This window comes from Rhinolophus sinicus, linkage group LG06, assembly GCF_036562045.2.
Source record: "Rhinolophus sinicus isolate RSC01 linkage group LG06, ASM3656204v1, whole genome shotgun sequence".
NCBI lineage: Eukaryota > Metazoa > Chordata > Mammalia > Chiroptera > Rhinolophidae > Rhinolophus > Rhinolophus sinicus.
This window is the reverse complement of record NC_133756.1, coordinates 5,474,259-5,546,347: the sequence shown is the minus strand read 5'-3', so window position 1 is coordinate 5,546,347 and position 72,089 is coordinate 5,474,259. Positions and strand designations below refer to the sequence as shown.

The 72,089-nt window shown below is 49.2% G+C and overlaps 2 long non-coding RNA genes across 2 annotated transcripts; both read right to left on the bottom strand.

The window, feature by feature from the left end:
* Window positions 1-40,634: 40,634 nt before the first annotated feature.
* On the bottom strand, window positions 40,635-50,059 carry LOC141572357 (uncharacterized). The gene is made up of 3 exons (XR_012497715.1): window positions 49,864-50,059; window positions 42,123-42,268; window positions 40,635-40,771 (listed from the first exon to the last, which is right to left on the bottom strand). It is a non-coding gene; the product is annotated as an uncharacterized LOC141572357 (long non-coding RNA).
* Window positions 50,060-60,674: 10,615 nt separating this feature from the next.
* Window positions 60,675-64,276, bottom strand: LOC141572356 (uncharacterized). The gene is made up of 4 exons (XR_012497714.1): window positions 64,151-64,276; window positions 63,924-64,038; window positions 62,818-62,905; window positions 60,675-62,163 (listed from the first exon to the last, which is right to left on the bottom strand). It is a non-coding gene; the product is annotated as an uncharacterized LOC141572356 (long non-coding RNA).
* Window positions 64,277-72,089: the final 7,813 nt, after the last annotated feature.

Here is a 72,089-nt window from a genome sequence, read left to right as displayed (position 1 = left end):
GTTTCTTTTATACATTTGGAACGAAGGAGGGTAAGGAAGCTTACATGCAGGTGGGAGAAAGCCAGGCACGGGACAGTTAAGGGTATGTGCTTCCTTGAGGGTGGTTATGCCTTCGAGGGGTCTGGAAAAGAGGATCACTTGTGACATTTCAAAGGTGTGTTAACTTAGGTGCATCAGGAGAATGGACAGGGCTGACTTAAAACCTTTCACTAAAGAAGTTACAGGCCTGGGGCGTGACTGCCCACCATGATGGCCCATCACCGCAATTTATGATCAGATGACCCTGTAAGGTTACCTTCCATCACTGATCTTGTCAGTTTTATTACCGAACCCCTTCTGCATCCACAGATGGGTGGATTTAAAAGCCATTTAAGGAAAAGTTTTAACTAAGTAAGCACTCAGGGCTTGGAGGTGGTGGCGACAGGAGTGGCATCACGTCCATTTCTGAAGATTTGGGAAGTCCCAAGGGGCTCGCTCTCTCTCCCTCGCCCCCTCTGTCCCTCTTTCTCTCACATTTTCTGAGGCGTTTTCTCAGCCAGAAACATGAACAGGGAGACACACAGGTGGTGCCACATCCTTGGTCTGAGGAGCTCATGCTAGAGGTGGGTGCCAGAGGCACCTGTAGGTCAACAATCAAGGGCCCAAGACCCTCACGCAGCACAGCCATGGACACATCCACCAGGAGATGGCAAATTTGCCTGGCGGGGCTCGAGCCTCAGCTCTCACTTGGCCCCCCGACCCTCTCCTCCACCCCAACCCCAACCCGACTCTCACCAACAGCTGCTTCCCCAAGCACTCGTCATAAGGTCTTAAAGGAAAGGGCCTCAATAAGCACATCTTTTTTGGATGATTAATAACTCCCTGTCAGGGACCTCAGACGGGCTTCAGGGCAGTGACAGGCACAGCGACTGGGGCCTTTCGGATTTGTGCTTCCTGAATAACTCCGGATAGGCTGACAATGCTCTTCATGGGACATGTGTGAGCAGGCAGCTTCCAGGAGGCGGGAGCATGTACACAGGATGGCCAGGAATCCTTCCAGAATGGGAATTTAATGATCCTTGGCATTCTTTTTTAAAAAAACAAACAAACACAGATAAGATATGTCTGCACTGATAGCACATTTTCTTCTGAACATTCAGTGGTTTGTGCCCTGCCATTCTCCTTAGCACAAAAGATGGTTTCCTCTGTTTTAGAGTCATCTGTGCATCGGCCGTTCAGAGGCATGTCTGGTAAGTGTTGATAACGTGTAGCATGCTGGGCCACCTGGCACAGAGCACACACCGGTTAAATATGTTAGAAGAGATTAAGATAGTTGTTAACAATACTTCTAAGAGGCGTGTGTCTCAGTGTCACCTTTCCCCAAACATCTGTTACAAGGATTTAGAGACGACGTCTCCAGAATGATGCCATAACCCTCACACTGCCATCTCCCCTGGGAGGAGAGGAACAATTTCAGTGCAGAAGTTTCAAACTTGCTCTGGGTCTTACAATCTCAACCCCACATAAGAGAGTTTGGCCACGTGACAAAAGGTCCCCCTACAGTGATAGCTGGAACTTTCAGCATATGCTCAGATCAGCCCACCCCTGGCCACAGCATGTATTCTAAGTAGCTAAGAGAATTTAGGTCAGGCTGAGGGAGCGCCAGGACCACCCCTGGTAGGTTGCATTCATGCACTTTCACACCCTTGCCTGTAACCTCAGTTCCCCCCCACTGTGGGCGGGCATCATTCCCTGCCCTCGGTTTGGCCACATGATATGCTCTGGCCAGTGGCACATTCGTAGATGACCTGCAAACAAAATCCTGGCCATTGGACTGATTGGCTCTAAGATCCTGTCATTCCCACGCTGGCCTGCTATCCCCAAGGAAAGGACGGGGATGTTTGGAGACCAGCTCAGCCAAGCCTAGCATGAAGCAGAGCCCCATCTGACACGAGCAAGCCCAGTGCAACCCAGACCCACAGCATCAATCAGAGGTCTCCGGAGAAACAGAACCAACAGGATACACAGAGATAGAGTTACAAATACATGCATTCTTACCTACAATTTATACCCATATGTACTTGTATCTCTGTATATACTCTATGTATATTTCTGCATAACACAAAGAGATTTCTTATGAGGAATTGGCTCATCCATTACAGAGGCTGAGAAGCCCCGTGAGCTGCGGTCTGCAGGCTGGAGACCCAGGAAAGCTGGCGGAATAATTCAGTTGGCGTCCAAAGGCCTGGAACCAGAAGGTCCAAGAGCCGCAGACACATATCCCAGCTCAAATCAGGCAGAGAAACAGTACAACCTTCTCTGCCTGTTTCCTCAGGCTGCCGTGGGCCTGGATGGGGCCCACCCACCCTGGGAAAGGCACCTGCTTCACTCAGTCCATGAGTGTTACTTTTATCCGGAAACTGTCTCACAGAAACACCGAGAATGCCTTTGGATCAGACATTTGGGCCCCTTGTGGCCTGGTCATGTTGACACATAAAATTAACCATCACACCCGCCGAACCCCACTGAAGCAGGAGCAATTCATGGGTCACACTATGTCCCTGAGCTCTTGCCATCACTGTGCCGCAAAACAGAGCGACAGCTCTTAGCGTCTGTCAGAGACTGATTGCGTGGTGGGCTCCGTGCTAAGTGCTGGAACCCAAACCCCCTCTCTCATGAATGTTCCCACCAGCTTCCTCAGGCGAATGTGGTCTGGAATGGCTTTACAGAGGGACAAATGGGGACAAAGAGATGTGAAATCATGGCCCATCAATGGTGAAGGCAAGAATCTGGGCCAAGGAAATGCACTGTAGTATTTGCTGGCTAGTCTGTGTCATATGCACTGTACCACTGCTACTATTACTTCTAATACTATACTTCTAACACCAGTACTGATCTATTACTATAGTATCACTAGCACTATTACTATATTGGCAGTGCTATTACTATTACTACACTAATGCCATTACTATACTATCAGTAATACTGTTAATGTTACTATTCCTACTAAGGTATTCAGATATGAATCCTTTCTAAGCAAAGGAATTACTATCTCGTCAATTATGTAGCACAAATTGTCGCACATGGGCAGGCTAAGGCTTACTTTTCCGCTAGTCCATTCTCCTGCTAGTCTGAAAATGTCCAAATGGCCCCCTTGGGGTCTCACACCAGGCACACAGCAGAGACTTGCTCAATAAGCATCGAGCAAATGGACATCTGCACTCAGAGGGTGGGAGTAAGCCCTGCGACGGTTTACAAAATAAAATTGAGGTTCTACAGCTGGGGTGGGACTGAGGCGAGGCCAGTGAGGCAGCTGGGCGCTCCGTCTGGGGGTCGGCCCCGTACCTGTTTGTTGGACCCCAAGAGTGAGCGGCCCTGTGCCCCGGTAGCTCCAGCTCTGCTCTGTGCACAGTCAACTCTCACCTGTCCATGGGAAAGGAGAGCCCACGGACACGCAGGGGTAAGTCACCATTTTGTTTTGATGTGGGAAAGACTTCCGTGACTTGTGTGCTGCCCCAGGGAGTTTCCTGTCCCTGAATATCTAATATGGTGGGTCGGAGGTGGCTGAGACGCCAGTGGAAAACGAGATGCAAGCCTAGATTTCCTAGGTGAGCAATCCATTGCGAGCAACAGGGAGGCGCTCCTCTGAAGTACCCACGTCCTCATCCCGAAGGAAGGTTCCCTTCCCAGTAAACTCAACTGCCCTTTGCTGGCAAGCTTCGCATCTGCTCATCCGCAAAGGGCACGCACCCAGCTCACGCGAGGGGGCCTTACTTCACCTTCGAACACACTTTTTATAAGGGGATTTAGTGGCTAAAACTTAGGCTTGCACTCGAGAGGAAAAAGAAAACACCTGTGTTCTGTTTCATGGGGCTGAGGATCCGGGAGAGTGTGTTTGTTGCCGCCCAAAAAGCAGAGGGAGAGACTCACATGTGGGCAATAAAACCCGATGACTTACCAGAGAAGTCCACAAGTCCACCCGGGAAAGGATGAGCTGTCTGGCAGGGTTCGGAGCGGAAAGTCATATTGTGCTGAAGGGCTTGTTACCCAATCAGCTCGTGTCCTTTTTTCCTGCTTTAAATCGCAAAGAGAGGAAGCCACGCAGCTGACAGCTCCAGACCTGTCCCTGGAGACAGTGATGCAGGAACTGCAGACAGGTGGCTCTCCTGGGAAGAGTGAGCTTCTCTGGAAGGAGCAGTCAAGGAAAGCAGCCTCAGCTGTGGGGTTGGTGGAAGGGACTGTGACGTTAATTCTAAGAGGAGAAAGCCAGAGGAAGGCGTGGTCCAGGCCCCGGTGGACGTCGTCTGCGGGCAGAGCGCGGTATCCCTCCAACAGCAGGCACTGCTTCTCTCTTCCTCCTCCTATATTGAAGTGTAAATCCTCCTTCTTGGCCCTTTAGTGGCAGAGACCCCTGAAGGTCTCTTCCGGATTGAGAAAAACTCTAAACCCAACTCTGGGACCCCAGGATTTTCCATCGTTCATGTCAGAGCAAAACCTAGCAGACTGTACACTATACAAATAGCTTCTGTCTTTGATTTTAGTGACACCGAGAGCCTTTAGGCCATAATGCCTCCCGAGAAAGGGACACTGGGTTGAATGTGCAGTATGACCACAATCACATAAAAATGGCCGGTGACAAAACAGAATACAGTAACCAAGAGTAGCTCCGATTGCTCCTGGGGACAGAGATTATTATGATGGATGTTGTTCCTTTTAAAAATTATTTCAAGGGTCTTTAAATCACACACACACACACACACACACACACACACACACACACACACGGAGCTGATAGGACTTTAACTCAAAACAAAGTTATGCAACACTCCCAGTGGGATTGTAAAAAGAGAGCAAAGGCTAGCTGGTGTTCTGACCATTGATGGTTAGAGGAGAGCAGCAGGGGTGGGTAATGTGAGTGTGGGGACAGGAACCCCTTGACAAGCATCTCTATAGGACACCTGAGCTCGCAGCCTGGCTGGCTTGAGAGAGACCAGTTGACGGCCAAGATAAAGTCCTATGAAACTCAGTTTCACTATGAATTTTAAAAGATTTTTATCACTCTAGTTCCTTCTGGTGAGCTGTTTGGGGAATGAAACTAATTTCTAAGAGGGGCTGATGAACTGGCACTTCGGGGAGAATTATTTTAAAACTAGGAGTCAATGGAGCTTGGAGAATAAAAAGGAAGACAGAGATCCTTCCAGATGAGAACACCTGTGCGTCACACTCAGATAACTGAAAGGACAAAATGCTTCTCTCACCTCCGGCCCTACCCATCTTCCTCCAGCCAGTTAGAAAAGCGAAGGTCTGTCTGACATCTGGCAAGAACCCTCTGAGGAGAGAAAACATGGCGTTCAGCAAACTAAGGAACCAGGACTCTGAGTAAGTTGGATGGTGAGATCACCCCCCCATCCCCCTACCCGCAGCAGAGCTGAGCTTGAAGTGGAAACATCCACCCTCCCTGTCCCCGCCCCGCAAGGTGATTCGCTCAAGGCTTACCCAAGCTGATGTAATGACAGCATTTGGGGGACCACCCAAGTGTGCAAAAATGTAAGACAGCCAAGGAGAAAGGGACAGAGGGAATTTTAACACGATCCCTAGGAGCCTATGTGGTTCCCTAGAAGACCTGATGGATATGGGGTGGCAATTCCCATCCCTCGCTGGGAAGGCTCTCCTCTGCCTGAGTTGTCCGTTTTCTCATTAAGAAATCCACCTTCGGGGCTGTGATTTTGGTCTCTCACTCTAACCTGTGCTTAGATACAGGACAATTGTGGGTAGACTCTTAACTCCCCCAATCCCCCACCTTTGCCCCTCACAAGGTCTTCAGGGTAGACGTGGAGACCCCCTGTGCCTGCCCTACTCATATCCTCTTGGAGGGGAAGTCTCGTCTGGGATGCCTCATCCAGGGAGCCATGGGAAGGGCTGTGGCTACACGGCTTGCCACGTTGTCCTGTCCCCTGCTGTGACTGACTGGCCAGATATTGGACCCTTGGCCATGCGTGTGACACACGGCTTACGAGTTATGAGTCATGACCCAGCAGGAGGGCACAGAGGGATGTGTTGGACCCATCAGACTCCTCACTCAGCACGAGATGAAGAAACGGAAACCATGGGTGGGACCGAGGGAGAAACGGCCAGCAGATCCCAGACCGCGGCCGGCCAGGACACCCACCTGCTCATTAAACATAAACAGAACGTTAAATCCCTACAAATGGCACATGAAAAGTGGAGCCCTTTGGGGAGTAATGGGATACAACAGAAGCAATTCTGCCAGGGCTTACACAACCCTTCGAGCCCAGGCCCAGCCTGCTACTCCTGTGGTTAATTAGCCAGGCCCCGCTCACCCTCCGCCCCCGCCAGCCACGGGGACCGGTAAGCAGCAGGCTGAGGAGGCATTGCAGGAACAGAATTACCATCCCACATCCCACAGGAGCAGGAGGTCGGGAACATTTGCCAGGGGAGCACAGAGATGGGAGGGGACCCCTGGTGAGTGAGGTCAGGGGCCCCAGCCCTGAGGGCATCTGGGGGCTGGATGCACAGAAAGGGACCAGGTGCCCCAGGGTGGGGGGCAGAAGGTCCTCTCTCACCTGGGGTCTCAGCTTTGCAGGTCTTCCCTGCCACCTCCTCCCCCACGTGTGGGTGACCACCCCAGGAGGACACCCATTGCTGAAGTGCTTCTGTGGCTGTTGTCCTGGGGAAGGACACGTGTCTCGGACCCCAGTCTGTGAGGTGCCTGTCTGGACGAACAAGGGGAGCACACACACCCTACAGGGGGCCTCGTAGCCCCCAAAGCTGCTGTTCCTCCTGTGAAATTTCCCCGGTGCTTTCTTCTGAACCTCATACCTTCCTTGTTTTCCGTGTACATGTTGGTCAAAGGGCGTAAACTTCCAGTTGTAAGGATGCGATGGATGGCACGCTGATGACAGTTAATGGCACTGTGTTGTCTGCTTGAAAGATGCCTAGCGTTCAGCAGAAACGTCCTCACCACACACACAAATGGTGGTTATGTGAGGGGATGGGGTGAAGGCCACAGTGATATGCAAATGTATTGTAACATATTGTAATATACAAATGTATCAAATCAGCACCGTGTTATATGTCAGTTGCGCCTCAACAAAGTTCTGGGAAAGTAAGAAATGTTTGGGTTGCAACCCCCCTTTGCCCACATTCTGTCCCTCTGCTCACTGGCCAAGGCCCCGTTCCTGGGCTGGAATAGTGGTCCTTGCTCCTCAGACATCAGTCCCCGCCGTCCCCACCCCAAGCCTCTGTGCATGCAGTTCCCACCACCTAGAACGCCCTCCCTTCATTCCACATCTGTCCTCCAAGAGTCACCATGAAAACTGCCCCTTCTGTCCAGTACTGCACCCCCCAACAGGACAGTATCCCTCTCTGACACCCTAGCACTGGGCTCCGTTAATGACACATCTGTCCCCGCCCAGTGCTGGCAAAAACAGTCCCACTTACGGTCATTATCCTTCACACACCACTTTCTCCGGGCCGGGCACTGTTCGGAGAACCTTACACGTATTCATTAATCCTCGCACCCCTCCGGTAAGAGACGACTATTCTGGAGATGGGGAAACTGAGGCACAGAGAGGTTAAGAACCTTGCCCAGGACACACAGCTCTCCATGGAGAGAGGATTGCATGCAGGCTGTCCTGCTCTGACACCACGCTGCTTCATCAACAACCTCTGGGACTAAAGGCGTCTCCGGTGAGAAATGGAGAAATAAATGCCACACGACCACTTACTCATTCACTCGAGAAACATGGACGAGGCTCCTGCAGCACCGGCCACAGGACAGCCCCACTCAGGGGGTCCCAGGGGGCAGGCTGTCCTGGTGTGGAGGGGTGAAGGCTGTGACCATTCGGGTTCTTGCTCACCTCCCCCTCCCGTGGACGCTGCGCCCCTTGAGGGCAGGAGCAACGCCCACCCCTGGAAGGCCCTCTGTGCAGATGTCACAGGCGCCCTGGAATCTGCTGCAGCCCCCACAATTTTAATAAGGTGGGCAAAGCAAACATCACCCCTCCAGTGGCCCACCGTGACAGTCGCTGCCACAGAAATGTGCTCTTTAGTGGATAGTCGAGTACACTAAAGGAGGGAGATGGCCACAGTCTCACATGGTGGTGAACACGCCAGGCTGAGCAGCACAGCCCCAGCCCCGGCCGGCGTCCTCAGGGCTGAGCTCGGGCACGGCAGCCTTTTCTCTAAGGAGCCAGACGGCAACCATTTTAAGCTTCACAGGGCAAGAGGTGAATTTGAGAACATTATGTATGTACTTGTACAACATGAGAGAAAACCAATTGCCACAAATTTTTATGGATGACATTAAAATAATTGAGCCCTTTTTTCATTAATACAAGTCTGCTAATACCAAGAATGAGATTGCTTAAGTGGGGTTAGTGTTCTCTTCCATCAGAGCAATTGGAAATGTTCACCTAGAAAACCCACTCTCAGAAACAAAAGCTCATAGACACAGACAATAGTTTAGGGGCTACCAGAGGGTGGGGGGGAAGGGAGGATGGTAGAAGATGGTAAAGGGGTTCAAATATACAGTGATGGAAGGAGAACTGACTCTGGGTGGTGAGCACACAATGGGATATATAGATGACGTATCACAGAATTGTACACCTGAAATCTTTGTAACTACTAACAATTGTCACTCCAATAAACTAATTAAATAAAAAAAAAAGAAAAGAAAAGAAAAACCACTCTCAACTCCTGGTTGGTACAGAAATGAGCTGTCAACGGGATCTGGCCTACGGGCTGGGCTGTCTTTGAGCTTCCTGGGGCGGCCATAACAAATTGCCACAAACGTAATGGCTTAAAACAATGCAAATTTATCTTCCAGTTCTGAAGGTCAGAGGCCAAAATGAGTTCCCTGACCCAAGATCAAGGGCTGGTTCCCTGGAGGCTCTGGGAGAACCCCTGCTTTGTCTTTTCCAGCTTCCAGAGGTGCCCACATTCCTTGGCTCATAGCCTCTTCCAGGAATCACCTCACTCCCATCTCTGCTTCCATCATCACACATCGTCTCACACTCACTGTTTCCCTCTGTCAGGATCCTGTGCTGACACTGGGCCCAGCCAGATAATCCAGGGTCACCTCCCATCTCAAGGTCCCTAATCACACCTACATAGTCCCTTTGCCATGTAAGGTCACACATTCACCAGTCGGGGGCTGGGAAGACTGGTGGGAAAGCCCTTATTCTGCCTCCCACTCTGAAGTTTATAGACACTGTTTTGCTTGTCGATGCTCCTTTAAATGACACATGGAAGATAAATGACAGTCACATTACAAAGGAGAAACCCAAGGCTCTGAATTACTTGTTGTACGGCCTCTGGGCTGGTAAAAGGGGACACAGGACCCAGTCCCGGTTCTCACTTGCCCGCCAGCACGGTGCTGATTTGGCTGTGATTTACATTCCACGTGGTAAGCGCTCGGAGGCCAGGGACCACACCCCACTCACAGAGCCTGGTATGACAGCTGCTGAGCCAGACGTTTCCAGAACACATTCTCAAAGCAGCTCAGTGCGGGATCATTTACCACACACAAGGTCAGAAAAATTAGAAAGCTTAACTGGAGAATAAATTTTCATATTGACAGTTGGCTGTGAGACCAGGCAAACTGCAGAGATCACAGCAATTCTGTGAAGGCCCCATTCACAAGGCCGGCTACACCCACTGACACCAAGGCTGGCCGACCACAGGGGACCTACCTCAAAACTCCAGACGTCATGGGACCAAGAGGCCTGCAGGAACGGTCCAAACTCAATGGCCACTCTGCTGCTCTCTACCCATCCTCTATTTGATTATCTTTCTTTTTAAAATATTTTGTTGTTGTTGAATGTCTCCCTGAGCCAGCTGAGCAGGAGACTCATCTGTCAAGTTCTCTGCTGTCTCTCCAGCTGCTAGAACAGTGCCTGGCACATAGTTGGTGCTCAATAAATATTTGTTGGAACAATGCATGCATGCATGAATGAATGAATGAATGAATGAATGAATGAATGAATATAAGGAAGCATCTTCTTCCCGGTGAATCTTGACCACAGATATAGAAACTCCTGTCCTTGGGACAGATAGGACTTTAAAATGTCCTCAGTCTGACCTGAGTGTGTAAGGCCGAGAACCTTCCCAGAGTGCATAAGAAGACACGAGAGGTGGGAGAGAGAGAGTCACAGGGCCAGAGGTGGGCATCACCAAAGGGGCATGACGGAGGACGCCTCTGCCCGTGGGTCAATGCTTTGCCCCCTGCACCCCATTCTGGCTGACGCCAGCTGCACAGGAAGAGTTGCTGATGAGAAAGCAGCCACTGCCACTCAGTCGCATGCCAGGTGACTAGGAGGAGCAGCGGCCGTGCTGTGCTCAGTGGAGTTAAGGTGGAAAGCAGTGTGAGGGAAGCGAGCCAGGTGACATGGTGCCTACCACGTGCAAAGCAGATGGCAGGCACGGAGTGACTCAATCTGCACACCTGCCTTTCCGGGTGACAATTATTCACCTCCCCATTGTGTGCCTGAGTGAACGGAGGCGCAGAGAAGTGAAGAAAACTTGCCCAAGGTGAAAACGTCCACAAGAAGCTCATTTGTTTGTTCACAAAGCCACTCTCAGCTCTGTGCCGGGGTCAGTCTCAGGTACGGTCGTACTGTGAGTATGTTCAACTCACTCACTATTTTTTAAGAGGAATTTGGGTGCTATGGCCATACATGGGAAACTGTTATCATCTGACATAAATAGAAGGGAAACATAAGAATAAACACAATGGAAACAAACCATCACACTTTTCAAAATGCTTCTCTGTAAAGCACTAACAACCGTCTCCAGGGTACAGGACCTCTTGTAGAAATCAGAGCGCTCTTTGAAAGCAAAATTTCTAACATGCAAATAACAAAGAAGTTCCAACAAAAATACCTCCAGCTATGACATCTATGCAGCAATTAAGGGTGAGATGTGTAAAATATAAAAACCACGACCGCCCCATCCCACCCTGGGGGTAGACTGAAGGTTTCCCTTCCTTCCCCAAGTCCTGGGATTGAGGATAATTTCTGATGTGGGTCTAACCTGGAAAGTAGGTTTCTGTCCAGTTCTTCGTTTCCAGACACGAGATAGTGTGAGTACAGACATCAACACACAGAAAACATTTCTGAGTAACAGCTAATTACTTATAACTTGTACTCAAGATGCAAACAATGCCCATTTCCCTGCCCAACGACCCATTTTGTGCACGGCTGTGGGCTGTAGGTACCCTCAGGTCAGCCTCTGCAGCCGTACAAAGGACGCTTGGTCCCGTGCATTTTCCCACATCTGTGCTGTACTTTAGAAGCCCATAAAAGTTATGCTCAAATGGCCTGAAATAAAAATCTCTGGCTCCCGTCCTGATGAGGACATAAATCCAACCCTGGCTTCAATGGGTGCTGCCACTTGTCCTCATTTCAAACAAATACTCTCCAGCTCTGGGAAGCCCACATGACCCCCTTCAAATTGCCTACCATGTTCAAGTGAATCTGGGTGATGTCAGCTCCTCTCCTGATGACCCTGAGGCACACTTGAAGACAGGGCTCTGGATTCACATCTTAGCAAAGAGGAAACACACTACAGCTGGGGTGAATGTATGGAAATCAATAGTATCGTTAAATAAAAAACTACAATGCAGAAACATGTGCTTGATGTATGCCTAAGACACAAGGAAATGGAGATTTCCTCTGGTGCAGTGTCACAGTGTACAAGCTCAGGACAAAGTGATTAGGGTTTTATAATAGCACTAAAAACTCCAGGTCAGGTACTGGAATCTGTGACACGTGGTGACGTGTTTCCAAATCCAACTTGATAAATAACATCTCCCTCTGAACATCTGATTCCCCAAACATCCCTATAGGAAATTCCCTAGCTGCCATGACTCTGGTATGAGCAGGAAATGACCACACCAGATGCAGTGGTCTAATGCCAATCCTAAGCTGTCAGCTTAATTAAGAAAATACCCGTATATCTGTCCTTTTATTCCATCACAGCTTCCTTCAATGCATCACTGCATTTCTATAAAATATTCTGCTCTGCATGGCCCACAGACAGCTTTCTGCCATTTGACTCAAGTAAGAATTGAATTTCAACAACCCAAGCATAGTAATGGATACAGACAATGTCTACACCTCTCCAGCTACTTGGGTGAAAAGTGAAGACTTTGCCACACCAATTACACAACTCTGGGGTGATGCGTAAACACCTGAAACAGTGATGAAGGTTTGTAACTCGCAAAGGAAGGATTTCACACAAGCTCAATAAATAGAATTCAGTGAGAGCCTAAATTCATTTGTCTATCCAAATAGTTTTGAGTGTCAATCTGTGTTCCTCCCTGCATGTGAGGAGCAGAATAAAATGAAGGTAGCAGCAAGTACTGTTATTAGATTAATAGTAGCATTTACTCAGAGCTATGTGCCTGCTGCTCTACTAAGCACTTTGCATGTATCACTGAATCCCCCAAACAGCTCCAGTTGTATAGTTCTTTTACCTGCTTATTGATAAGGAAATAGATTCACGGAGAAATTAAGTAATTTGCCCGAGACCTTCAACAATGGGTGACAGAATCAAGTAGAAGATCCAGGCAACCTGACCTCCAGAGCCACACTCACTGCAGACCACACCCTGAGTACGGCAAGAACCCTGTCTCCAAGCCGCTCACATCCTAAAGTGGAGGGGAGACAGATACAAAGACATTGGTAAAAGCTGTTATAATGAGACTTTCACTTCTGAGAGATAAAAATAAGAGGCAGGATTTAGGTCTCTGCTGAAACAACCACAAAGTAAACAAAAGATATAGCATACTGCTTTTTAAGACACCATACATCAGGAAAGGAAGGATACTGGTCCCAGAGAAATGGGAAATGAACAAGGTGAGCCCTATAATAATTTCAACTTTCTGTATGGTGTGGAGCCCAGCAGACTCCCTGAGTGAAGAGACAGAGGTCAGAGTCTAGGGAGACAAAAGTGGCCGGTTTTTGCAAGACAGAATTCCAGAGACAAGAGAGGTGCACAAGGAGAGCCCCAGAGATTGGAAGAGCCCCTGAAAGTATTCAGTGAGCGCTCAGGAATAAAGAAACCACCAAGGCCAGGAATCAGAATGACCCCAAAAGTTTAGAGCAAGCTGAGCAAGGGGTTCACACAGGGCCAGAAATATTGCTTGTTCTCACCATCCAGGAAACTCACTGGAGCACTGGGTAGGCTATTCAGAAAGTCCGCTCCCATAGTGGGGAGCTATTAACCCTAGTCTAAGGACTAGTCTGATTCCACCAAACAAATCTTAACAACAAGATCCTGAACAATAAAACTGGTTCCAAAGAACTTAACAGCATCCCAGAACAAAGCTCAATAATATAAGTAGAAAAAACAAAATTATCAGGCAACCAACAAGAGCAAAGTCAAAATGTCTGACATCCAATCAAGACAAACAAAAGGAAAATACACCCATGATGAGGAGAAAATCAAACTATCAAAATTACACCAGAAATGACATAGATGTTCAAATTGGCAAACATGGACATTTAAAAAGCCACCGTAGGTGTATTGGGGTGGGGAAAGCACAGACAAATTGTCAGAAGAAATGACAGCTGAAAACTTTCCAAACTTAAGGAAAACAATAGACCCACAGGTCCAAGAAGCTCAACCAACCATAAGCACATGCATTAGAAAAATCACTGAGGCTCATCATAATCAAAGTGCTCGGTACCAGTGATAAAGAGAAGATCTTAAAAGCAGCCAGAGAAAAAGGATTCCTTTTTCTCAGAGAAATAAAGATGTAGATGACTGCAGGTTCCTCATCAGAAACAATGTGAGTGAGTGACATCTTTAAAGTACGGAAACAAAAATACTGTCAACCCAGAATTCTATACCCAGAAGAAATGTTCTTCAAAACTAAAAGCAAAATAAAGTTCTTGGGTGTATAAAAACTGGAAGAATCTATTGCCAACGGAACTGCATTATGAGAAATGTTTAAGGATATTTTTCAGGAAGAAGGAAAATGATTCCAGGTGGAACTCTAGATCTAAATAAAGGAATTAATAATCATGAAAATGGTAACTCCATGGGTAACTATGTAAGATTTTTAAAATTTAAATCTCTTTATAATACAATTGACTATTTAAATAAAAATAATAAGAATGCATTGTAGGGTTTAAACATATGTAGAAGTAGAATGCATGACAATTGCAGCACAAATAGCAGGGGTGGGATGGAAAAAGAAGTATAATATTGTAAGGTTTTTATACTATACTAGTAGTGTTATGGTGCTACATGCAGCAGACTGGGATAAATTAGAGGTATATACTATAAAGCCCAAAGTAACCAGTAAAGTAACAAAACAAAAATTTAAAGCTAGTAGTCTAACAAAGCAGATTAAAAGAAATCATAAAAAATATCTGATTAATCATAGAAAGGCAGTTAACTTTGAAAAAAAAAAAAGAACAAAGGGAAAAATGGCACAAATAGCAAAATGACAGCTTAAAATCTAATCGTATCAACAATCACATAAAATGTAAAGGGTGTAAATACACCCAATTAAAAGGCAGAGATTGTTAGATTACATTTAAAAAGCAAGATCCAACTCTACTACCTACAAGAAATACACTTCAACATAAAGACACAAATAGGTTAAGGGATGGAAAAAAAGGATACACCATGCTAACACTAATGAAAATAAAGTTGGGATGGCTATATTAATATCAGATAAAGTTGACTTTTGGTTAAAAAGTATTAGCAGAGATTAAGAAGGTAATTTCATCATGATAAAGGGTAATTCATCAAGAGGACAAAACAATTCTAAATGCTTATGCACCTAATAACAGCTTCAAAATCCGTGAAGCAAAAACTGATAAATCTGCAAGGAGAAATAAACAAATCATCATTTATGGTTGGACATGTCAATACTCCTCTCTCAATAACTGATAGAAACAACAGATAGAAAAACACTAAAGATGTAGAAGATTTGAACAGCACTGTCACCCAATTTGACCTAACTGACATTTAGAAAATAGTCTACTCCAAAATAGCAGAAACTCATTCATTTCAAGGGACATGGGTCAACAGACAAACAGTGCTATGGGCCATAAACAGTCTTAAAGGAATTCAAGTCCTACAATGTATATTCTCTGACCAAAATGGGATTAAACGATAAACAAATAGCAGATATCACCAGAAAATCCCCAAGTGTTTGTGAACCAAATAACACACTTCTAAATAACCCATTGGTCAAGGAAGAAATAAAAAAAAAGAGGGTGGGGGAATTAGAAAGTATTTTGAATGGAAGGAACATGAAAATATTACGTGTCAAAATTTGTGAGATTCAACTAAATAGTACTTAGGGGAAAATATACAGCACTAAACACCTATGTTAGAAAAAGAAGTCTCAAATTACTGATATTAGCTTTCACCAGCATAAAAAAAAATAACTGGATGGTGGTGTCTGCAACTGAAATCAAGAGCACAGGAAAAGAAGGGGGTTTATCAATGAGACCCTCTCAAGTACTCATAGAGTATCTTGGTAGTTAAAGGAATTTAATTGCCTATGACTCTCAAACTAGGGGACAACTGTACAAAATCACAAGACCCACTTTATCCGGCTTCAGGAAGCTCTTTGCAACCTAGTCAAGAGGCAAGGGAGACAGGCCAAGGAGTTAGCGTGAGGCCAGGAAGTTGAAATGGTGACAGCAGCATTCTCTCTGAGAAGTTTGGATAAACAGGGGGTAGAAAAATTCTTAGCTCAAGGAGAAAATGTAAGCAAGGGAAGGTTTCCCAAATGGGAAACACTTGAACGTGTTTGTAGGAAAAGTGGCAGGAGACACCAGCGAGGCAGAAGCTGGGGATACAGGACAAGGGATGAGTAACGTTCTGGGGGAAATTATTGTACAGCTGTAGAGTGAAGCACGTAATGGATTGGAGGCTTTGGCCAGGTAGGGCCATGCATTGTCCTTTGAAATGGAAGGAGGCAGATGATGTGGGGAAATTCTCAACCCTCAACCCCAAACTCAGTCTTATAATTCAGCAATGGATGGGCACCTACAAATCCAAATGTTAAGATATGTGCTCTCAAAGGAAACTGACTACACAGAGACAGTTCTTGAATGCGACCTTGGATGGCTTTACATTTATAAAATGTCTCATGAATCTCTTCATGTTTGGATTAGTTTAGAATGCCTGATACATTGTAAGCCCCAGACCATTAGCCAGTTCAATATAGAAATCAATGTCTGCTTCCAAAGTGTGCAGCAGTCGGAAAGGTGAGTGGGGCAGGTACCAAGGACTTGTGTTAGTTGGTGGAGGTGAAACAAGTTGACATTAACTGTTCACTGTGAAGACTACAAAGTGCTTATAAACTTAGAAGAAATTGGTACTTTCACTAGTAATCAAAAGAATAGACAAAAACCCACAGGAAGACGTTCTCCTCTTTTTCACCTGTCCAAGATTCAATATAGATAATTTATAGTATAGCGGTTAGAATCTGGCCATAGTGTTGGATTGCTTGGGTCTGAATCTTGTCTCCACTTCTTACAAGTGTGTAATCTCAGTTCTCCAAGTCTCAGATTCCTTATCTATAAAATGAAAATACAAATGGTATCTACCTCACCCCGGGCTAAAATAACAAATGTAAGGATCATAGCACACGGGGAGCACACAATAGACGCTGGCTATGGCTCTTTGGGCAATGGGGGACTGTCAATTGTCACACCCTATGTAAAAAGCAAATTGGGAATATACATTAATAGGTTTTAAATGTAATTCCCCATATAGGTACCGAAAGTGATGATAAAAAATGCTAAACCAAAAAATCACATCTGCTATTTTATCTGCTATTTCTCTGGTGATTTATATCACAGAGCCAAGTGCCGACTAAATGTATGGTTGAACGTATAAACAAATATTTATGTAGGAAGATGTTGGTGGTAAAAGTATTTATAAGGGGAGGCTGACGAACGGCTTCACAAATTATGGCAATCAGCATCGTGGAATATTATGCAACCATTAAAATGGCATTTTGAGGAATATTTAATAAAAGTGCAAATTATTCACAGCACAGAGTTAAGGGAGAAAAATCACTAACTCGGATGCAGAATTACACTTGCAGTACCATCCAAATTTAATACATAGGTACATACATATGCGATGGAAGGAAAGAAATAGAAATATCCTCTGGATTTAACTCTGGGTGGTTGGCTACAGGTGACTTCTTTTTGTTCCTTTTATGGGCCTGTGTTTCTAGACTTTCTACAACGAGTATCCATGACTTTTACAATCAGAGGAAAAACTTTTTAAAGTATTTATTGGAAACAACTCATTATGGATCATTGAAAAGAAATAGTAATTTACAGTCAATAAAGAGACACGTTGGAATGGGGCAACACTAATCCAAGAGTGAGAATGTGTTATTCCTTAGGGTTTACAAAATAAATGCAAACTTCAGGTATGCACCTGGAATATGGTGTGAGAAAATAGCTACCAAGACACGCTGGGAAGCAACATCTCAAAATGTGGAGCCTGTCAGTTAATGGGAAAATATGTGAGATTTTACTCCTAAGAATTTCTCTCGTGAATCACTTCCCATACACCAGTCTTCTTGTATGAGTTGGGAAGCTTTGCAACCTAATTTTAATTTCTAATGTGCCTGGTGCTTATCCTCAGTTATTTTCCCTGTTTAAAATCCATTAGTATAGATGAAGCAATCAGCTTATATTTTATGTACCTAGTTCTATATTATTGTTGTGCATTTATAACTGGCCTCTGGAGTTTAGCATCCCCCTTAATGGGTTAGCTGTGCAAGATGTTATGCCAATTTATTAGAAGGAAGATGGGAAACAGACTATGCATATTAAATGTGAAGATTTTCTACAGTCTGCTCAACAATCAAGAAGACGGCCATCTTTTACCTTCTACCAGATGCTGCTTTTGGAAAGGATTCCCACTGGTTGGCGTGTTGGTTCATTAATTCCCAAACCAGACTGAGTCCTGTAGGATCCCGGGGTGGCTGACGACTGGCTTTCACATTTTATCTTTCTGAACAATGTGATGGAACGAGGGCTGCCACAGAGGCTCTCTGGGGTACACGAGCACACTCGAGTTCCAAATTGACACAATTTTCATGAAGTTCCAAAGTCTTGGATTCGGTTGAGGGCTCTGCAGAGAATTCCAACTCGTTCAAAGGCACCTGTCTCTTCAGTCAATGAGTCCCTAGACTTACAGGATGTGTTTCTTTTCAGAAAATGGGGAAAGCATGCCAAACAGAGACTAGTATCTATCAGGTCCACCTCCCCCACAAGACTGTAGCTCCACTCCTGTGTGCCTCCCACTGCCCCCCACACTCCAACACATGCTCTGGTGCTCATTGTGGAGAGTGCTCTGGAAGAGTGGTCTAGGAGGGGACCATGGGTGGTGGTGGTGTCATTTCCCATCCACTGATTGTGTTCCTTTCGGGAGGCTTGTCAATCACAGATCCCCAACACCTCTCTCTGCACCATAGAAGTGGCTCCATAACCTAAGTTGGACAATGAGAATATTCCACCCCCTCAGCCACAGTGACTGGGTCAAGGGTGGCCATGTGACACCAGCAGGGCCAATCAGAGACTCCCATGTCATTGACACTTTGAAAAGTTTCCTTCCCCTACAGGGTCAGGAGCTAGAGAGATAAGAGCGCTGGAATGCCAGAGGTTGACAGCATGGCTGCTGGGGGCAGACCTCCTGGGCTCCAACGGCATGTCTTCCATTTCCCGATGTGATATAAGGAATGTGTTTCTCAGTTTCCTCACCTGTGAAATGGTGCTAATGACTGCATCACCCACCAGAAGACGACACAGGCAACTGGTCTCTAATGCTTAATGAGCACCTGCTATGGGGCAGGCACTCCCCACGTCTTAGCTTGTGATGACGTCTTTACTGTCTTCAGTATCATGCCCACACAGAGCTGTCTGGGGGTCGGACCCAACAGAAACCAACAGTGCTGAGCAATGAGAGGGACGTAAGTCATGTGCCTTGTTGGAGCGCCTGGATCCAGCATGCCTTAGAGTCTGTCTCCCCACATCTCCCAAGAACACGAGTCAAAATTCCTCTCTTTTTACTTCTGCCAGTTTGAGTTGACTTGCTAAGCGTTCTCATCATTATAAATTAATACCCAAAACCTCTTTGCTTCAAGTTATTAAACTTCTTTTTTTCTCCTTGAAAGAGGATCCCTTTTTGAAACATTTCTGGGAAGAAAACTATTAGAGTTAAATTTTCTTTTTGACTCAAGTCCCAAAACTCAACACACTGAGCGTCGGTGGAAAGTTACAGAACTGGTCATTGGGTGATTTTTCCCTCTTTGTGGAATACATTGTCCTTTAAACAGCAAGTTCTGTTTGTATTTGCTGCAAGTGGAATTTTCCATTACTCTTCTGACATCCATATCAGTCATTGCTTTTTACGATGCTCTAGATTTAGAAAGAAATACGCTCCTGACAGCAATTTTATTTAAATTCCTCTACTTGGATTCATGGCAAATAGAGGCCAAGATCACCACCAGGTCCAAACCAACAGAACTGCCTGTGTTCTGAGAGAAGCAGCAGGTCAAGACGCTTTTCTTTCGCCCGTGCTGCGCTTACGTCTTTACAACTGTGTGTTGTAGCCTTTCAGAGCTGTTTGCCTCAGCCACAAGCTAAAGCAGTGCTTGGGGAACAGAGGTGTCCTCTCCTTTCCCCGTTTGTAAACTAGACGTGGTTCCCTCAGCCAGGCAGTGGACTGAGTCTTTCTTCTGCACCATTTTACAGAATGCTTTGGCAACCCTGGGATGCAGCGGCAGCATCCCCATCTTACAGATAAACAAACAAGCACACTCAAGGCTCCAAAGCTTTGAGCAGTGTGCTCAAGGTGAGCAGCTATGTGGCAGATGCCAGATGCAGACCCAGGCCCATCCGAGCAGAAGGTGCTTCCAGGCTCCACCACTGTTAAATCTGCCGGAGGCACAGGAGTCCTGGGATAGGTGCATTCCACTTAAAGACCTGGGCACGCACATATGTACCTGCTCGCAGGGACTCCATCACACGTTGGCTCCCAGCAACTCTCCTGAATTTTGACTAAACTTCAGCTGTGCAGGAGTGTGGACACCCTGGTGAGAGTGGGAGAATCACCTGCCGGGCATCTGTGAGCCCAAGGGGACTCTGTGGGGATATTTGCATGCAGTTGAAGGGCATGCAGCTGATGAGAATCTAAATTCCAAGCAGCAAGTCTCTTCCAGTCTTCAGAGCTGTGACTACCCCCTCCAGACACCAAGGGAAAGCTGCACACAAGATGCTCTGAACAAATAGCAACCACTCCCATCCTTTCTCTTCTCTCCCCTCCTCCTCCTCCACTTCCTCCTTTTCCTTCATTCCCTCCTAATCTTTCTGTTTCCCAAGCTAACCCAAGATGTTCACCATCCCCTAGACCTTATAGGGAGCTGCACAGCATTCAAGGATTTGTTGCATGCTCGGTATGCCCTTGGTACAAAGCTGGGAGTGAGATGGAGGTAAAACACACAGGTCAGCCCCTGCCTCCCATGGCCCAGACTGACTCTCCTCCCAGTAACTTTTGATGTCCTCATTGCCCTCTAGGAGACACCCAGCAGTGGCCCCTCAGCAGGCCACAGGTATTGGGGTTCTTGTGGAGGTGTGAAAGGCGAGATGTCCATCTCTGTCCTTGATAGCTCGATAACACTTAGTCTGAGCCATTCTGCGTCCAACACAGCTGTGCTCCGAGCCCTGAGTCATGCCCTACAGCCTGCAGCTCTTGAGCCAGGACACTTCTTAGATCCAACAGCTGGGCCACTGCACTAAAAATAAATGCTCTGTGTTACTCTTCATGGACAAATAAAGACCCTAACCACATCTAACATGTTCTAGCCCAGCCAGAAGACCATATGAGGCAGCAGAGAGTGTGCCAGATCTCAAATCTGGAGAACAGGAAGCACAACTTTGAAAACACTGGGGGTTGCCCAGAGTTAGCCAAGCTGCAGAGTGGAGAGCTACAAAGGGTGGTTTTTATTACAGGAAAAGATACGCCTAAAATCAGCCAAAGGGCAGAGACGGGGAGGATTCCAAGAGGAAGATTCCATTGCCATCTCCCCCTGGAGTCAGGACACGTGGCTTTCCCGCTTTGATGTGACAACAGACATGAAGGATTGCCACACAGAGGAGCTCACCCTCGCTTCAGCACCCAGTTTTTATTGGAGCTTCGTGACATAGGCACGGTTGATCGATTTATCGCTGGCGTGGTTGCACTTAGTCTCCAGGTCAATGGATGCCAATGGCCAGCCACCACCTCTGTCACACGCTTAGTCTTTCTGGCATGGCCAGCATCCACCCTACGATCCCGTGTGGCCAGCCTCCGTGCCAAACAAAGACACTCCTACCCGGTTTGACACAGATCACTTCCCAGAAGCCGAGGTCAAAGGCCAGATCTCTCCTTGGGCAAAGCCAAATTCTTTACTATGTCGAGACCCAGAAGCAGAAACGCCGACCTTGGGCGGGGTGCGTGTGAGGAGGCTGTGGGTCATGAGTGCAGATGATAAAGAACTCCACTGAAGACAAATTAGATTTCAAAAATCAGAATCTCACAATGGATGGGATCAATAGGTCAACAGAAACGAGTCATTGTTATTTTAAGGCTAAGAATCGCAGACTCTGCTCTTCTCTCCCCTGTGAACCCCCCAGTCCATGCTCTACCCTCCCTTTCCTGCAATCAGAGCTAATGCATTCCCAAATACGGCGCAGCAAAGACCAACTAATTATTATGCAGTCGCTTGCCCTTATTTTATACTCTGTATTTCCCTGCTTGTTGAGTTGAAAATTGTAACCCTATTATTAATTCATTAAGAAACATAATTTCATGCAAAATAATGTGTTTACCCTCTTTTATTAGGTTAAGGTGGTGTGATTATTAGAGCTGTGTCAGGAAATGAGCTACGTGCTCCCCGGGGGGCTTAAAGAGCTGCTTAATTTCTCTTCGGTCAGATCCACGGAGCCAAGAAGAGTGGACTGTGGTCCTGATTTTTCAGCACATTTCCTATTCAGACCTAAGCAAGGCATCTGGTGGAAGATATTAAAGGAGAGGAAGATGCTTGGGAAAATATTGTTTAATCATATTTGTATCTGGTTGGTATGCGATGACATCTTGCATCTTGCTTGGTGTGGCGTGAAAGAATTCGTTTACATCCCCTAATCTCTTGGGGAAAGGAGAACCCGTGCATTTCTTATTTTATGTGAAAAACTGAGAATTTGCCTTAGATGGACGAGTTGCTGGTAAGGACTCAGTCAGGAAATAAGGCCCTGGGAGACCTACCATGCCGTCCTCAGTCGTCTCCCAGCCGACCCTAGATCTTCCTGAACCATGACCCTCACTGACACCCTCTCTGACCCCTTTCTGAGACACCCCCCCTCCGATGACATACTCCTGAGCCCAAAATGCTTGGAGAAAACTTGGGCAGTCTAGACACGCTAGCGTCCTACAAGCTAACCCTCTGTACCAGCCCTGGCTGATGTCACCATATCAGGACTTGAATTAAAACTTCAGGTTTGAAGACAATGAGGGGATGGGCCTTTTCATTTTGCCACTTTCCTTCTTAAAACACCTTCACTAGGTTTTTGAGATTTTTGGGCCCTGGAGTTGGACATAAGTTCCCTCCTACTGAAGAAGAAGATAAATGGAGGTGGGAAAATTGCAGAAATACGCCTGAAAACCAAGTGGGCAGCGAGAGAGAAATGGCTCTTCTTGCCATGAACATCAACCACAGACACAGGGGAAGAAAGGAAGCTGAAGGAGGAAACGGTAAAAAGGATAACTTTACAAATTGTACCAAAGTGGAAAATATCATTGTGGAGGCTGGCAGTTTGGGGCGGTCGAGAGGAATTTCTTTCTGTCCTATATTAATGTGCTCTGTTTTTTTCTCCCTCGACTGACTGATCTTGTTTTTCATGAAGATGCTTTTTCAATACCCCCGACTTTTGTCTGGTTTCTCTTTGCACCTATCCGTGACTCCTCGGCTCTTTAGGGGCTGGCTGTCAGGTGGCCCAGGGCTCTCCGGGTGGCATTCATCGTGTGAGTTCAGGTGGCGCCGTCTACTGGGCTGTGACCTCATCGCAGACTCTACAAAGCAGCCGTGTGACCCTGGGCCGCTCATTTCACCTCTTTGAGTCTGGGTTTCCCTGGTGCAAAACAAGAGCCAGAAGAGCCAGTACCTGCCTATTTCCTAAGCTCACTGGGTAAAACGCATTTTGAAAAGCCACCTTTGTTCCACACATGTAAATAGTGCATTTTTATGAGTAAAACCTTTGTTTTGGTTTTGTTTCTTTGTTTGCCCTTGGGAAGTGTCTTGTTCTCCCCTCTCGTGTGGCTTAGGGACACCCCCTAACCTATTACATAGGGATGAGTTTCATTCCTTGGAAGGGGGATGATACCTGGAGCAGACAGCCCCTGATTCCTGGTAGGCACCTCTGGGAAACCCTGAGATCTGCGTCCAAATCTTGCTTCCTCTCTCTGTAGACACGGGTCTACCTGAGACCCCAAAGACTGTCTGTTTAGATGAAAATTCAGTAAGTGAATGACCAATAAGACAGGATTGTCCATCAAGTTGCTGGACCTGACCATCCATCCATCGTCAGGAAGCACACTTGGGGCCCCACGGGTGTGGACCCTGAGCGCGTGCTGCCCTCTTGCTCACAAAGATCCAAGACTCACAGTCCCAAACCCCAGGCGGTTCTGCCAGGTGGTGCGAGGGGAGTAAAAATAAAGCAGCAGGATTAGTGCTAAAACCCTAGGGCATCTGTGTCGAGAGTGAGCCTTTGGACCAAGGGGCGTCTTACCTGGGTCTACCACAAGGCAGAGGACGGGGTGAGTAAGGGGGGCCCACTGGGAGCAGACCCCAGGGAGCAGGGAGCGTGAGACCCCTCAGGAGGAGGAAAGGTCCACCCCAGCATGTGCTGTTGACGCTCACTGCTGCAGGGGGCCAATTCTGTCAGCCAGGACTGTCTCACCTGAAGGACCAGAGAGGGAGCGTTACCCACCGTCTCCCACCTCACCTGACAGACAGTGACACCCCGCCCCCGTAGTGTGACCTCTGCCCCTGGGGGCCCTGCTTGTGCTCCATCAGAGCCGACAGTTCAGGGGAATGTGGAACAGCTGCCCAAGCCCAGCTGGAATCAGACGTGGCCATGGTGGGGACAGGAGGGCAGTGCTGAGGCCGTGGGGCCAGAGCGTCCTCAGGCAGCAGCAGGAATGAGCTGGGCAAGCTTATGTGGACAAGTGGGTTGTCTGGCTCGGGCAGAGGCCCTGGTGGACGGCCCGAAGGTTCTCGCCCAGCGGGTGCCCAGGGGGCAGGGCGCAGCCCTATCTGGCTCCTTCTGTGCCGACCTAAGTGATGCCTGCCTGCCTCCCACTTCTGGAAGGGACCTGCAGGGTGTCCCAGCGGGCTAGTCTCTCTCGCTCACGTCTCCTGCCTGGGCTGGAAGGAGCCCCTCTTTGGTCTGCCCAGGAGGAGGGCAGTGCACACGCCTCGCTGGGCGCCCCTGTCTTTCTTCGGCTGTCCACGCAGTCATGACTTTAATTACCCTCAGCACGGAACTCTTCAGTTAAAACCCCCAGGCCTTCCGCAACATTCCCTTGCGCCAGCTCCAGCCCACACATCTCGATGGTTGTTTTGTGCAAACACAAATAACTTTGCAAAGGAGCAAAAAGGCAGAGGGGGCGCTGGTGAGAGTGGGATGTTCTGGGCCCAGCAGAGCAGCAGCCGCGAGATCGTGCTGAGCCTGTGGGTGGTGGAGACGCAGGGAACGCGGCCATGAAGGGCCTGGCAGCGACGGGGGGCGGGGTGGGGGCGAACAGACTGTCTCCATAGGGATGAGCGCAGGCAGGGTGTCAGCAGGGAGCTGAAAGGAGCCGCCTGCCTGGAGGCCCCAGCAGGGTGGCCGGATGGCCATCTGGGCTGCAGGGCACCCCTGTGCCTCCCCATGCCCCCTCCAGCCTCTCCCAACTGGGAGCAGACTACAGGGTGGGAGTGTGGCCAAGACCCAGGCAAGAAGCCGGGCAGGGTCTGTTACTCGTCCAATTTGTGTCACGAAGGAAAGCATACAAGAGCATTCCTGGTAAAACGCCCCCCGAGCTTCCCTGGTGGCCCCTCACAGAGCTTGTCGCATCCCCTCTGATGCACAGAGCTACTCAGCCCGGCAGCCAGTAGGACAGAGAGGGCGAGACCAAGCCGAGAGCCTCACAAAGCTTGTTTTGATTCTAACTCCAGCTCTGTCGAGCTGTGCAACCTGGGGCAACTCACGTACCCTCTCTGTGCTCCCAGCTCCTCCTGTAGAAAGCTGGGGTCGACTAGGATGGTCGTCAGGCACTTGGCCCACGGAAAGGTCTGGGGAACAACAGTCAGTACAAAAATACATGCGCCTTCCTCTAGCAACACCCACGCTGGCTGCACCACTCCTTTCCCTGACTGGATCTTCACATGGCTGCCTTCTGTCTGTGTGACAAGGGCACACCCTAATGACCTCATCTTAGCTTGATATCATCTGCTAAGACCCTATTTCCAAGTCAGGTGACAGTCACAGGGACCGGGGGTTAAGACGACAGCATAACTTTTAGGGGACTCAATTCCACACAGCAGTCGAGGGGGAGAGAATTATTCTGTTGGCTCACCTGGAGGTCATATTGTGCTGGGTGTCTTACACACTTGCCTGACTGAACACAGGCCACCTCCATGTGCCAGCTGAAGGTGCCATTTTCAAAGCCTTTCACGCTGAGCTGTGTAAACACAGGTGCTCCAGTCGGGACCCGCGTTGCATTCATTCCTGGTAACAATTCAGTGTTGTTCACTCAAAACCAGGAAGAATGAGCTGCCACCCCAGCCAGGTCCTGCCATGGTCTCCTGGGTAATCCCACACCCTCGATGGCTTCTGCTGTCTCATTTCTGCTTTCTAATTTTCTAATGCGTTTGGTCGGCCATTCCCTAGGGTCGAATCCTTCTGGTTCCATCCTTATTGAAAGTCCTTAGGCATTGAATTGAATCCCATTTTGCTATTCATGGGGAACATATTCAGAGTATTGCTTGTGTTTGTTTTTTGAAAGGACTAAGAAAATTAACTCATCTGAACCACAGGGTATGCTTGTGTGTCTCTCATCACACATTCCTTCCAGAGCTGTCCCCAGAAGCCGCTAGGTGTGTGCTTTTGAAACAATAACAAACAACAACAAATCGGAACTTGGGGTTGCTGTCTCGCACAGATGGCTCAGCACTTTCTCGTCATTTAGCAAAACAACAATGACATAAGGGTTCTTTTCTTCACTAACAAAGCTTATTGTCTTTATATTTAATGAACTACTCTGCTTTTAGTCGGTAAATCAAGCAACAGATTTCTGGGTCTTTACAATTGAACGCAAGTTTCAAGCTTCAAGTTTCACTAAAGCTATTCTCTCTCTCTCTCTCTCTCTCTCTCTCTCTCTCTCTCTCTCTCTCTCTCTCCTCCCCTGCCCTGCCCTCTCTCTCTCTTCCACTCCTTTCCATTTTATTTTGTTCCCAGACAGACTTTTGCCTCAGGTGGCAGAATGGCTGTCAACATCTCCAGGCTTCTAGCCTCACAGCTCCAGAAAGAGAGGTTCTGTCCTCCCAGAGATTCCTACAGAAACCCTGTGTCCACACTGATTGGCAGACTGGGCCACTTGGCCATCCCTGAGCCAGTTGTTGTGGCCAAGGGGACTGGACACACTGATTGTCTTAGCCCATTCCCTCAAGTGAGGTCCTGCCAGCAGAGCCCGGGTAGGTGCAGTGGGGCAGGATGGGGGATGCTCCTCGAGGAGCATGATTGCCCCGTTACGAGGAAAAGCAGAAAGAAAGATGAGCGGGCAAACAACCACGTCCTGCATATTACAATTAATCTGCCTAAGTTCTAAATTCTTGGGAAAATGTCAGGATATGGGAGAGACCATTTATTTAAAGCACCGCAATGTTTAATTTTAAATGTAATCCTTCAAAGAATTAAATAAGAATAAAAAAGCCAAATTCCAGACATGTGCATAACCACACTATTTAAATAGTAAAGCAACCGTTGTACCACAGCTGGACATTTAGTCAAGTAAATCGTGGAACAGCCCCCCGATGTGACATTATGCAGCTTTCCGAGCCGTAATTAGGAAGACCGCAGCAACACGGAAAATGCCTCTGAGAGAAAGGGAGTGAAACCATCAAACAAATGTGTCTGTGCTGCGTTTAAACAACTACCAACACATCCAGTGCTCAGGGCAAAGGGTGGAAGGGGGTGTAGAAAAATGAGAGCACGTCCATTTGTTGACATGACACGCCAGTAGGTGGCTTTTTATGTTCTAAGTAACAGAAATAAGAAAAAAATCAAAGGAATGAATTCAATAGAGTGAGAGCTTTGTCTTGGTTGGTGAGCCTGCTGGGAGGTGCCCGCTGTGGAGTTCCCACCAGCTCCACCGGACCCCGTGTCCACAGCTGTCTCTCCACCACCAGGAAGATGCGCTGGGACCCAGCACCCATTGGTTTCGAGGGCCCGCGGATTTGGAGGCCAGGCCCAGCACAATGAGGTGCTCTTGCAACTCAGTGAACCATGAGTGTGGGGTGTACGCTGGGGTCCATAGTGTCCCCCCAAAATTCATGCCCTTCCCAGACCTCAGATTGTGACCAGAACTGAAAAATGGAGTCTTTGCAGAGGTGATCAGTTAACATGAGGTCACACTGGGTGGACCCTTAATCCAAAATGACTGCTGCGCTTATGATAAGAGGATACAGACTCAGGGAAGGAGGCCCTGGAATGACAGAGGCAGCGATCGGAGTGATGCATTCATAAGCTAAGGAATGCCGAGGAATGCCGGCAGCCACCAAAGCCGGAAGAGGCAGGAAAGGTCCTCCCCTGGAGGGACCACGGCCCTGCTGATACCTTGACTTTGAACTTCTGGCCCCCAGAACCATGAGAGAATAAATTTCTGTTGCTTTAAGCCCCCCCAGTTTGTGGTTCTTTGTTATGGCAGCCCCAGGAAGTTTGCCGAGGGTGCAGACTCCCGGAATCCAGACAGGGGGGGGCGTTGCAACATCTGCCAGAAGCCACCAGCAAGGGGCTCCTGGTGGGACCATGGAAGGGAACTGGTGTGGCAGAACCTGGAGCTGGGTCACTAGGCAGCCAACCATGTCAGTATCGCAAGCCAAGGGCACGTCTTCAGCCCTTGGTGCTCAGGGCTGGCGCCCCAAACGACAGGCCCCTCCCGCAGGCCTCAGCTCAAATGCACCTCTTCAGAAGCCTGTCCTCAGCAGCCCGAGCTCGCCTTCCTCATAACACCGGTGGTGCTGCCAATTCCGTCCCTCCTGCCCATCATCAGTCCCCAAAAGCCACGCACACGGACCTCAATCCCAATAAAAATTACACGCTCGTTCTGCAGCTTTGGGGCAGGTCCCAGACCTCTGCTTCGGCAGGAAAGCCAACCCTCAGCCTCCACCTTCCACGTCCCATTTGCCCAGGTGGCTTCTTTGGGGCCCAGCTCGTGTCGTGTGAGACTCGGTACTGAGACGTCCCAAGGGCGCTGACACACAGCCACGGTTAGTGGATACGTGAAGGAACTGGATGGATTCGCAGAATGAGGGGAGAAGGGCTGAGGGCCAGCGCCAGGCAAGCTTCAAATAGCCGCCCCAAGTGAAAGAATCACCTCAACAAATAATAACCCCTGGCCAGGTTGCAGGCCATTTCCCTCTTTCCGCCATTCAGTCTCCCCAAAGATACCAGGAGGAGTCCTGTCCATTACCCCACTGGGAAGGTGAGGAGGCTGGCTGCCTTGCCCAAAGCCACAAATGGGCATAAACCCCTGCAGTGCCACCTCCCACGTCCCCTTCCTGTTCCTCTGCCTCTCGATGTGCTGCCCGGTCTGGCCAACTGCGTCATCGCCTCCTGCTCTCACCTGATGTGGGGCAGCTGAGCCCCCAAGAGTGGAACCGGGTGGCCTGGACTCAGTCCTTGCCTCAGCCACTTCCGGACCTCGGAGCCCTGGGCATGTCACTGGCCCTCTCCAAGCTCCCTGTCCTCGTCCATAAAACAGGATTCGAACGGCACCTGCCTGATGGTGTTACTGGGAGGTTTGAGTAGCAGGATGGAAGGCAGGTGCCTGGTGACGGCATGTGGTTAGCACAGGTTCTTCATGCGCTAAAGCGACACCCGAAGTGCTCTGCCTTCAGCAGCTTGCTCCTCGCCCTCTCTAAGATCTAGTCAAGTGAGGAGGGAGCAGAGAGAATAAAGTTGACCCTGGAGGTCACAGTACCACCGGAATCTGTTCCAAGTGCCACTCCTTAAAAGCCTGGGCTCTCATACCAGCCACAGCGCTGCCCTCTGAAATATAACATGAGCCACATGTGTAACTTTCCATCTCTAGCAACCACATAAAAAAATTGTAATACATATGTGTATATATATATATGAGTCATTTTTATATTTTATTTTACGTTATAACATTTAAACAATATGTCAAAATATGATCATTTCAATACACAGTCAATATGAAATTGTTAATGAAATATTTTGCATCCTTTTTCTATACCACGTCCTTGAAATCCAGTGCATATTTGGCGTGGCCCCTCTGAATTAGAATGAGCTACACCTGAAGGGCTTAATAACCACCTGCGGCTCGTGGCTACTATACTGGATAGAGCAGCTCTGGAGACAAAATCAATCCGTTTGCAACCACGCTGGAAGGCACTTGAATTCTGCGGTTACCTGAGAACCAGCACGTGGGTGTCTTTTTGTGTCTAAGAGGCAGTGGGACTGTGTCGTCCCCCCAAACCATCCCCAGCCATGGCACAGACATGTCCTGTCCTCCAGGGGCAGGGTCCGTGGGTCTGAAAGCCAGGTAGGTGACCTTCTGCAGAGCAGGGACAGCCCAAGACAAAAGTGGAGCCAAGGGCTTCTTCGTCTTTCACGCAGCTGCTGGCCGCCAGCAGAAGCCCAAGGCCTCCAGGAGCTTAGTTCCGACCGGTCAAAAATAACTCCAGTTCTGCTTTGGTGGCGAGGTCTGGAGGTGAGAGCCCTCAGAAACCTCAGTGTGAGTGAAGCTGAGAGTGCCTTGGAAATGGACGGCTCGAGTGGCAGGAGCCAGTACCTGAGGCCGAGAGTGAATTCTTGTCCCCTTCAAGACCAGCCTGCTGCATACACACCATAGAACCTCTGGTTCCTGGGCTGCAGAGGTTCCCTGAACCCTTCGCTGTCTATTTCCCCAGGGCCCAGACAAGGCACCCTGAATGGGAAAGCACAGCTGGCTGATGTCAGCCCCGAGTTCTTTCTCCCCAGGCTCGTGGAGGGAGCCTTGCTCAGAAGAAAAGCTCTTGTTTTGGCCTCTGACAGCCTTGGGTTTGAGTCCTGGGCTTCCACCAAACAGCTGTGTGGCCTTGAATGTTTGCTTGGCCTCTCTGGATCGCATTTTCTCAAACCTGTAATGTGGTCAGAACTACTTAACTTATTTGAGTCTCCATTTCCTTGTCTGTGAAATGGGAATAACAAAGGTACCTCCCCATAAGGGGAGGCGTTCACATATATAAACATAAGATTGGCTGGCACCTGATAAGAACCAGTGTCAGATAATATCACTGTGTCATTGTAGTCATGCCCTTGGTTATGAAGTGGAATGTTCGCTCACTGGGTCCTAAATCCTCATTTTCGACAGCAGGAATGGAGACCAAGGAAGTCAAATGGTTTGCCCCAAGTGTCACAGCTGGTCAGCGAGGGGCACTGGGTCCAGACCTGAGTCCCAGGCTCGTGATGCTCGGACTGCAACCATTCGTAGTGGCACCTGAGCTCCAAAGCACTCCTGTCCTAGTCATGGCATAGATGCAGGGACGTCAGTAGCCACAGAGCCTCCTTCCCGTGTATCATTGGAGGGCACATGCAATCACCCTCAGGACCCTGCATAGAGCCTCCCCACCTTAACCACCCATTCCTTTGGATGGAATACACATAGTTCCTTTCCTTTCTTAGAATGGGAGATCATGATTGCTTTATTACATGGACTGAATTCAGGGCATTTCAATCAAGATATTAATTTACTTTCCTGCCACTACTGTTCTTCAGTGGTGCTGGGTTGGTGCTCCCAGGCCCAACCCTGAGCAAGGGCATGGGTTCTTCCCCAGGTTTTCCTAATCATTTCAGGCCCTGGTATGGTCTTGTACCCAAGGCCACCTACTAGTGTACATGACACTTTAATGCAGGTTTTTAAAGGTCCCCTATGAATGGGTGACTCAGACAAAGGGTGCCTCTTCCTCAGGGCTGATGCAGCTCCTGTGTTGAGATGCAAAGTTCAACAAACAGAGCTCAACATGGGTTTAAACATCTACTCATCGATTTAGCCAGACACCTTTGCACAGCGCACAACCTATACAACGGTACTTGACGACCTTAAGAGCAGTCTCATTCTAGGTAGTCGGAAGTTCAATCCAATTTAAATCAAAGCTTCAATTTTCTCATTCACTTTGACACTTCTTCTGCCCTTAATGTGCCGGCCACATCATGAATTCAGCTGACCTGAAGGGAACGGGAAGTATGGTCTGTGATTTCTCTTAATAGCACTGCTCTGGCTCCTCCAGGACTGGGTGGGGGGTTGAAGATGGCTTTAAAGGCAAAATTATATTTGACTAGGGCTGCTGCAGTGCGGCTATGATTGGGGATTGTTTGTTGCTGCAGCACATCTACGGCCGGCCTGACTAACTCAGTCTCCTAATTAAACTCTTATACTGACTTCTAACGGGCACTCGGGTGGGCAGCGCTTTTGGACTGGGTCTTCTCAAGACACTTCAAGTCTGGCTGGTTTTCACGACCACCACTAAGCTCATGGGAAAACTAGGTAATTTGACCCTTCTCCCCCAAGCTTTGGAAATGCAGCCCCCAACCCCAGCTTTAGGACTCTCTCCATCGTCTTCACTGTCACAAGAAGTCCAGCTTCTCATCTTTAAGCTTCTTTACCAGGTGAGCGTGGGCTCCAGTCTGGGCTCCACAGAGTCCAGGACTTGGGTTCAATTTTCTTAGGGCTCTGTCAGCACTAGTGGCTGCGGTGCACGGCAGCATGAGTGGGGCAGGCAGTATGGCTCTGAAGCCCAGTACCCGATGCGGTTCTTACAGCCAGGCATGCCCTGTTAGCACAAAGCAGTCTTCTTGGAGCGTCCTTCACTGGACTGGGAGCCCTGACCCAGGGAAAGGATGGCACTAAGTGGACCCTCCTCTCCGATCCATCACGTTTCAGTTTCCCATCTTCTCTGCTGCATGCTGGAGGTGGTGATGGGGTCACAGAACCAGTTTCACTGTCTGTTAAAAAATTCTGCATGTGCCACGTGCCTCACTTCTCCTTTGAACCTGGGAATACGTGTTATCTATTGATCTCACTTCTGGGACCTCCCCTGTGACTCCAAGATGATGGGGGAAGTCCCACCAATGTCAACATCCTATTATCCATGACATTGTTGCTCCTAGTCTCCGTCTTAGAAATTAAACTGACAGTATCATGTTCTGTGTGGGAAAAACCAAGGCTTTTCACCAATTTAATTCAGCCTGAAAGACAGGAGCTGATGTCACCCCCACTACTGATAATCACCATTATTGTATCTACAACACAAACATGACAGTATCTCCAAGAATCCTGAGCTGCCACTTGTTAAAAGGGGGCCAGATGGAAACCGCTACTTAAATCAAAGCCACGATCATGTCCTTGCTGCTTCAGGTCTCAATATGCTCCTGTCTATTCTGCTCTGTTTCTCAGTCATTTTCCAAACGTCCCCATGTGTGCTCCTCTGACTCGGTATAGCTCTTGTGTTTCCATCTTTCTCTGATGAACTTTCCTTCACTGGATCTCTCTCTCTCTCTCTCTCTCTCTTTCTCTCTCTCTCTCTCTCTCTATGCATGTGTGCCTGTGCCTGTTTTTTTAAACATGAAAAAAAGAAATGTTTCCCCCAAAACCTTCTAACCTGAACTGTGAGGAGTTTGCACCAGATAATTAATGATGATAGGATGGTGACGGTGATGGTGACGGTGATGGTGATGGTGATGGTGATGGTGATGGTGATGGTGATGGTGATGGTGATGGTGATGGTGATGGTGGTGATGGTGGTGATGGTGATGGTGATAGTGGTGATGGTCATGATGGTGGTGACCATGATGATGATGGTGATGATGGTGATGGTGATGGTGATGATGGTGGTGATGGTGATGATGGGGATGATGGTGGTGATGGTGGCAGCTCATGTCTGTGTGGGGTTTGCTGTGTGTCACTTGGTGCTGAACCCTTTCCATGCATCATCTCATCCAGCCCATGAGATGCACACCATGACTAGTCCCACTTAAGAGATGACACACAAAGTAATCAAGAAATTTTCCCAAGAGGACGCTGCCAGTACTGAGAACTGGAAAGCATGAGATGTTTTGGCTTTATGAAAGAAAGTAAGAAAAAACCTGCGTGCCCTTCTAAGGTGTTTTGGGACTTAGATAAGAACACCTGCTCCTGGAGTGTGTTAGGCAGCATTGACAGGAAGTTCCCATGAGAGATCACAGGCAGAAAAGGAAGAGTGGGGTGACTTGGGGAGGCATGAGAGAGGTACGGACACTAGGAAGCTGGTGCAAAGGTAGGACAGACAGAGACCAGCTGAGGTAGCGTCCAGCCCCTAACAGAGGGGTCCTCGTAGGAGTCATGTGAATAGGACATTTCATTCTATGCCATTAGCCACTGTCCTTCATTGGATTAAAGCACGCTGCAGGGCTTACCACTTGATACTCCGGCTGGGGAATTTTGCACACCCAAAGTAGGAGGCCAAAAGTGGTGCTATTCCCACTGCTCCCAGCAGCCCTCACACCCCTAGCCAATAGAGCTGGGCCCCTAACATCCCTAAGTGGATTTAAACTCTTGTCAATAGACTGCTGGCCTTCTCACTAAAAAACCATACCTGATGCGGTCAGGGAACAGACTGCAATCCAATAAACCAACAGCCCCAAAGTCAGGAAGATCATAATTTGGAAATTATTGCCCCCCTCATTCAGTCTATTTCACAGACTTCAAATTGATCTGTCTAATCTCTTATCTGTAGCTATGAAATTGTATTTCCCTCTTAATAGGCCTACAAATGTTATAGATGAGCAGCTCAATAGCAAGCAGAGCGAGAAGCAGCAGGCATACTAAGAAGGGACATTAGCTCCTTGCACTCGCAGCTGGTGCTGCCAAACCCCTCCGTGCCTGGAATCGCAATCACCTCCGCCTCCATCTGGCCAAAGGGCTGGAAACACACAGCCCAGCCACCCAGGGAGGAAAACATGTGTGGGGGCGTAAGAGGTGTCAAATAAAGCAAGAGGTGGGAGCAAGGGGTCTCTCCCTCCCATGGGGGAACCCTCAGTGGTCACCCCCTCTCTATGCTCTCACAACACTCAGTTCATCCCCCTCAGCCTTAAGTCCTCCAGGGATCCCCACTGAGTTAAGGCTATCACCCCAGTCCCTGAACTCTGCATTGTTATTTTTGTCCCACCTCCCACCCCCCACCCCAAACTCACCTCGCTCTGCATCTCACTCGGCCTCCTTCACTGGGATCTCCTGCCGACATCCTTGCCTTCTCGTTCCCACTGCCTGGATTGTCCTTCCTCCTTCCTTTACCTGGATGACTGCACATTACCGCCAAAGCTAATCAGGGAGACAAGCTCCCCAGGAAGCCGTCTGAACCACTGGCACCCCTGTCCTCTTAGTGGGTGAACTGGTGGCACCCAGAAAGATATCATGTTCTCATGCCCGGAGCCTGCGAGTGTGACCTCTGGAGAAAGAACATCGCAGACATCATTACGAGTCTCGAGATCACCTGTGGTGGATGTCCCATGACTCCAGTGACAAGTGTCCTTCTGAGAGACAGGCAGAGGGACATTCAAGACACAGAGACAGAGGGAAGAGGCCATGTGATGATGGAGGCCAGGACTGTAGAGAGGCATCTACAAGCCAAGGGGCTTCTATCATCTGTGTCTGTCCTTCTCGGCCCTGGGCCTGGGACTCGCCGGAGACACAATATACACCTGTCCTGTGATGGAACCAAACAGGACACATGAATTGCCGAGGCAGCCGAAGGCACCTCCAGATCTCAGGTGCCAGAAGGGGACCCCGTCCCCCGTCCCCTCCTCTCACAGGTCAGCAGCCCCAGCCCTTGGAGGGTGGTGGTGTCGGCCTCCTGGCTCCCTCAAGAGGGTTCCTCCCACTCCCCAGGCCTCTGTGGACAACCCAGGCTCCATTCCAGAAGCACTCATAACAGGTGAAAAGAGTAGCAAGTGTCATAAGAGAGAAAGAGATAATTAATACATAGCCAGCATCCACCAGCATGGGACTGAGTGAGCTGCTCAAAGAAGGGAAGTGGCCCCGGCTGTCCGGGCCACCATCCTCTGAAGGAGTCCCCATCAGGAGAGCAGCACAGCTTGTTATCAACCGCACGGGTTGTTGGCACCACCTCTGCCTCGTTATGGAGGCCCCCAGCTGGCACCGATGTCCAACTGTCATCTTATTTACTGGCCAGTTGCTTTTCATTATGTTTTGCTCTGGTCTGATCCCCAGACAGCCCCGATGCCGGGAAGGTGTGGCCTGCAAGCACGCGCCAGCGGAGCCCTTCCAGGTGTACCTCCCCGTCTCCATGGCCTCTAATGGACCCCACTGTGGAACAGGGGCCTGATGAGCTCTGCCAGCCATCAGCCAGGGCCCAGCGGTGCTGCCAGCCCTGGCACCATCACCACCCACTTGCTATGAGCCAGGCACTCTGCTGGGCCACGTGCAGGCAGCAGAGGCACTCGCGATGCTGGCTGTGCCCTCGGGAGCTTGCAGACTAGAAAGCAAGTTAGAGAGTGGAGCCTGAACTCCTTAGTGTGCAGGTGTTAGAGGTCAGCAGAGGGCCTGGCTTCTAGGGGACACTCAAGGAAGATTCTGGAAAGAGATAGAAAGTTGAGTTTGCCATTGAAGAGTTGATAAGATTAGGAGAGGGAAGGAGGACACCTCCAACATATGAAAGAACAAACCAGAAAAGGCATGGAGGCTGGCAAGCCAGACACGTTGGTCTGGCTGGAGGGCAAATCATAGGATTAAGGCCTCAAGATTCGGGTCCAGTTGCCGGGGTTCATATCCCAGACATGCCACCTATGAGCTATCCAGGTTATCTAATGTGTCTGCAACTCAGTTTCCCACCTGTACAAATGCCGGAAAAGAGGCTTGAATGAAGGGCCTGGTAGGTAGTAAGTAGTAGTAGTAAGTGCTTCTGAATGTCAGCCCCACTCGTTTCTAGGAGAAGGCGTGGCGGTGGGGGCTAGAGGCGGGTGTGAGACGTGGGGGTTTTTCCTCTAAGCAAGGGCGACTGTAGCCTGATTAAGTCAGCAGGACCACTCAAAATGATCGATAGAGTGATTAATAAAATGGGGCGGGTCTAGCGGTGGGGAGACCATTGAATGACGCGAGGAGAGGTGATGAGGAAAGATACCAGGTGTCAAAGGGAAGGAAGGACAGAGGTGCTAGGGCGATAAATGATCAGCACTTGAAGATAATTGGTGAGCTTGGAGGATGGAAGAGCAAATAGGTAAGTCCATCTTTTGTTCCTGAGCAACGGAAGCGTGGGGTACAGTCCGGAGGAAGAAGGAAACGAGGAAGAGAATTAGGAGATAAAGAAATGAGAAAGAGGAAGGTGGGAGTTCAGTGTTGACTCGTTGCCGTCTCCTGGACATCTGCTGGGGGTCTTTCCAGAAGACAGAGGACAGGAGGACAGGCGCTCTGGGAAGCCGGGATTCCAAACCTTCCCAAGTCTGCATCTAGCAAAAGACTTGGCAACCAGAGGAACCCTCAGAGTCTTCTTATGTAAAACACATAGGAGGAAGACTGTATCTGTTAGGAATGGTTTTGGTGGCAAGTAATGGGGGGGATCAACTTAAAAATTAGTACTGCTTTCTTTTGCCTTTTACATGACTTTTAGAACAGCTCCCCAAAATGCATAGCTTTATATTAAGTTTCACAGACATCTGACGTCATACCTCCCGCTTTATTCTTTCTCATGGTTTCTTTGGCTAATCAGTCTTTTGTGGTTCCATATAAATGTTAGAAGTAGTTGGTCTAATTCTGAGAAGAGTGTTATTGATATTTTGATAGGGATTGCATTGGAACTGTATACCACTTTAGGTAGTAAGGACATTTTAACAATATTAATCCTTCCAATCCATGAGCAAGGTATATCCTTCCATTTATTTGTATCCTCTTCAATTTTTTCTTCCATGTTTTACAGTTTTCAGAGTTCATGTCTTTCTCCTCTTTGGTTCAATTTATTCCTAGGTATTTATGCTTTTTGATATGGGATTGTTTTCTTAATTTCTCCTTCTGATAATTTGTTGTCGGTGTATAGAAATGCAACAATTTTCTGTATATTGATTTCATATCCTGCAACTTATTTGAATTCATTTATTAGTTCTAATAGATTTGGCGGAGTCTTTAGGGTTTTCTATGTATTGTATCACGCCATCTGCAAATAGTGAGTATTTCACCTCTTCCTTTATCATTTGGATGCCTTTTCTTTTCTTGTCTGATTGCTGTAGCCAGGACTTTCAATACTATATGGAATAGAAGTGGTGAGAGTGGGTATCCTTGTCTTGTTCCTGATATTAGAGGAAAAACTTTCGGCTTTTCGCCATTAAGTATAATATTACCGTGCTTCCCTGAAAATAAGACCTAGCCGCACAATCAGCTCTAATGCATTTATGGAAGCAAAAATTAATATAAGACTTGGTATTGTATTATTATATTATATTATATTATTATATTATATTATATTATATTATATTATATTATATTATATTATATTATATTATATTATATTAAAGATCTGGTCTAATATTATTGTAAAATAAGACCTGGTCTTATATTAATTTTTGCTCCAAAAGTTGCATTAGAGCTGATTGTCCGGTTAGGTCTTATTTTCTGGGAAATACAGTAGCTGTGGATGTGTCATATATGTCTTTTATTATGTAGAGGTATTTTCTTTTCATACCTACTTTGTTGAGAGTTTTTATCATAAAAGAATGTTGAATTTTGTCAAATGCTTTTTCTGCATCTATTGAGATGATCATATGATTTTTATCCTTTATTTTGTTAATGTGATGTATCATGTTGTTTGATTTACAGATATTGAACCATCCTTGCATCCTTGGAATAAATCTCACTTGGTCGTGGTGTATAATCCGTTTAATGTACTGTTTAATCTGGTTTGCTAATATTTTGTTGAGGATTTTTGCATCAATGTTCATCAAGCATATTGGCCTGTAATTTTCTTTTTTTGTAATGTCTTTGTCTAGTTTTGGTATCAGAGTAACACTGGCTTTGTAGAATGAGATTGGAAGCATTTCTTTTTCTTTCATTGTTAGAAAATAGTTTAAGAAGAATAGGTATTAATTCTTCTTTAAATATTTGTAGAATTCACCTGTGAAGCCGGCTGGTCCCGGCTTATTTATCGGGAGCTTTTTTTTTTTATTATGACTTCAACTTCAGTGCTAATAATTGATCTTTTTAGATTTTGTATTTCTTCCTGGTTCAACCTTGAGAGGTTATGTGCTTCTAGAAATTTATCCATTTCTTCTAGATTGTCGAATTTTTTTGTCATATAATTGTAGTATTTTTTTAATAATTCTTTGTGTTTCTGTGGTGTCAGTTGTAACTTCTTTTTCATTTAAATTTTATTTCTTTAGGCTCTCTTTTTCTTCTTGATGAGATTGGCTAAAGGTTTGTCAATTTTGTTCATCTTTTCAAAGAACCAGCTCTTAGTTTCATGGATCTTTTCTATTGTTACTTTTTTTTTTTAATTCCTATTTCATCTATCTCCACTCTGATCTTATCACCTTCCTTCTGTTTACTTTGGGTTTGTTTGTTCTTTTTGTAGTTACTTTAGGTGTTACCCATTAATGGCAGCATGCATCAGGGGATCTTGCCTGCAGAAATTATGGCAGCAATATTCTAGTGGTGATTTTCTATTTCCCTTATTCTACACTTATTAATTGGAAACTTTACTACTGGTTTTTATTTAACTCATTTGTTGTCCAGCTTTTATACTGAATCCTTTATTAATTTGTATTATTTAAGTCCCTGATAGTTCCAACATCTGTTTCTTCTATGGGTTTTCTTCTATTGACTGTTTCTTCTCTTTACCAAGATCACATTTTGTTGCTTACTTATATGTTTTGAAATGTTTTATTGCATGTCAAGCATTTTGTACAAAACAACAATAGTGACTGATGTAAACAATATTTATCATCAGTAATGAGTGTATCCCTTCTTATGACAGGCCACTAGAGACAGGTACTCTGTTCTGTATTTCAGGTAAGACTGGACTATAGTTTATTTTTTAGCTTATAGTGTAGCTAGTTTACTTCTGGCTAAAAAAAAAATTTGGAAAATAGAATCGTGTTTTTCCTTCCTATGGGGTTTGAGTTATGAGCACAGGAAAGACACCTGGAATCTCTGTAATTTATAGTTGAGTTGCCAGCTTCTCTCCTGACTGTGAGAAATCTCTCTCTGCTTCCCAGCCTGTTGCCAGTTTTTGGGTTTCTGGAGAGTTCTCTTTTCTCTCCAGTCCTGATCCATATTTTGAGCACCCTGGGGAAGTTCTCTCTATCTAGAATGCCTCACATGAGTTTCTCTCTGCACAACTTCCCAAGCCCTAGCCTCAGCAGCTGAAAGTTGTCCAGAGTGCTTCAGATGAATCATTCTCAGGTCTCCTGCCTTGCCCCAAACCCCACTTCAAAGGAACGTTCCCTTGAGTTTGGAGAAAGTTCCCACATACCTCCTATGTGGGACATATCTCAGTGAAGAACTCATGAAGACTTCTGAGGAAGAGTGAATGGGTCAGTGAAGACTCTCAGTAGCTGGGTCTCTTGAAATTCTCATCTGTGGTGCCAGCCTACACGTGGTTGTTGAAAGTGTGTTGAAGTTTCAGCTGGTTTTACCTTAGCCTCCCACAAGGTCATATTCCAGTGAGGACAGCCGTGAGTCTCTTCTCACATGGCTCATCACCTTCTGCAGTCTTGTTCACATATTTTCTTTGCATCCTCAGCCATCTGATGGACTCAGAAAAACTATGATTTTATAATGTATCCAGCTTGTTTTGGTTGCTGGGATACAAGCAAAAGTCTCCTGCCACTTTTCACGTTATAACCAGGAGTGAAACTCAGGTCTGTATAGAACTTAATTTAAAGAATGAGCCAATATCTTTTACAAATGTTTGAAAACTATAGATTTAACTCAACTCTCCTGGTTAATAGATGGGGAAATTCAGCAGTCAGTCCAATGCTGGGAGTGCATCTTTCTGACAATACTCTCTTGTACCTATGTGACCACCACGACCACCCTCACCCCAGATGCAACCAACATCACCCCCACAACTATGAAACACAAAAGCCATTTATCAGGCACCCATGTTGGAGCAGGGGTGGACTAACTACTTTCTACTTACATGCATGATTTTATTTTATTTTCACAACAGCTACCTGAGGTAGGTGTTATTACACACACCCATTTTCCAGATGAGAAAACCAAGCCTCAGAGAAGCTTCCAAAGAGTCTATACATGATCCAGGCTCTGCACCCAGGTCGACATGGCCCAGTAGTTTGTGCCTTTGCTCTTTTGTGATGTAGCCAAACTCGTCTCTTTACTGCTCTTTACAGTCACATTATTGCTCTCACGCTGGGAAGGCCTGGGATCTCTCCAGTCTGCGTCTCTGCCTTTGGTCTGCTCATCTCTTCAGCCCTTGCTTTTGAAGCAAGAATGAGATTCCAATAAATGTGTGGAGTGTCCACTTTGGGTGGTCACACCAGCGTTGCTAGGCCAGTGGACAGGGACGTGGGGGACCCCCAAGTTGAAGCTGGCCCTTGGGTCTCCCCTTGGCACACAGAGCTGGAAGGAGCCTTCCCCAGGATCATGAGAGGGAGGCACTCAAGCAGGAATATGGAAGTCCATCGCTTCCAGAACCAAACTGGGGAGCCCATTAGTATAGCGTGTGTACTATCGGGTGTGCAAAGTGAGGCCACCAGGAGAGTAAGACACCAGAGTATAATGTTGAGGACTGAGGCCACCTCTGTTTGTTTCCTTCTTATCTGAAATGGGGGCGGGAGGAAAAACGTTGCTGGCATTGCTCAGGCGAGGTAAGTTATTTTGAAGACTTGGAGACAAAAGGATATGAATGACTATAAATCAGCTGTACAAGAAAGTGACAACACTTCATCAGAGTGCTCTAATGAGGTCTGGCTTTCATCTGTGGTGCCACAGCCTGGTTTAGAGGGGACACGTCAGCCCAGTCAGACAGACAGGAGTTTAAATCCAGTTCTGCCACCTACTCACCCTGTGGCCTCCAGCCAGTCCCTTACCTACCCTCTCTGGACTCCTTTGTCTCTATAGAGCACCCTGGAGAACACAGAGTGCCTATGGATGTAGGCTAGGCAGGCTCAGACTGAGCAAGTGTCACTGATAACAAGCAAGTGTCACTAATAACAAGCGAGTGTCACTGATAACATCAAAAGAAAAGCCTGGGCTGGGCCCGGTGACACAGAGGGAGGGGTCGCCTGCAGGAGCACATACAGTGGGCAGGATTCCAAACGAGAGGGGAGGTCTCTTTTAGGGCAGCTCAATGGCCTGTCCATCGCCCTTTCTCCGTATTCAGCTGAGAGCCTAGCACGGAGCAATTGTTGAGCGAATCTCGGTTGAACTGAATGTCACGTTCAAACTCACATGAGATGGAGGCCGTGCCAGGTGACAAAGTGAAGACCATCCATCATTGTTCGGATCCTGCCACCTTTGATCAAGGAAACATGGGCCCAATAGGTAACTCGGGCCGCTGTTCTCCATTTCCATAATCAAATGTTTATGTATAATTTCCTCCTGCCCTTTTCTGCTCTCCTTCCTCCTCTTATTTCTATTTGAGCAAAATGTGTTCAAACATCCCCTCTTGCCCTGTTGGGGACAAAAAGTGCCTGTAATGTTGGTGTAACATTTTGGAGAATGAATGCAACATTTGTGTCTATTTGCCAATCGGAATATTGATTTCCTCTTGAAATGAAATGTCACATCTGTGAAATTCAAGATGTAGTGTGGGAAAGCAAGCCAACCTGGCACGTTTGTGGTGGAGCCCCTTGGCCACGCCGCCCACGCCGCGTGTCCGCCCATCTCCAAGATCAGACCCAGGGAGGGACGGATCCCAGGCGTCCTGTTGCTGGTCTCAGTCCTCCGCTGGTCGTCCAGGGCTATTCGGGTGCTTGAAAAGGAACATAAAACAACGGCATTTGTTACAGCGTTTTGGAGACCGAACACCAGCAGCCACGTGTCCTTGCAACTGGATAAACACCGCCCCACAACAGGACACTGCCAGCTGAAAGGAAACCGCGTTGGGTCGTCTCTGAGATCAAAGCCTTGTCCCTCCACAGACTGGAGACTCGGCAGGAACAGACTGACAGGTGTCGGGAGGTCCAGAGTAAGGCCAGCAGACTGCTTCGGAAACATGCTTGCTGCACACAGGGGACGATATGGGCCAGAAGCAGGTACACAGCAGCCTTGATTTAAGTGTTGACCAGAGAACCATGTGCCCGGCAAGAAGGATACGCACAGAGGTGGCCAGTGCTTTGGCAAGTCTGGCTTGGCTCGCCCAGGAGTGTGGCTGCTCAGTGGGGCTGGCCTAGAAAGAACAGCCTCTCTCATGTGCAGTGGGCCGGGGCTTCCCCTCCCGGCTTCCCTCCCCCAGGGCAGCTGTGATCAGGTGTCACATTCCCTGTGCTAACTTAGCCAGGCTACAGGGGTCCGCACGGCAATGACCGCTAGGAAAAGACCCGACTTTGGGGCTACTCATCCAATTTTTCTGTCATGCACAGGCCATGTTTGAGCACCTACTGTGTGCCAGACTTTATGTTAGACACAGGCAATGCAAGAGTGAGCAGAATTGACTGACTCCTGCCCTCGTGGGTAGGGGGACATTGCATCGGGGATGGTAGGAGACTCACCCAAACAATGAGAGATCAGGTAGCTGAGTAGCTGCCGCCTACTTATGATAGTAAGTGGCACCAAGCAAGTGAACACCACGCTGAGACGAGTAACAAGCTATCAAACCAGAATTCCAGGGAAAACTAGAGTTAGCAAAAGACGTGTGGGCATCAGCCGAGTCCCAGGGTTTGGGAAAATACAAAAGGACAAAGGCAGAAGCAAAAGAAGAAGGTGTCCACCTGCAGCTCACGCTATTTCTGCCTGGCCTGTTCCCCGAGTTCTTCCATGTCACACCGACGGAGGGACACTGGGGCGAATCCGTCATAGACAGGGTACAGGCTTCTCTTTATCCTGTGTCTTTTCCTTCTTCTGCATCTACAAACACCATGGCAAGCTCTCGCTGCCCTTGCTCTCAGTGGAGACCCTCTACCCAGCGCAAGGGGACAAAGAATGATGGGGCGCTCGTGGAGGTAACCCCTTCCCGCTGCCCACCTGGGGTTCGTGAACATTAACTCCTGTTGAGCAAATTCAGGTTTTTAAGATGCCCCCCCAGAGGCTTATTTAAAATACCGAAGGCAATAATAATATAATCCCAATAATGACAGTTATTTGCTCTTCAGTGATCGGTTCAAGAACAGTTTTTCCATCTGCGGGGACAACCTCTCAAAACACTTTCCACCACTTCATGCTTTCTGCTTGTTTGGTTGTTTAAACTAAAGAAACAGGTGAAGAAGCAATAACAACCTTGGTGGGAGATGGGACTTGTGACTGCAGAGAGCCCTACAGGTCTTCAGAGACATGGGGAAGCATTTGCTGAATTGCACAGTCAGCCCGCCTCCCTCCTTTGGGAGTGGGGGACAGGCCACTCTTCTCAGTTGCAATGACAAAGTGTTAATTCCAAAGAGCTCTGCTACCCACATCGTTTGAAATTCTAGTGGCGGTGGGTCCAGGGGTGGACATGGTTTCTGGTCTGTCTGCCTGTTCTCCCACAAGCTCTGTCCACGAGATGTCACAAAGGCCACCAGCAGTGCCATATTCAAACTTATATTACAGCCACGTAGGTCTGAGAGCGGCCACAGAAACTTGCTGTGGGACCATCACAGGGAAAAAGAAAGAATAGGGGAGGTCAGCACCTTGTCACAAGCCTTCGGGAGACAGCAGAGCTGAAATCTCAGGATGAACTGTAAACTCTGCAGCCAGTGTTCACCAACAAGCCCTCTTTGCAAAATGCAAAGCTTAGCCCTCCCTCACTGGGATTGCAGCACCTTCAACACACAGGTCACTTCCTCCGCCTGCAAACTCTTCCCTCTCTCGCCCCTTCCTTGGGCTGCAAAGACACCACTCACTTTCTCTAGGAGGTCCTCTTGCTCATGGCAGCTCCCTTTCACCTCCGCGTCTGCTCCATCCTTCATTCCCAGACCTCCTTGTGCTGGAGCCACCCAGTGGGAGTAGTTTCCTCTTCTCTGTCTACGCTCACACACTCTGTGATCTTGTCCAGACTCAGTTTTAATCACCAAACACCGCATTTCAATCTGTGCCAGTCAGCTGCAGACATTGCTCCTGACCCTCAGACTTGTGTACCCACCAGCCACTCAGCACCCACGCCTGGCTGTTCACCCGACAACTGGGTGTGTGCCACCTTCTCCTCCCGCAGCCTTCCAGTCACAGGTGCCAACTCCATCCTTTGAGTCTCGAAGTCTCAAATCCCCGGCGTTGGCCCCCTGTTACCCCTTCACTCAATCCATCGAAAAACCCATTGCCCCTATTTCCTAAATCTCCCCAGAATCTCACCACTTCTCCCCGTCTCTCTCCTGGACTCTCTCTCCCACCCTGGTCAGGGCCACCATCATCCATCTCCCTCCTGAGCCCTGCAGTCACCACTGAACTGGTCCCTGGCAGTTGTCGGCCTCCTTCTAATCTGGGAGCTGAGCAGACTGGCCTGGACAGCAGCCCTGGGCCGGGCTTGTCGCCTGGAGCATAGAAGCCCCATGAGGGACCATGCACACCTCCTTCATTTGCCGTCTTAACCACATTGCAAGCGAGCAGAAGTGTGTGTTCTGCGGCTATGGCCTGGCTCCCAGAAGACAAGGTCTCCTTCCTCAAGGCTGTGGGGAAAGAACCGAGAAGCTTCCGAGAAGGACGCGAGCCCCTGCAAAGGGTCCTCGTGTTTCTTTAGTGTCAGGTTTCTGATGTTTACAATAACTAGGTGCCTGAGAAGGGGGCAGGGAGTGGAAGGCTGTTTCTGATTCTGAGTGGACAGTTACCAGGAAAAAGGTGAAGGCAGCCTCGAGACCTCTGGCAGTGCCGACAGCTCCAGGGTCAGGAGTCCAAGATGCTCATGGTAAACTAGACAGCACATACACTTTCCTTCTAAATCCTGCCATTGGCTTTGAACTCCTTGGCCTGGGAGCAACTATGGTTATAAGAAAAACATCTAATGTAGGAACATGCGTAGAGCTAATACAAACAAGGACCTCAGGACGTAAAGCAGGAGCTGGTGTGGCCCCACCCCTTCATGGGTGGCGTCCCCGTAGAATAGCAACTGTCTGAGTGGGAACCAGGGACCACTTTGTCACACCTAATGGGCTCCTTTTCTGCTCACGGCCCCAACTTCTAACACGAAATGCCCTTGGGACTTGCCAACACACAATGGCCACCCAGAGATGAATTTTACCTCCCATCCATAAAAGTACTATGATGGCTACAGAAGGCAGCTCTCAGTGTGGGGCACTGAATGGGTCAGCCATCCCATCAGACCAGAGTTTCTCCTCTGATGGGGCAGGCCTCTCATGCTGCTGCCTGGGGAACCCCGGCCAGGTGTTTGTTTTGACAATTTGGGAGAATCTTGATTTGTCAACAACACGTTTTCAGGCAGATTTGTGTTTTGTAGCTGCTGCTCCTGAGATCAGTCAAAATCTCTGCCTCCAACACTGTGATGGAAGGGAATTCACATATGAACTTAATTTAAACATTGCGTGTTTCGACAGAATGGAGCACAACAGCGCCACCTTTGGCTGCTGTTCTGGGCTTCGGTCTGAATTGCAAAGCCGGGCCCCTCTGGTCTGTGCTGCTCGCTTATCGTGGTTGTCCTGCCTTATCTGAGGCCTCAGTCACCCTTCCAGCACAGGGAAGGCTGGAGCAGGTGACAGGAATGAATGCAGCATGGGCTCTGACAGCCCCACCGACAGGCTCCAGGCAGAGCCCCAGAGCTGCCGTTTATCTTACTGGAATTACAGATAGCCCTCTGACTACCCCCTGAAGAACTCAGGTTAATCTTACTGGAATCTCAGAGCTGATGAGACCTTCCTCTGCTCAGCCCCACGTCTCCCCACCCACGGCTCCCCACCCCCACCCTTCGATGGGGAGATTACTCTCAGCCTCCGTTTCCCTCCAACCACAAACCACATTTGAATCCCTGGCTTTTACACCTGGGCCCTGCACCCGCCAACCAGCTTCCCCAAGGGAGTTTCAGAGTGAAGACAGAACTGGTATCTTATGTTACGACCTGCAGTTGTGTTTCCAAGAGATGTTTTGCTTCTCTTTGTAGATGGGCAATGGCCAGGCTAAGCAGAAAAATAGTCTGACCCACAACCCTGCAGCCACCAGCCCAGGAAGACAACCTGAGAAAGAGTGAGGATGAGGACGTGTCAAGTGGGTCACTGGTCCCCACTGCTGAAGTTACTGACACTATGAGGGCCCAGGCATGGGGGAAGACTCTCTTGTTGTTCTAACCAGGCGTAAACTTTTGAACTCTCCAGTCCTGTGCCAATACCTGATGTACCTCTGGACATACACCAGACCTCCGGATAGCCCTCTGACTACCCCCTGAAGGACTCAGGTATCCAGACCACCTGACATCCATCATCCAGACTACAGGACATGGCCAGAACCCCTGGCACCCACCTTCTAAACCACCTGGCATCCATCATCCAAGACCCCTGACAACTGACTGATAACCGTCGGGTCTAATCCTGGGGCTAAGAATGCAGGACTGATAATTCTCACTCATGTACTTTTTCCTATAAGAACTCCTAACCTTTCTTTCTTCTTTGGAACATGTCTGGGGTTTTGCTTAGCTGTGTTCCCAGTTTGCAAACTCTAAGACCCTTGCATAAATTTTTATCATGTATTTCTCACAAAGCCTGTAGACCCGTTTTGAGTTTTTTCGACCAACCCCTTATCTACAGCAAACAGGAAGCTGACTGGCTTGGAGTCAGTCTGCTGACTCTAGTGACTGAGCCAGGAAACCAAACATTCGCCTCTGAGACAATCAACCCAAATAGCCAGGACTTGATTCATAACTGATGGCTTCCCGAATTTTTGTCCCTGATTCCAGTTTAGGACCAACCAGAAAGCCAAATGTGCCCCATAACCCGTCACATGGGCCGCCCTGATTCTAATCAGTGCCTCCAGCCTCCCCCAGGCCCACAGCACCCACTAGGGCTGGAACCTTCCCTTTCTCACTGTGAAGCACCCCTGCCCCCCGCCACCGCCTGCCTTTGAGTCTCCACCAAACACAAGGGATGTGGCTGACCCCTGTCACAGCCCGATCTGAATAAAGGACTTCACTTTTCTCATCTCTTTGTTTATTTCTACATATTTTAACTGGGCTCATTGCCCATTATTTGCGGGGAAAACATGAATGAATGGACCCAACTGTGGGCAGAGCTCTGCACCCCACGTCCTTTCCTTCCTGGCCCTCACGCTTACCAGCTGCACATTATCAAGTGTCACCTTGAGATCAGCTCAGAAGATCACCAGGCACAGGGCCACTCATTCTCCCTCCTGCCTTAAAGGACACGAAAAGTGGGGCATGAATTTAGTGAACCTCAAAGCAAGGAGAGCAAGGGGCTCCCAGACTGGCTTCCCCCAAAGGGAGCGATCGTCATTATGCCATTTTGAAAATTCCTCCTGTGCTGTTTTTCTTGTCTTTGTAAGTAAATGATCTTTATTCCAGTCTACCTCAAGTATGCATGTTTTGGGACAAAATACCAGGAGCGGTTGCATAAGAACGCAGAAGGAAACAATGAGGTAATATCCAGCTTTTGACATGCAAAGTGGAATTAATTGCAAGGCAAGCGAAAACCAATAATGGAATGAGTGTGAATTCTTTTATTCTCCATAGTTAGCCTGTCAGTGGCTGAGCCTGGAGCTCCCAACTTAGAGATATTCCTGTGGGGGAGAAGATACACCATAATTATCCCTGCATCAGGGAAGCAACAAAACCTCTTGTTGGAGGCAATGACGTTGGTGAAGTAAGCAGAAGGCCAGGTAAGTAATACACATGCCCACAGGCTGAGAAAGCCAAGGGGAGAGGGGTGGTCAGAGCGTTGGAATCGTGTCCTGGTCTTCTCTCTGTCTAGCCCAGAGATGGGGGTGAACTGTATAAGGCACTGGGGGCTCTCACCTCTGCCTCTGTTCCCCATACGAGACCCTGGAAAGAGACTGACTCTCAGGTCTTCACCAGCCCCACCTGGGCCTGACCGAACCCAAGGTGAGCCAGAGGGACTCACACAGGAGGCGGGAGGTGGGAAGGGCTGCGGGGTGAGCAGGAAACCAGCCCAGAGGCCAGGGGATGCAGCCTACCCAGATGGGTCTGTGCTGGCACCTGGAGCCAGACGAGGCTGAGCAACCAGAAGGGGGCAGTGAAAGAGAACCCTGAGCTTTCCGGACAAACTCGTGCTATGGGGCCAGCTGGGCACCTATCAGCCGTTGTTCCCTTCTGCCACATGCCCCTGGGAAGAGCGGGCAGGATGGGAGGATGGCAGGCACCAGGTCAATCTAAGAGCGTGAGTGTTTCGGATATCAGATTAGAGCAGGCTCTAAGCTCTTGGACTCGCCCCACCTCCCTCACCCCTGCTCAGAGGTGGGGGAACCCGACCGGCTCTACAAAGGGGTCCCCTGGTTCTTGCACATCTCGGCTATGAGCTACATTTGCGAACCCCTTACATCACCATCACTACCCTCAACACCACCTGCCCATGTAGAGGCTGCAGGTCAGGAAACATGGGTCCTGACTCACTGAGAGCCCGCGAAGAGTCAGGCGCTGGGGACATAGCCGTGACCCTGCTGGTGTGGAGGGTACATTCTACAGGAGGGGTACAGAAAACAGCATGTGAACAATTGTGGAAATATTTACTGTCATGGGACAAGACACTGCCAGCCTGGATGAGACAAGGTAGAAAAGCAATCATCAAAACATCATATTTACGAAGTCGTCATCACATGGTCAGAAACACCATTTGCATGGAACCCTCGGCGATGCATGAGCTACACATCCCTCCCTTACAGTCCTGGTCGTCTAACTGGAGACCAGGTCACACACACGCACAAACATGCAGGGCCCATCACATGGAGTCACATGCACACGTGCACACATTATGTACACACCCCACATGCACATACACACGTGTATGTGACTACATGTGCACACCACGCATGCACATACACACGCGTGTATGTGACTACATGTACACACCACACATGCACACATACACACACTCACATGCAATGTGCATACTCATATACACAGAGAGGTAAGGCCATGTACATGCACACATGCATCCATGCGTATACTCACCCACACATGCAAGCACACACATGCAAACACACATACGTACACACAAATACTTGCACACACAGAAGGGCACACAGATTTGTGACACACACACATGGATATGCACAGACACACAGGCATGCACAGGCAGAGATGTGTGCAAACACATACAAATATGTGTATACATGCACACACATACACACATGCTCACACATATATCAAATCTTAAATTGCAGACAATAGTGAGGGCTATATTTCTAGCTCTTGGACTGTGGCGTATGTGCTCCCATGTCCTCTTCCCCGCCCCACCCCCATCTCACCATCCACCATCACCAAGCCGTCGGCTGGAGGACTGTTCCCTGGCCTTCGCTCTGACGAGTCTTCCGGCGTCAGAGTATCAGCTGCAAGTCGACGCACTGACAGACAGCCTCAGCCGATGGGAGCAGAACAGCCGGCGTGCCCAGACACCGTGACGGGCGCAAGTCAATGACTGATCCGCATTTGTCAAAGCCAAGAGACAGATCTGCTACGTGGGACGGACTGAGCCCAGCCCGGAGTCCAAGTTCACTTTATAAACCCTGCTTCATAAACTGACCTTTGACTGACAGTGCTGCACTGAGTAACTGTGTGGAGATAAGCTGCCAAAGTATTATCCTTGGCACTGTCCCCCCAGAGAGATGAATGCACCGTTGGCTGAACCCGACTGCTGAGGCAGCATTTCTGCAGAGGGGAAGTTGCCTTTCATTTATTAGGCTCAAAATAATATGCTTGCATTAGGTCTCGAAGCGAGCCTGGCAGGTTATAAATGCATATCCATCCATCCATCCAACCATCCATTCCTCCATCCGTCCATCCTCCCATCCTCCCATCCATCCACCCTTAAATTTATACACAGTTGGTGCTGAGATCATAAATGGACTTCAACACATTTAGAAAAGCACACAACAAAATGGAAGAGTGCGCCCGTGAGGCAGGTATATTCAGGAGGCTCATTTGATAATCACTAAGCAAACATATATAATTGTGCCATACGCGTGATACTGAAAAACGGGACGTGACCATTGGAAGTGGCTTGGGAGCAGCAGTTAGTGAAAGCGTATGAATTCCCGTGGCTCCTAGTTCACCTCTCCAGAAGTACCCACTGGGTACTTCATGGCAGCTTTGCCCAAGTCACAGGGACACGAGGAGGACAGGCCACACACGGCACCTGGCACGATGGGGAGCTTTACAAGTTGTAGTTGAACAAGTGAAAGGGAGCGGGAGACTCACTCATGCAGGAGAGAATTAGGACAAAGCTAAGGACCTTGTCCCTGATCTCCTCTTCAGGGGCTTAGAGAAGAACAGTTTGCTATTGCTGTAGGACAAATGACAAGTTTAGAGGCATCGGACAAGGCACATTTACTCTGTCACAGTGTCTACGGGGCAGACATCCAGGCATGGCTCACCTGAGCCCACTGCGCAGAGCCTCAGAGGATGCAATCAGTCACACGGGCTGTGTTTTCACCTGAAGGAGCAACCGGGGAGGGAACTGCTCCAAGCTCGTCAGGTGGTTGGCAGAACTCATTTCCTCTCAGCTGTAGGACTGAGGGCCCATCTTCTTGCTGGCTGTCGGCTGCAGGCTGCCTTTTGGTCATGGAGGCCCCCCATGGTCCCCTACCATGTGGCCCTCTCATGGACCCTGTCAGAGTGTCACTTACTTCTTCAGGACAGAAGGAGATTCTAACCTCAGAGGGGGCCCCAGTTCCTTTTGTACGGTTTTCGCTTGATTAGGGCAGGTCCACCTTGGACAATTTTCTGGAAAATCACCTGATCGGGGACCTTAATGACATCTGCAAAACCCCACCATTTTGCCACGTTCTGCTGGCTAGAGACACATGACTGTTTCCCCACACTCTAGGGGAGGGGATTCTACAAGGGCGTGGCCCATTGGGGCTCACCATGCAGTGCCCAGCCCACCCCCTACACACTATAGGTGGCAGAATGGAGGCTAAGGAGGGTGAGGTGACTTACTCAGAGTCACACAGAAGATTCTATGGAGACTCGAGATCAGAGACCTGGTGTGTACCTGGGAGAAGCTCACTCTGCTCAGTCTTTCCGCTGCTGGACAGATTTCTACACACTCCACCCATGTTTAGCTATCCAGGTAGAACTGGGGCATTTGCTCTCACCCTAAACCAGATGGTGAGGTCGGTGCCACAAAGGCCCCACCCCGGATGGATAAGCAGGACCCCACATGGAAATAAAACAGCATTTTGTGGGGTCACCTGGGTATCCAGGTAAACCAGCTGTGCACAAAAGCTAGCCCCCTCCCCCCCGAGCCTGGAGTCCAGGGCCCTGTGGGTCATACCCCAGCGAGGTGCCCGAAGGCAGCACCAGGCAGGCAAGGGGCTGTGTGAGACGCAGCCTGAGGCTCCTACCTGCACTGCAGCCAGAGGGTGGCAGGGGCGCAGCTCCTGGGTCCCCAGGGAGCCTTATGAAGCCGTCCCTGAACACAGCTAGGGAGTCTGTCAGTTTGGAGAAGGCAGAGCCTCTCCCTGCCACCTGCCTTGCTGAGCCCAGCCTTTTCCTGAGGGCTTTTTGCCACCTCCAGCTGGTCCCAGACGCCTGGGGAATAAAACAGGCTGGAATTGTCAAAAAGAGCGTTTTGGGAAGGAAAAAATAAAGGAACCACATTCGTGTCAGATGATGCTATTTCTGGACCTGGTGCCGTGGCAGGCACTGGGCTTCTCGTAGCATCGCTTACTTAGTCCGCAGGATGACATGTTTGCTTCTGTGTCTCACTGGCGAGGAGTTGTGGCCTCAGAGGCTAAGTGCCACCACGCAGGGCTCACTGCCAGTGCCGGATGGAGACCCATCTCTGTCACTCTGGAGACTGCAGTCTTCACTGCTACTCTGTCACTAGTGAAAGTGCATGTTTTGTACCCTCCTGAGATGGCCTGCCAATGCCCCCACCCACCCACACTGTTCCCCATACACACCCTCTTTCCCCACTGTCACCCCCCAGAGGTGCCACTGCCACCTCCCTCTAGCACTGGCCAGTGTGCCCCACGTGCATTCGTTCTCCCCAAAAGTGGTCTCCAAGCACCTTCCAGGGACAAAAGCTGGAGCTGAGAATGAAACATGACGCTGGGCTGTGTGGGGCGAGTGGCCATCTCCTGTGTCCACTCTTGGCTCATTCATTGGCTTATTCATTCATTCCTCAATGTGTGCTGAGTGTCCACACTCTCCTGACCCCATGCTGGGACCTGGGGATAGAAGCACAAGCAGCATGTGTCCTCCTGTCTGGTGAGGGGCCAGATCCCAGGAGGTCTGTCACGGGCCTGTGACAGCAGCACAGAGAAGGGGGTCTCATCGTTGCAAGCTCTTGACTTCCACCAACTCCTGGCCCTCCCCTTGGTTCCCGTCCCCACGTGGAGGCAGGGACTGACGGGCGGGCATCATAAGTTGTCTCTCCAACTGGCTCTCCAGAACCTGGTTGTGGCCTCTGAGAGGCCACCCATTGCCTGGTGCCCACCACTCACCTTCCTTCCCACTGAAGGGCTGTCCCCACTCTACCACAGGAAGTCCCTCGGTCCCCTCAGGCTCCTCTCACACTCAGTGGTGGGCGTCTGCTGCCACTGCCTTTCCTCTCCAGGATGTCCCTTGCTTCTTGGGTGGCAGATACCATAAGAAGCTCTAGGCTTGACACCCACCCACAGCCCCTTCTCATCACCCTGCTCTGGTGACAGCAGAGGGACCAAAATTCCCATTTTCTCAGCCTCCCAGGGAATGGTGTTGGGAAAGACTTAGGAACATTCTGGAGTAATTCACCAAGGAGACGGGTTCCACCAAGGAGGGAGGAATGGTGTCCCTTTCTTGTGTTTGTATCACTCTGCTCACAAACTCCTTTTCACCAGTCTTAGTGCTGAGAAGACTTTAACTTCTGGAAAGAGCAAAGGACAAAGGTCACCTCCTTTCTGTTACTCAAAACCCTTCATCCAGTCAATATCCATTCACTCAGCAAACATTTATTGAGCGAATCACAACGGCTTCGATTGGCTCGACCCTAAGAGGAGTTGCAGCGTGGCTTCAAGCGATGGCCAGACATCTAACAACAAACATCCCATCGGCAGGTCAAATTGTTTAAAAAACTGTCTTTTCCTTTTCATAGCTGCTGCAAACAACTCGATAAAATCCAACTCATTCCTGATAAAACTCTTAGTAAATGGAAAAACAGAAGGACGCCTCTGCCCCGTGGTAACAAACGTGTGTCTCAGGCAAACGAGCCTTGTATTTAATGCTTGGTTAAAAACAACACTCAAATATTCAGCTGAAGAGAAAGAAACCTCCGATTTTATATAAGTGGATGCTACAAACATAAGCACATTAAAAACTGGTGGAGGAAACAAAGCTCAAGTCCTTATTTCTGGGTTTGGGGATTATGGGTGATCCTTTTGGTACCTATGTCTGTTTTCTAAATTTTCTGTATTTTCTTTGCCATCAGCTCTAAGTTACTAGGGTGGAAGGGGTCCTTAGAGATGGGACGGTCCAATCTATTCACCATATAGGTGTGAGGCTGAGGCTTGGGGACAGACAATGACCAGCCCAGCACCAACAACAGCCTGGCCAGCCGGGAGCCAGGTGGCCTGCTGCTGTCCCTTCACAGGGGAGGGGTGCAGAGAGCACACGTGTCAGTTGCAGTTTGGATCTCTTTGGACTCCTGAGTGGCAGGGGGACCCTGACCTCCTGGTCTGTTCTACTGAAGCCCTCAAAGGTCAGATCAAAGTTAATGACCAGAATAAGCCTTTGCTGTGGAACAAATACTTTCCCCCTCCTGTGACATGATGACATGAGAAGGCTCTGTGTGTGCGGGGCGTGAACGTGCATGAGATCCAGACTCGATTGAGTCCGTGCAGCTGGACGGCCATGTCCACGGACGCGGGCCTCCTGACAGATACTCAGACCCTTTTCCATCGTAGTTCTCGGTCACACCTCCTGTTACAATCATGTGTCATCTGGGCACCACGTCATCCTGCCCTTCCAGGGCCAAGGCCTCTGTATGAGCGAGTAAAACCATCTGAAAAATGCTGTGTGTGGTCCGTGCCTGTGTCCAAAGCTGGAGGGCCCCAGACTGGAACTTCTGGCCCACCCACACCTACGACGGTGCCACTGAGCAGGAACGAAGGTCCAGTAGTGGGCAGTTAGGAACGACGTGGGGAAGCCTGCGGGTGGTGGCACTTCCTCTGAGCACACATGGAGTACCCTGCGAGCAATGGTCACTGCCCACACCATGAAGCCATGATGCCACCGGCAGGTTTGCCAAGATTATTGGCTTCTGGGCAGCTCTCCCTTCTCCCAGAGGCTCATGAACAGACTATCCCTAAAACTATACACTTTTCTCTCCTCCTGCGTAAGAGGAAAATCTAAATCCTGAAGCCTAAATGGAAAAGTGAAAATCAAGTGGATCTTTGGAAGAGTAGAGAGAGCAGGGGAGAAGTACCCTGGACTCTCTGTTGTTCCCACGTCCCAAGCTCCCACCAGGGCCTCCATTAGACAGTTGGCAGCCAGATGTAGAAAGTGTGGGGGATACGGGCTGCGGGAGGCAGCTCCCCAGACACAAAGGGGATGCAGGGAAGGGCAGCAGAGGACCAGAGCTGGAAGGCAAATGGCCAACACAGGTCACATGAAGATGTGTGACTTACCAGCAAAACCCGGGGAGGGAACAATTAGACCTTAAATAGCATTGTACCCTCTGCAAGGCAATGGAAGTCCAGAAGAGGACAGAATGTTCTGGGTGGGAACATCCTGGGACAATCCCCTGGAAGAGGAGAAACTGGAGGGCCAGGCCCTGCTGTCCATCAAGGAGAAGCCGGAGCAGGGAAAGGTGGCCCCCGTCGTTAGCTCTCAAGCGCCCCGTCCACTGCACCCGTCCCAGCCCAGCCATGTAAGGGCTCCTGTTCACGCTTCTTTTGGAATCGCAGGTACCAATCCTCCTCTAAGAGACGGCACTATGCACACTGATTTTGACACGTGAGAACGAGGAAAATCCTAGTGTCTTTGGAGCTACTGGACACCACCCCAGACCTCTGCTCTTCACAACTCAGGCCATTCCTGAGACTCCCCCAAGTCCAGAGGGGACAGGCTGTGACAGACACAGCCCAGCCCCCACCCTGGGCTTCCCTTGCACCCGTGGGCAGCACAGCGAGTTAGGCAGAGGGGACCCTTGCCATTGCTGTCTGAGCTGCTCCTGAAATTGGAACCTGGACTGGAGCAGTGTGCTTGCCATCTGGAGGCAGGAGCCCCGGGGGAACAGGCTGACCTGAAGGGGCCAGAAGGCTGGCCGTCCGTGCCCCACCCTAGCCCAAGCTCAACAATCAAGCAAGCTAGAACGGGACCAAGGCAATGTCCCCAATCCTTCTAGAAAACTCACAAAACACTAGACAAACAGGAATATTGGGAAATGAGGGGATGGTTACGCAGCCCTCCTGGGCAGCTCCAAAGGGCCCAGAATGGCCGTTGCTCCTCAGTGCCCACCTGGTGGGACAAATGGCTCCGGCGTCAACCTCGGCTCTGCTGGGTTTGGCTCTCCAGACTTAGGAAGATTTCTCCCTGGATTTCAACCTCCCCCCCCACCCCAGATCTGAGAGGGGGATACATTGCAAGGAAAGATAGCTAGAACATTAGTATCTGCGTTTAAAACAACTCCCAAGGGGTTAAAATCCAATTAGTGCCCAATGTAACTCTGCTTCCCCATTCAAATTAATTACCGAGCACTCCCATTCTGCACCTCTTCTTTCTTCCCCTGGCGTTTTCTCAGAAGACAAAAATTGCTGTACAAATCATCTCAGTTGAGAAAATGCAGTGGGTAGACATATTTATCACGGGAGAGGGGGGTCAGCTTCGCCGCCCAGTGTCAGAGAGCGGCCACACAGTCCCACAGGCCCGGACATGGTGAGGCTGGAATGAAAGTAGGCTTTACCCAGGCACAGCCCTGAGACGGGCCACACAGATTCGCGTTTTGCAGTCTGTGTGTCCAGGGACTTGGAAATGCAAGGATATATACTATTGTTATGAAAAGCAGTCCAGTGTTGGTGGGGGAGCGTGGCTCTGCCCGCCATCTTTTCTCTTGGCTTCGGGATGTCAGGCCAGGCTGTCCCCACTCACTCAACTCCTGATTGCTCCAGCTGATGTGAACGTGTGTCCTGTTCCCTAGCACACACTAGCTGATGTGTCAGAGTGAGGTGTCCTGCAGGGGAAGCTTCCCACCTGGGACGCAACGTGTGCCAAGAAGAGCGTGTCCAGGACCGGCAGCTCACAGACAATCAGTCATCCAGTGGCCTCAATCCCACGCCTTCTAGGTAGAAGGACAGGGAAGAATGAGGTCACACAAAACAAGAAAAGGAGGGGCTCAGGGGCAGACGTGGACACTGTCTTAATTCAGGAACATGGGCCAGTGAAAGCAGGAGGTCCTGTGGGGGATGGATGGCCCAGGCCTTTGTCATCACACTGCCAGGCATGCAGCACGTGCACCGTGGGACCCAACTCCGCGTGACGTGTCAGCATAGGAGCCTCGGGCGGGGCACGTGTGCCCAGACTTGTGCTGGTTTGTCTTCCATACGGGGCCCAAGGGCACATCTAACCAGATGAGCTGAAAGCACACAGGACCTCGCTCCTCCAGGGACCGGTGGGCTGGCCATGGCTTCCACTGGCCTGGAGTCTGTCTGGCTCTGTGGTTTGGGGACACGAGAGTCCCACTTTCCTAGGAGCCTCTCCGAGGGTCTGGATGACCCAAAGGAAGGGAGTGAGAGGAAAGAGGAGTTTCCCCCAAGGGCTGAGTCAGATCTGGGATTCTAGGGGACAGCAGAGAGCACCAAGGCCAGGAGCGGGGACGCGGCCGAGGGAGCGATACCAGCCAGCGCACTGACACTCAGCAATGGCTCCATGACGCCCCCGGCACTGCAATGGGGACGTCTTGAACCCCACAGATGGGGGGGTCTGACATCAGTGCTTAGGATGTTTGTTCAAGAGCCCTCAGCTAGGAAGTGATGCAGGTGGATGTGAAAGCAAGACTGATATGCGAGCACCTTTCTCTACAGCCCTCGGTCTCCCCAGGAGGAACATCCGAGCTGGTGAAGGAATCCGAGGGGTCCCAGAGCCCCAGGGCTGGGCATCCTTCTTCCATGGACATCCTCCCGCCCACACTGGTGGTGGCCTTGGAACACCCCAGGCAGCCACCATGCCCACCTCCCGGCTTCCTCTCCTGGGCCTCCAGAATCCATAACAGCCTTGGGGACAGTCAGCACCCAACACCTTCATGCAAGGACCAGCCTGAGCTTCTGAGAAGCCTCCACCGCTGCCACCTGCCATGGAGCTCACTGCCCATCCATCGGTTCCAGGGCAGCTGCCCCAGGGGCATCCAGGCACCCGGGGTTGCAGAGGCAAACTCAGGACAAACACAGAGCAAATCTATATGGAGAGTTTCCTTCATGCATCATTTTACTCAATCCTCATGACAACGCTACAAGCTCGTATTACATTATTCCTAATTTACATATATCATGTCATTATTCTATTCTAGTCCATTATTTCTATTTTTATTTTATATCTGAGGAAACTGAGGCCCAGAAGTATCTGATAAACTAATTAAGTGATGCAGTGAACAGTAGAATCCAGGTCTGTCTTATTCCAAATTTATGTTCCTGACCACTTGGCCAAAAATAAGTAATACGCAGATGTCTTAAATATATACCACATTCATCATGTGTTTATATACACACATATCACATAAATATATATGAAAATAATACATGGTAATATACATACACACACACACATATACATAATTTTTCATTTACACACATTTATTTATTTATTTTGGTATTCAATTTAGATGCCAGAATATTATATTGTTCAAACAGCTTGATCAATTTACCTCATTATTTTCATAATGATGTTATTTAAATAAGCACGGAAATAAAGCCAGGTATAAAGTGCTTGTGCATACAGCTCTTATGCAAGTATAGAAACAAAATTAATTTACAATTCAAATACCAACAAAACCATAAAGCCAGTAAATTCCAAGTACCTATCCCTACGGTGACTGATGGCAGTGTTGGTTGGAGGCAGACAGCCCGTGTTGGGACAGGGCCATGTGTCCGTGTGCTCTAGTTTGACGAATCCCCACGGGATGTCTTTGGTATGGAGTCTGAGGGACCACTAATTAACTCATCTTTCTCACTGTCTTTCACTTTCTTTTTTAACAACGAACTTATTTTTAACCATTAAGCCATTATTTTTATGGACCAATCCATTTAAACAGAGCAACACAAAATTTACTGCTGAAATAAAATCGGCAAATACTGTTTAACTAAACTTCATGGAACGCTGGCTCTCGCTTGGCTGCCCCAGGCAGGTCCAGGCAGTATGGGTGTGGCTCTGGGGTCCCTGTGCTGGGTATTGGGGCAACAATTTTCAGTCCCCGGGACACTGGGGCACACCACAGCCTCCCCCCTTGTTTTCCTCTCTTCCTCGTTTTTCCTGGGCCCATAGTGAAGTTGGGTCACCATGGCTGGGCACCAACAGGATGGAAAACAAATGCGAAGGCAAAGCCCCTGCACCCGTGGTATGAGGCAGCGGCCCCCAGGATTCCGACATTGCTCACTGCTGTCCTAGGTTACGATGAACTGGAAACACGTCATTATAAAAGGCTCACGGAACTCAAACCTCTCAGACGCTCTCCTGCCCCACGAGTCTGAGAAGCACTGCGGTGCCACAAACTGTAAATCTCCAAAAAGCTTGCTCCAGACCTCAAATCAGCGTCCCTGAACCAAAAGGGAACATACGGAAATTCAGCAGAGGAGGCATCTTGCTGGAGCGTTTGTTACCAGTGTTTTGCTTCCAAAAGAACATGGATCCAATTACAAATAACATCAATCAATGGGTGAGCTGCAGCAGTGAGTGAGCGTTCCCATGTGGCTGAGGGGAGTCATGTCAGGACACGGGGCTGGAAACACCGAGTCTGGGGAAGGGGACCATGGGCTCCATTACCCAGTGCAAGGAAACGGCCCATCTCTGTCACCTTTCTAATCAATCAGCGTGTCTTTGTCACCTCAGGCTGCCATAACAAGATACCACACACGGGGCGGCTTAAACCACAGAAATCTCTTCTCCCACATCTAGAGGCTGGAGGTCTGAGATCAAGCTGTCCACAGGGTGAGTTTCTCCCCAGGCCTCTCTCCTCGGCGTGCAGACGGCCGCCTTCTCCCTGTGTCCTCACATGGTCGTCCCTCTGTGTCTGTGTCTGTGTCCTAATCTCTTTTTCCAAGGACACCAGTCATATTAGACTAGAGCCCATCCCAATAACCTCATTTTACCTTTTTCACCTCTTTAAAGACCCTACCTCCAAATACAGTCACGCCGTGAGGTCCTGGGAGTTAGAACTTCAAGACATGAGTTTGGGGGTAGAGGGAGTAGATGGGACAGAATTCCGCCCATAACACATGCCTTTGGAAACCCCGCTGATCTTCATCCTCTACTGCAGTGGTTCAACAGCGGGACGATTGACCGTTGAGGCCTGATGGTTCTCTGTGGTGGGGACTGTCCTGTGCTCTGTAGGACGTGTGGCAGCATCCCTGGCCCCCACCCTCTGGCAGTAACCCCCTGGCCCCCCCTCACCGCGTGTCCCTGAGGGCAAGGACAAAGCCACACCCAGTCAAAAATGTTTTCCAAAATGTTCTACTTGGAACACTGGTCCCATGGAATGCTCTGCAAAAAGGAAGGTATTTACTGGTTGAATTAATGTTTGTTAGACCTGCACTGTCTTAAGCACTGGGGATACGACACGCATCAGCACAGAAAGCCAGTACTTCTAGGAAGCTGCCAGTCTAGACAATAGACCTAGACAAGCAGACACAGCTCAGGAAATCAGGTGTCATGGAAAGTTCTATCAGAAATAAAAGCACAGGAGACAGAAAGACCTGGATGAAGGTGGGCAATCACTTTTTTAAATAACATAGCTTTATTAAGATATAATTCATACATCATACAATGCACCTCAATTTTACGGCACTTCCTTCACCTCCGAAATCACCCCTTACCCATTAGCAGCCACTCCCCATCTCCCCCAATTCACCCCTCGGCCCCTGGCAATCACTAATCTACTTCTATCTCGATGGATTTGCCTTTTGTGGACTTTTTGTATAAATGGAATCCTATAAAAATGTGACCTTGTGTGACTGGCTTCTTTCACTCAGCATGTTTTCAAGGTTCACCCATGCTGTAGTGTGTGCCAATACTTCTTTTATGTTTATTGGCGAGTAATAGTCCATTGTCTAGATGTAGTTCACTGTATATATCCTTTAGTCAGTTGGTGGACAATTGGGATGTTTGCGCATCTTGGCTATTATGAGTATGATGAACATTCAAGCACAAGATTTTGTGTGGATGTGTGTTTTCATTTCCTGGGTGTACACAGAGGAGTGGAATCACTGGGTCATACGGTGCGTCCATGTTTAAGCATCGGAGGAACTGCCAGTGCTGCATCATTTTACGTTGCCACCAGCAGTGCCTGAGCGTTGCAACTTCTCCACGTCCTCGCCGATTCCTATTACTGTCTGCCTTCTTGTCTACAGCCATCCTCGTGTGCGTGACGTGGTATCTGTGTGGTTCTGATGTGCATTTCCCTAATGACTAGTGATATTAAGAGTCATTTGTGTGTCTTCTTTGAAGAAATATTTACTCAGATCCTTTACTCTTTTTGAACTGGGTTATGTGTTTTATTACTGAGTTGTTGAGTCCTTTATATAGTACAAGTCCTTTATCAAAGATATGATTTGCAGAACCTTCCTCCTATTCTGTGGGCTGTCTTTTCACTTTCTGGATGGTGTTCTTGAAACATGAAAGATTTCCATTTTGGTGATTTTTCAACTTATCTATTTCTTCTGTTGTTGCTTGTATAAGCCTTTGTCGTCTCTCCAGGTGCAGACCCTCTGCCCGAGGAGCAAGCTGGGTGAGGATGGCCAAGGCCCCAGCATTCTCAGCCTGCCAGGCCTGGAGTAAGGTCCCCACCTGTGAGTGACGGCTGGTGGAGGAAGAACCGCTGACCCCTCCGTGTCACTCCCTAGGAATTTAGCTTTTACCAGCTGGAGTTGGGGAGGGTGAGAAACGCTGGCAGCCTGCCCCTCCTGCTGAGATGCCACCTGATGTCCCTTGACAGGGAGCTGGGGGAAGAGGAAACCCCATCTTCTTGTCACACCCATGCAGAAGGGAGCCTCTGTCATGGGAGTTGCTAGGGAGGCGGGGGAGGGAGCGGGTCAGGACTCAAGCTGCAGACTCATGGGCTCACCAAGTGTTAGTAGCTCTTCTTGAACCAATATTCCCTCATTTGCTGTGTGCCCTCAGGATGATTTCCAAAGACCTTAAACAGGTGTTTGTTTTTAGTTTTCACTCGTTTTGCTCGTTTCATTGAAGAGCAGGTCCATGCACTCCGCACGCTGCCATCCCAGCAGCTGAAATCCTAACGGCCACCGTTTTAAAAAGGGAGATCCATGGCCTTCTCAACGGAGTCACAAGTGAGCTGAAGGATGGATAAAAGAGTGAGGGTATGCGTGTTGCCAGCTGAGGTGTCCACCTGCGACAAGGTCCTGAAGTTGAACAGAATTTGTACAAAGAGTGACAGAAAGCCAGTGTGGTGAGCCCAGGTAAATGCGATGGATTTAACGTACATATTTATCTCTGCTTCCTACCAAAATAACAACAAATGAATGAAAGCAGCACGGACACACACGGACAATGAAATCCAGTGAGGATAAGATGGAGAAATGAGTTGACAGCATTTTTGGAATCAGGAGAGCAGATGATAAAATGAGCATGAATGCAGCCAAATAAGCAAGCTGAAATCTGAGCCTCTGGGGAAGAGAGGGTGCACCAATTTATATCATAAACCCCCCGAAATGCTCCGGGCTGGAATGGAGCCGGTGATTCTAAAGGAGGGGTGAAAAAAGAAAATAGAGCTGAAGACGGGAGATAGGTTTGCACAGAAGTAGTTTGACCCCATTCAGGCAAGGGACAGCCTTTCTCCCATCATAGTAAAAAATGGAGATCTATGGTGTGGAGAAGTCTGCACATATGAGAACAAGGATAAGACACTGATCTGAAAATAGTTGAAGTTGACATGCTGAACTGGGAGGGCTCACACCGTCCCTTTCTCGGCTCCCTGAATTTCGGAGATCGAGCCCACAGCCCCAGACATCAGATCCTTTCCTGGGAAGGCTGCCTTATCAGTACAAGGACCCTACCTGGAACAGGACTCTCCAGGCACACAGATCTTCCAGGCAGGTGTGGGGTCTTTTTATTTTCCTTCTTATTTTTCTTTTGCACCTCATCCTTAAATATAACCACACAAATATTTTAGGAAAGCCTGCAACAAAGAAGTCAAGAGACCAGAACAAGCACACACAAGGGAAAAACTCAAAGGAGACAGAAATAATGCAAGAAGCAAGAGAGCTTCGCATATGTAAAATTGATGATAACCCAGATATACAGTATCCTTGACGAAAGAACAGAATGTTCCTTTTAAAAAAGGAACTCATTCAGAGAAGAAGGAAAAACTTTCAGAAAGTAAAAATATGCTAGTAGAAATTAAAATTCGAGTAGAAGGAGAGGAAAATGAAGCTGAGGAAATTTCCTAGAAATAGAGCAGCAATATATAAACAATCAGAAAACAGCAGAGAGAAGAAAATTAGAAGACAAATCTGGGAAGCCTAATGTCTTATTGACAAAATTACAGAAAGGGAACACAAAAAACAGAGGGAAAGTCCAGGAAGGAAGGACTTGAGGTTCTAAGCTGAAAGGGTCTACTGCATGCATATCCAGCAAAATAATGAAAGAGACCCACCCCAGGCATGTGTTGATAACATTTCAGGACACTGGGGTTTACAAGATGATACTAAAAGCTACCAGAAGACAAAAACCAGTTACCTAAACACCAGGAATGTAAGTGGCATTTGATCTCTCACAAGATTTTGGAAGAACACCTTCGAAGCTTAAAAGAAACGTCTCCAGCCTAAACGTCTATACCCAGCTAAACTAGGAATCAAGTGCAATGGTGGCACGTAGACATTTCAGACTTGTAAGTTCTCAAAAACATTTAGCTCCCACGCCCCCCTTTTCATAAAGCTAACAGATGATGAGCTCCGTCAAAATCAGGAATGAATCATAAGAGAGATGACATGGGCTCCTGGAGAGGTGATGGCATTCACAGGGTGACAGCAAAGGGAATTTCCAGGAAAAAAAAAATCTGTGCAGCAGGTCCAGAGGGCCATTGGTCATTGTGGAAAAGGAGGAAGATGATTTCAGAAATGACAGTGCCCGGAAAGGTATAAAAACGGAACTGCTAGCTTACCTGAAATTTTTGGCCAAAATGCAAGTAGTTTTATAACTCTGGTTGACAGTTTGGGGACACATTAGTGAGAGGTGCAGGCAACCCCAGCAAATTAAAATACTGATAGTTATTCATCCTAGGGAAAACACAAAGGTGATCAGGAAAGGAAATGCAATCACAGAACGGCTTTGTGGCTCAGCTGTGAATAATAATTACGTAATTATGTAAATGCTGAATATTGATCTCACCACAAATTATGCTATCGGGAGGGTGGAGGTGGGAGCTGTGTGTCTGTTTTCTGTTGTTTAGCAGGAGGCAGGAGCAAAGCTTAGAGAGTAAACTCCTCATCCTCTCAGTGGGGAATCCATGGAGAAGCAGCTGAAAATTTAAAAGAAAGACGCCGGATAAGCATTTATGTACAAATACCAGCGTCAGAGTAGAAACAAGAGTGTAAAGAGCTGAAGGGGGTTGACTGGGGAGTGGGCCATGAGGGGGTAGCAGGAACCAAGGGCCTTCTCATTCTGTTCTAATCTGTGTAGAACTATCCGTCTTTTGAAAGGTGTTTTCAAAGATGGAACATGAAAAAGAAAGAGAGCTAGTGTAGCCGGAGCATCGTAAGTCAGGGGGAGGGAGCTGAGAGCCAGACACACGCGGCTTGGTGTGTAGGGTGTTCATTCAGCTGCGGAGAGAGAGTGCCGGAGGGGGGGGAGTGGGGCTGGTCGGGGCTTGTTCTTTGGGTGAGAGGACGGGCTTGGCCAGGCAACAGAGGACATGCACAGAGGGGACGGGACGGCTTCCCACGTGTTTCCCTTTCCAGGTCCTGCCGGTTGAGCCAGAGCCGGAGGATGGGGAAAGGAAGGAAAAATGTTGATCGCCTGGGAGGTTGTCAGCCTGAGTGAACAATTGGTAGAAGATGGTGGAGAAACGATAGAGGCAAAGCAAGCATTCTTCTCTGAATTGTATAAGATTCTTCAGGCTGCCATCACAAAGCACCACAAACTGAGGGGCTCTAAAGAGCAGAAATGTGTGTTCTGACAGGTCAGGAGACCATGGGTCCAAAATGAAGGTCAGTAGGTCTGTGATTCTTCCAGAGGCCAGAGATTCCTTCCTGACCACGTCCAGCCGCCAACGCTTGGCTCGTGGCTGCACCACTCCAAGCTCTGCCTCTCTTGTCACATGCTGTCCTCCCTGTGTTTCTTGGGTCAACAGACCCACCCTAATGACCTCATCTTTACTTGATTATATCTGCAGAGACCCTATTTCCAAATAAGGTTACAGTCACGGGTACCAGGGGTTAGGACTTAAACATTTTTGGAGGACACAGTTCAACCATAACAAACATGAACCATGGTGAGACGAGCTTGACAAAGACGTTTTATCGCATTCTGCTCACGGAGCTTCCCCAAGTGTGTTGGCCTCTGAGGACCCCTGCGGTCATGCTCACTTTTGTTTACTCCAGAGCCGCAAACATGCCAACCACCCAGTCCTTCCTGCAACACCCCTCGCTAACTCCCAGGGAAGGAGTCACGGCACCCAGTGCAGTGACCACTTCTGGGTGACTCAGAGCTGGTGCAGCTGCCACAACCGGAAATGAGGAGACGAAAGTCTGCAGGGGACAAGCAGGGGTGCCTGGGGACATGGGACAGGGAGGTCTGGGCACGAAGGGCAGAAGGCCACTCGTCTCCCTCCTCAGCCTTGCACCCTTCTTCTGCCCACTCTCTCTGTGCCAGGGCGGCTCTGTGGTCCAACACAAAACTATATTGGTCTTTGCCCCGGGCCCTGGCACAGAGCTCCTAACCCTCTGGGAATTTCCTGAGCGATGGGAGCATCTGTTGTTATTCATGAGCAGCTCCTCCGGGTCTCACCTGAGTCTGTGCTAATGAGACGACTGGGGTGGCCATCCCCCAAAAGCCTCAGGATGGGGCTAGTTGCCAGGATGATCAAGTGACTAGAGGGTTAGAACTTTCAGCCCCACCCTCCGAGCCCGGGGCAGGGAGGGGGCACTCGAGAGAAAAGGTCTTGAAGGGGAGTCTGAATGAGTTTCCAGGTTGGTGAACACAGGTTGTCGCTGGGAGGGTGGCACACCAGGGTGAGCCTGGAAGCTCCTATGCATCCGTGTAAGAACCGTCCAAACCTATAAATTTTTATAAGAGTTTATTTGAGCCCAAACTGATGACAGTTGCCGGGAAACAAGATCTCCAATGCTCTCAAGAATGACAGTTTTGCAGCTTCTTTTATGCATTTGAAATGAAGGAGGGAATGTACGTTTCCATGGAGGTGGGAGAAGTCAGGCAAGGAATGGGTTGTGGGATAGTCAGTTAGGACTGTGCGCTCTCTTGAGGGCAGTTATGCTTATTTCAAAGGTATGTCAACCGGGGTGCACAGAAACAATGGGCAGGGCTGGCTTAAGGCAAAGTTAAACCCTTTACTAAAAACGCTATATGCCTGCAGTGGGGCTGCCCACCGTGACCTGCCCAGTTAGGAATTAGTGACCAGATCCCTCCGTGAGGTCACTTTCCTTGGAACCCCTTTTTCACCCACGATCTCATCCTTCTGGCTGTCCCTGGGTTGTGTTGTGTGAATGAACTGGCAAACATAAGGAAAGTGTTTTCTGAGTCTTGTTAGTCATCGTAGAACATTATCAAGCCTGAAGAGGGGTGTCACCGGAGCCCCTGACTTACAGCCAGTTGGTCAGAAGTATGGGTGGTCCTGGTTTGGGGACTGGTGTCCAAGGTGGAAGCAGGCTTGTGGGACTGAGCCCTTTAACGTGTGGGATCTGAGACTGACTCAAGGTAGATGGAGTCAGAACTGAATTGAATTACAGGACGTCCGGTGGGTGTCATGGACCTGGAGATGTGGTTCGTGTCAGAGAAAACACCACAGGCTCTGAAACCAAAGGCCTTTGGACAGCAACCCCGCCATGGCCTTAGTGGGACTTCTACCAGTAAATCCAACTCTCCCTGGAAACGGGCAAGTCCACAAGGAAAATGCGCAAGCCCGAAGCCAGCAGCCCTCCCGGCCAAGCGGCTCTCCCAGTACGGCATCTTTGAGGACCAGACACCAGCCCACAAGGCTTTGAAGGAAGAGACATGTTTCTGAAGCAGTTTCATACCAAGGTAGGCAATTTGTCACTTCTTTCCTGTGATGTCACCTACGAATGCTCCTGGAGACACGTAAATCACTAGCGGGACCAACAGCTCCTGCACAGCAAGTGAGGTTTACAGGAGGCTTGGGAGAAGATCCATCGGGCCAGAGTCACCCTCTTAGCTAATAAGATGGCTTCTTAAAGAGAGGTGTCCGCGCCGTGCAGCTTCCCTGACTGCATTCCATGGTTTCAGAACGGACTCTTGTTTCGTGGGGACTCAACAGGTTCCCAGGGAGACACTTCAAGGACATGGAGGTGGCCCTGCCGTCTTCTCCTGATCATTTGTCAGCACGGTCAGCTGAGCCGGCTGGAGTCCATCTGCAGCCACGAGGAGAACGGGATGTGAAACAGCGTGACAATGAGAACGATGTCGCCGGTCAGTCACTTTCGTCGTGCTGCAAACCTCCCAAAGCAGCTAAAAAGGAAACAAGTGGAGCGTCAGATTCTGATGGAACAATACCCTTCTTCCTACCCACCCTCCCAACTCTCTCCCAAAAACTTTCTGGTTATTTCCGTGCTGATTCACTTCGGACGTGGAGTCTCTCGGGAGAAGCTAGCTAGCTTCATTCCGTGCCATTTTCGATGTTTTTACACTCTCTCCTGCTTTGCCTCAAAGACAGGAAATGCTGGGTTTTCTAGCCCTCGTTTTACAATGCAGCTTTCATCTGTGACTCATATCTTGCGGCCAAAGGTGGGTAAATGAATGAAGAACACTGCTTTTCAAAGGAAAGGAAATTAAAAGGAACTCGGATTGGAGGAGCGGAGTGTGCAGTCCCCAGCCAGCCTGAGCACGACAACCTCACTGTCCCCTGTCCCACGGGGCGCCTGTGACCAAGAAACTGTGGAAAAGGACTCTACGCAGCCCATGCACGTGTTCACACACAGCTCTGTCCCAAACTGCCACCCAGTGGGCACAAATCGTGTTTACCAGCTCCCAAACTTACCACCAATTGAATAAAGACCACTATTTTAGGAAACGTCAGTGTTTTTCCAAAAAAAAAAAAAAAAAAAAGAAGCACCTCATTGTGAGCAGCTCTGATTCCAGGCAACATGCCTGGCAAGCTGGAGCTGGGGACACGTGCCGCTCGTTCCAGTGATGGCCGAGTCAGGTGCACCCCAGTGTGGAGCCAGGCTGGCTGTGACACCCTGAGAACTCTGAACACAGTGTGGCAGGTCAGCTCCCCCCTGCAGATGCTCTGGTTGGGACGACCTCCGATGTTTGGCAGGACCCGGGCTTTCTCTCTGCTGCAGTCCTTGCAGCTACACCTGAGACGAGACCATGGTGCTCTGCGCATGTGGTGGGCACTCTCCTGCCATGGGAAGGGGCCACTCTGGGCTCACCGCCCAGGGCTCCAGTGCCCGACGCCTGCTAGGTGGAACCAACCTAGCTGATGAGCCAGGTGAAACTCCACACTCTGACGCAGTACAGCCCCCTCCAAGGGGGGCGGAGGAGGTGAGGCCTGTTTCCTGCCATCCCTGGTGCTGACGGGCATATCTGTCCCAAACAGACTGGTCCCTCAAGCACAGCCCTGCCTCCCAGACAACACCCCTGCCCTACTGTCCTGGTGACCTGTGGTGCCCCCCATTCCACCCTGATTTCTGGGGCTCATCAGGAAATGCTTCAGGCTGCTGACAACAGAGAGTTTGCCTAGACTTGTCACCCCCTGGGGGTGCTGGGGTCAGCCAGACATGAACAATCTCATGGGAAAAAGTAATTTTCTGAAATCAGGAAAGAACCGCAGGTTCCAGAGGTGAAAACCTTCAGCGAACCAGGACTTATTTCCACAGACATGCTTTGAGCCACGTCCGGATGCTGGAAAATGGGCCTGAGGCCCCTCATTGTGGGTCTCTGAGTATGTGCGACTGCTTGGGGGAGATTGGAGCGAGGGTCTTTAAAACTAGCCTTGCCCCACAGTGGGGGGGCCTCCCACCCACCTGCTCAGACGTCTGTGCAGAGGGCTCATCTCTCCAGGTCTCATCTGCTTGCATCTTGGGTCTGCAGGAACCAGACATGGGGGAGACTTGGCTCACCCCAGACCACAGGCTGACCCATCAGCTGCCCTGGAGGCGTGACTCTGATGAGCTGAGGAAAGCTGATTGGTCTCTCCTGCTGGGCTCACACATGTGCAGCCAGCCAGAAGGCTGTAAGTTTCCCAGCCTGGGAGGGAGAGAATCTGGAAGCATCTGTACAGGAAACACTGCAGCCACTGGGAGTCTGGCTTGAGCTGGGGGTGGGAAGGGGTTGGCTGGTTCTGAGGCCTAGGACCACTTGCCTTCAAGGCAGACAGGCAGACAGCTGGTTAGAGATGCATCCGCGGGCAGGGCAGGCTCAGATGGAGGGAGAGACGAGCACTGCAGAGACATGGGATGGGACGTGACGGGAGTTCTCAGCTCCCCAAGGGCCCTTCCTTCATGGGCGAGCGGGCAGTGCCAGCCTGGCAGTCCCCATGCCAGGCTCAGGAGGCATTGTGATTGAATCTGGCCGTGACGGCAACGTCCAGCCCCTTTGGAGGACACACCTTGCTCTGAGCTTTATTTAGCAACAGGCCATTGTGCAGGGACAAATAGCACAGGGGAACATGTCAGCACAATCCTTTCTGCTCCGTTGGCCAAGGGAACGAGCCCCGTATAATTGGATGAGTCTCCTGATGGCAACCCCTGCAAGTTCTCCCCTCCCCATCCCCAGGTCAGGCACCTTTCTCACCTTTCCCTTCCTTACGTGTGTGTGGGGGGGGGGAGTCCTCAACCCCCTCACGGGGAAGGGTCGGACGGGGCAAGAGAAACTGGCTTCTTCTGATCTCTGGAGTTGGGGGCACCCGCCCCCATCACCATTTAAAAACTTGTATCGCAAGAGTACTGGTCTCTGACGAGCGTCCTCCTGCTCAGACAATTTGGGAAAGCAGGTTCTGGAGGGCCTCTTCCTGGGTCTGCATGGGCCAGAGGGGCGTGAGGGGGGCACCTCTGAGCAGCTGGGGACCCAGGAAGAGGTCATTCCGGAACCTGCTTTCTCACATCGTCTGAGCAGGAGGACGCTCGTCAGAGACCAGTACTCTTGCAATGCAAGTTTTTAAGTAAATCAGATCTTACGTGTTACCACACAGAAAAATGGTAATGATGTCTGATTGTGGTAATCACTTCACAATGTGTACATATAGCAAAACATCATGTTGTATATCTTAAATACATACAATTTTCTCTTGCCAATTATGCTCCGTAAACCTGGCGGGAGGAACACGTCGCTGGGTAAATGAAACAGAAATACGAAATATGAAAGATTACCTCCAATTTTTAAAAATCGTTATTGGATTCAAAGGCAATAAAGGACTCTGTTGAATTGCTGCAAAATGTTCTGGAAGCTTCCTCTCGATTTCTGTGCTCATGGTCCAAGGCCAGCAGCCAGCAGCTCAGGGAGGGGAGCCCAGCCCAAGCTTCACTAGTTCTTTTCATGGGTCAGTCCACCCTGAGCACGTGCTGGGACCTGCGTGTGTCACCTTGGATGGGTGGGGAGGACGGCAGGGTGGGGCTGGAGCTACAGGGAGGGGGTTAGGACCAGCAGGAAGGAGGGACACGTGGCTGCTCCTCCAGTGGGAGCTGGCCTGCCTCAGAGTTTAGGCTGCAAAGGAAAAAGGAGTCTGTTCCAATGGGGGCAGGGGCACTGCCCTGGGGAGAGCCCTATGGCCAATAGGTAAGCAAGTGTGTCACCGGTGGGGCAAACGCAATTGTTTTATACAGAGAGGAGTGACAAGGCTGGAAGAGCCAGGTGTAGGAGTTGGGATGAAGGGAGGGCAGACAGATAGAGATGCCAGAACGCTTCACCTGGAGGCCAGCCTGTTCTCAGGAGGGGTGTCTGCTGCTCAGGCTGAGGGCGGGCCTGGGGTCAGGAGAGGGGCAGAAGGAGGGTTGGTTCCCAAGCATTTTGTTCCCCCTGGTGAGTGGCAACTTGTTGCTCAGCTAATCACCAAGGAGGCAAAGCGTGGGACCAGGGAGGAGCCGTCTGGTGTTGTCTCAGGTGAGCAAGGACGTCGGGGTCTCGTCTGAGTCACAGGGAGGGGCTAGCAGTGAGCTGTCAGGAACACAAGGGCCAGGTTTCCGGGACCACAGGTTCCCAGGGCTCCCCATCGTCACTCCAGGGCCTTCACGCTCAGATTCAGATCACAGCACTGCTTCCTGCCGGCGCACGTTCCAGAGGAGGGGGCAGGCTCCCTAAATGTAGATTCCCGGTCGGTAGTGAGGCTGCAGGGAGACTTCTAGGAGATGGGCTATGTCAGCCTGACATGTCGGGAGTCCTTTGTAAATGCTGACTCTGTTATTGTGCCTCCAGCCAGCCAATCGGAGCGGCCCCTGGGGGAAACTACAGAATAGAGCGAAAGAGCGACAGGGCGCGTGTGGACCTCTGTGCTGACCTCCCTGTTGCATACGTCTTCCAGGACTTGGGGGCTGTGTGAGGTGCTCCCACAAAGCCTGCTCATAAGGGACATAGGGAGACCCGTGAGCTGCAGGAACAGCAAAGAAAGGATCAGAGATGGACAACAAGAATCAGAGCCGTGGCAGGCAGGCCAGACAAGGCCGTCCAGTGGGACTCAGACAGAAGCCCCAGCCAGCACCGGCCAGAGGAGGGGAGCTGGGTCAGAGGCCCCCCCAGTGCCACATCAGAAGACAGAAGGAAGGCATGGCCTTCCTGCCCGGCATCCATAAAACCCCCACGTCCTCTCGCCGCCTTCGCTCTCATCCCAGTGCCCCCAGGAAGGAGATGGGTGTCTCTGTGGTGAGAACACGACCCCGGTAACTGGAGAAGTTCCAGGGACAGAACCTTTTCAGTGAACTCACCTCACGGACACTGACTCTCACCTGCTTTTCCGTGTATTTTGACCAAAGGGTGAGATTTTGTTGAACTTTCCAATACAAACTTTACTAGACGGGTCCTCATGAATGTCGTAGGCCTATTTGGACAGTTTGGTTGTTCTGGGTCATCAGTTTCTTGAGTCTGGTCAATCTGGGCCCCTGGGATGGGGGGACACAAGAAGAGAGAGAGAAAGAGGAGG